Raw genomic sequence first — 72,089 nt, 5'->3', positions numbered from 1 at the left:
GTTATATACAAAGCATCTAATATCATATACAGTATGTTATATACAAAGCATCTAATATCATATACAGTATGTTATATACAAAGCATCTAATATCATATACAGTATGTTATATACAAAGCATCTAATATCATATACAGTATGTTATATACAAAGCATCTAATACCATATACAGTATGTTATATACAAAGCATCTAATATCATATACAGTATGTTATATACAAAGCATCTAATATCATATACAGTATGTTATATACAAAGCATCTAATACCATATACAGTATGTTATGTACAAAGCATCTAATATCATATACAGTATGTTATATACAAAGCATCTAATATCATATACGGTATGTTATATACAAAGCATCTAATATCATATACGGTATGTTATATACAAAGCTGACATAACCGTTAGTTTAATACGATATGACTGGTCAGCTTCAGCCATGACCAGTGATTGACTTTTTGGAGTCTTTCTGTGGCTTGTTTGACTTGTTTGACTAGAGTCTACAAACAGCTTTTAAAAGCTCTTTGTAGACTCTATACTAGACATATGATAAGTTCTAAAATGTCGATACAAAGGCTTATATGTTGAGGGGCGTGTAAGATTGTGAAAACTTTATTCTGAACTCTTAGTGTAATATTTACAAAGGGAGTGGCAGCTCGCTAATGCAGCAGAAACGTACATTATGCTTTGTGCTTTTTGTGGCAATAAAAGCTTATTTTCTTTCTGTACTTAAAACGATGCTGCTGATTGCTTGTATTTTTTAAAAAGATTTTCGTAAATACATCTTTGATTTTGTTTTTACACATCATTCAATGCTGCCGAGTTGTTTTTGGTTTATCAGTTTGCTAGCACCTTTAGCAACAATAATATTCTTAGTGAGGAACACAACATAAAACTAAATTAAATTTGGTTTCTCATTTATTCTTTTTAATTGTTCTTGTTTTTGTTATTTGTTTAATACTTTAATCTCATTACTCTTAACTGCTGTTGAAGCAGTTCTTTCAGTTAATAATAGATGTCACAAAATATTATTATACCTTTTTCAGTCCTGAAATCGATTTCTTAAACAACAGGAAAGACATAAAAGAGGAATAGATGTTGAGATAGTTTAGTTGTTTTTATTATTTAAATTAACATGAAATTTAACAGTTAATATTATGTATTGTAATATTATATTATTATATACGTTATATATTTGAAATTGCTGATCACTCAAGTCCTCTTACCGTTTACAGTACTGAAATAAACAAAATATTTGCATAAAACATCTAACAGAAATTTGTATTTTCCAAAGATGTTTTTACAAGAGTGCGCCTACTCTATAGGAATGGAAAATGGTATTTGTAAGAATAATGTTCAAATAAAATTTGTCAAAATAGTCCATAATAGCAATTGAATCCTGTTGGAAAATTTCATGGTAGCCTAGTAGAAGAGAGTGTATTTGATAAAAACTTTTGATTAGACTACAGATAAGAAGGTGATATTGTGACCAAAAATAAGTTCACTTTTGTCAAGCATTTCCTTCCTTTTATTCTCTGACCTGGGAGAATAAGTAGATTTTTAGATTACTAAAACTAGTTATGTAGGCAGCAGATTGACAAGTTCCCTATTTTAGGGCTTGCTTGTAAAATCAGTTTTGCAATCAAGTTTTGCAAATTTCTTAAAAGCTTAGCAATGCTATTAGAAAGGAGACTTGTGTAGTGTAAATAATATAAATGATAATTGATTATCGGTGGTATTGGTTGATGCAAGAAGTTGATAACTCCGCATATAGTGCAAAAGGAAATAACTCCACAAAACATATATGTACATTCATATATTAGATAAAAGAGCTGAGCTTACTTGTGTTTAAATGCTAACCATACTTGCTTTTTGAATTGAATAAATAGTTATAAAATGCTAATGTGTAAACTATAGTAATGTCTTTTGCTTATACTGTTACCAGTTTCTTAAGAAAAGTTAATCCCTGCTAGAGTATTTCCACATCATGTGGTCTACAACTGGGAGCACAGGTTTGATGATAACATTCAATTGGGTGGAAGGGGGAGAAAACAGGAATGGACCAATGCAACTTTATTGTGATATACCTACTAACTCTGTAACTACATAAGTATTCATGGAAGGTAGGTAATCATAGAATTTAGAATAATTTGGCAATATGTACATGTATTTTGTAAAGTATAGCATAGAAGGCAATTCCAAATAAAGGTGCATCCCTTGTATTAATCAACTGTTTATTATTTTTTCAAGGTTTTTCTAATTAGCATTATAATCAGCTGAGAGCAATTATTTGTTAGTAATGACGTTCTGTAATGAAGCTATTTCTAAAATGAGTTCAGTTTGACTAACTATGTGTGTGGAACATGATAAATAAGCATATTCTTGTATTGAAGCTTGTATGCTGGGTGCAACTCATAATTGCCTTCTTCTATTATACTTTCTTCTTCATTGTTTTCTTCTTCTTTGGTGTCTCAAAAATTTTTGCAATAAGTAGAAATTCTTATTGCAGATCAGATATCAGATCAATATCAAATTCTTTTCTCAATAAATGGTTCCTAGGTTGTTTGAGAATTGTTTAAAAAACGCTGAAATGTTTTTGTCTTGCATCATATGGGGAGTTGATTCAGCTCTCCTCATTTTCCAAAGCATGTTTCTAGAAAGAATGCAGTATAGCTGAAAGCATGTTAACTAACCTTATAAATCAAAATAAAAACAATAGCATTTTAACCAAAAATACTGTATTCTTACAATTAATACAATCTAATAGATGTGCAGTTTGAGAATCAAAATAAGTAACTATAAAATTTAATTATGTCGTACATTGTACAGTCATTATTTGTAGACAGTATTATATTTAGTGAGGAATGTAAGAAAGTACAAGAGGTGTAACTGATTAACTAGTAGTAGATTAACCAGCATTCAATACATCCTTTTAGCAGCAACAGCAAAATACATGCAGCAGGTGAGAAGCTAAAAAAGACATACTTAGCTGATGAAATATGTAAAAAATTTAGAAAACGTGAAATCAAACAGGTTATACATACCCTGTAAAATCTATTATAGCTGGCTTGTAATGAATTCAGTTTGGTAAAGTTTGGTGTGAAAAGATTAAGAAAATAGTTTACTTGGGAACTACTTGGCTGTGATACAGTAGGTAAATATGGCAGTTCTGTGAAGCCCTTGAAGCACTTAGGTATTGAGCTAATAGTGAATGCCTAGTCTCATAACAATCACTCTATTCCGATTAGTGTTTACTACTTTATTAGCCATCTTTATTTATCTACTACCTATATAAACGGCAAAAAATCTGTCTGTATATTTATGTGTGTGTGTATTTGTGTGTTAGTCCACCTTATAGAGCGGTTTTTCCTTTTTGCGATTCGGTCGTACGAAGCCAACTGAATTAATATGAGTAGTAAATAAATCGATAAAATTAAATAAAATTTATTACTCATTAAATAAATTAATGAGTAGTAAATTTAATTAGCAAATGAGTAGTAAATTAGTATTTACTACCAACGGAAGGTCTTGTGAACGTTTGTCTTTTCCGGCCACCTAGACAATTGTTTTTGCTTCGCAAATTACCTACTAAATTTCTACTTCAAAAAGGTAAGCACTTCTCATTCAATGTTGTATTGTCTATAAATTGCCACATCTCCACTACTTAAAAATGTTGCATTTGCCACTGTTGGCGATCGTAAACATGTTTATTTCCTTCCGCGGCTGAGTTACTTTTATTTTTTTTCCAGCTACGAGTACTACAGCTACTACAGAACTTGCACGGGTACTCCGAGCGTTGCGTTAGGCGACGGTGAGAAGAAAGAGAGCAGCTGGTATCGACTTAAGGTCACCCTGCTTTAGCTATGGCCAGCTGTACGTTGCCTGCTCAAAAGTAGGCACAAGCCAAAAACTGTTTGTTCATACACCCGACAGAAAAACAAAAAATGTTGTCTATCCGCAAGGGTTGCGTTGAAGTAACATTGTGTTATTGTTATGTCATGCTTGCATTGAATTAGCATTATGTTATTGTTATGTCATGCTATGTTTTTTATGTTCTGCTATACCTACATATTATCCACATGCAGCATTTTCTAACATGTTTTTCAGTATATATATATTTTTATGCATTCGTTTTCCTTATTGTATCTCATAAAAAGGCTACCATGTTGGGTTATTGTAAGGTGCTAATGCTGTATCTGCCTTGACATCATACTGTCTGTGCTGTGATACGTATAAATTTTATCAACACAACCACATTACTGCTGCACTGTTTGTACAATGTATATACCATGTCAAAACACAAGCTATAGAAGAACTGGTGAGCCATGATTAGTGTCTCAAGCATGTACAAGTCTCCATTCAATAAATCCTGACGATAGCAAAATATTTTGTGAAATTTCTTAAAAGGTGCAAAGTTTTTCAATACTGCCAGTTTGAAAAACTTCCGTTTGCCTAGCAATGTCAATTTCATTATCAGTTCTCCGTACAAAAATAGGACAACTCCAATTTGAGTGGTTTGAGATTGATGCATTGTAGACTAGCTGTAAAACACATTGCAGATTTTCATTGTTTTTCCCAACATTATTGACATGTATGACTGCATATGTGTATGCATACGCTAATCAGGGCAAAAATTTCAGTAGACTGCATGTTTGGAGTTGTTTTAAAGTATGAAAGACAACTCTCAATAAACCTATTGCTGAGCATGAATCTGTTCCCATAGACGGGCAATGCAGCTAGCAATTCGGGTTTGGGGCCATGGCGTCACTCGGGGATGTGCATGAGATCTTTTTTGCCCCGAGTGCGGCGGAAGTCTTCAGGCACGGCACTCTGGATGAACGAGTTGGTGAGTGCGAGGCGACTGATTGTGAGGCGATTGATTGTGAGTGCGATGCGATTGATTGCAAAGCGATTGAGTGCGAGGCGATATGCCAATTCAGTTCAAAAGGGATGTTTCATCATTATTCCTCTAGTAATGTAAATGAGATGTGTCATGTTAAGAATTTATAACTGCTCTTATTGATATTTGGTTAAATTTTGTTTACAACTAGCTGAATGCCCAGCGTTGCACAGTTAATAAAATAATTACTCAATGAATTTGAGTAGCTTACCTGGTAAACTAGTGAAATATTTACTATAGTAAGGGCTGCATTAAAGGCTAGCTTAATAAACATTATGCGGGATGATCAAGCTTGTTGATTAATAACCCCAAGCGCTTGGAGCATGAATATTGTAACTGGTGTAATAACTATGAGCAAGATTAATATATTGTATTACAAGTAGCCTGTGTGGCTGAATAGGTAAGCTTGTCACCTCCAGAACTGGAAGTCTTCAAAAGTGGAAGTTCAAACCCAGCACATGGTCATTTATTGTTCCTAAAACTTCATCACTCTAACTGGATAGATGCATGACATAACGCTGAGGTTTAAATATAGCCCGGTGTTGCCCGGGTAAAAAAAGCCTTTGCACGAAAACGTTATTTCTATTTAACAAATTACCTTTCAAACTTCATATCATGAAAAAAGTTTTTTGTGCAGTTCAAATAAATAAAGAGAAAAAAATAAAACAATTGTAAAGGTGTTTAAATGTAAATGTGAAATAATTAGCAAGTAGCCTAATGGCTAAATAAAGTCTGTTTTACCACGATTGCAATGAAAAATGATTTAGTAATGGTAGAACTAATATGAACTGGGAAAACAAAATAAAAATCATAAATATGTTGAATTAATAATAACAATTAGTGCATAAAAGTGTGTGCATAGTGGCCCAACCTCACAAAAAATGTAGCGGCACATTGTAAATTAAAACGGCACATTTGAAAATTACAAGTTAAAAAAAAGGTAATGGTAACAAAAAATTAGCTTTTAAAAAATTGTAAAATGACAAATGCAAAAGGTAATATTAATTAATAATACAAAGTGCACATTTAGCGTGTGCAATTGTGAAAAGGATACCGAGTATAAGGTAAGAATGATGGGAATGATAAGAATGGCTATGACTTGTATTTACTTGTTAGTAGAATTGCTATATGAATGTCGCGAGATCAAATCCAGTATGAAAGGGATTTTTGTTACTAAAACTTCATCGCTATAACTGGACAGATGAATGACAGATGACAGATAAACACTAAGAATTATATATATATATATAATTATATAAAATAAAACATCATCACCATAATAAAGTAGCAATAGTAGTAGTAAAAGTAGCAAAGTATAATTGTAGCAATACAGCCAGTGAAGTACATGTGAGCTTTAATTGTACATAATCAAAAACTATTACAATGATATATGTTCACGCTAGCATTACTTTGATGGTAACCATAAGCATTTAAAGTTGTTTAGAACCTCTGCTATTGAGTGCGTGTTGCATCTATTTATAAACTCATTATAAGCAGAATACATATTTACAACATCTTAACTATTTTTAGTAGTTACAGCTGGTACAAAAATACGTTTCCATTTACGTCAGCATCAATTATGCTTTGCATCAGTTTAAAAGTTTTAGCAAAGTTATAAATATTGTACTACTCACACTAGGTAATGAATATTCAGTGTGTGTATGAATACAAAATGCAAGATGAATCTCTCCAGATCCTTGTGACTCATTGAGAAATACACATTTGTTCGATACCAATACCATATTTGTTTGTATAACACTCTCTCATGTAAAAAATAGCAGTAGATTAAGAGTTGTATTCTCCATGATAAACAACACGTTCAAGTAGAATATGTAACAGTGAGTGAGTCCTGTCTACAAGAATTCCAGACTTTGCACACTTGAGGTGAGAGTAAGAGAGTACGCTACAAGACTTGGGCATAGGCCTGTACTTTGATGACTTGCAACGAGTACTCATTGTCTTTGGAATATCAAGCGTAGTCAGAGCCAAGTCAGAAATTACAAAGGAAAATGCAGTCTTTATTGCTTTATTCTTTTTGCGTTTTATAAGGAAATCTTTGCTTAAAACCTTCTATTCACCTGTGGATTCTACCTAGAATATTTTTTGCCGGCTATGAGCTTGTTAAATCTAAGATTCCATAAGAAGTTTGGAGATAAAACTAGGTGATTGAGCAAACACGCTGAATGTGTTTACATGTCAAAATAAGGTTGCAGCGATGCAAAATGTTTGGTGACTGAAATTATGTCGATGGTGGCAATAACAGTGATGACATGATGTGAAACTTAGGAACAGGTGGAGGAGTGAGAAGGGGCTATGATGGCATGCCCCGCAATTGAATTACAAGTGAGGTGGTGTTGGCATACTCTATACGTTACAAGGCTTTGTAACGTATAGAATGGTGATGGTGTACTCTGTGACAAACGGGATGATGACAGAAAATAAATATATCTTTTTTAAATATAGAAAAGCTCGGATCACAATATTCAGTATTCAGCATACCAGGTATAAGGTTGCTTGTGAGAGCTCATAGATGGCTAACTTCATTGAGACAGCATGGATTTTAGAGTAATGAAGACTTAATTGATTATGATAGCAGTTTCGTGCCTCTTCTTGCTTCTTCACGCTAATGTCATGAACTAATACTAACCGATGTTGTTGACAAAAATGATTTTCAAGCGTTACCATGATATTTAAAACTGCACTGCGTGCCAACTTATCCAATGCTAATCCGATAATTACTGGCTATAGATTCTCAGGTGTATGTACTATCTTTATTCTTAATTTAAATGAATCAGTATGACTAAGAGCTTCGTCAGTATGACTAAGAGTTTCGTCAGTATGACTAAGAGTTGAAGGCAACTCTTAACAATCCAATGATGAGGTGAAAGTCAACAATGAGTGTGTCTAGGACTGCTGACAAGCCTCTGTCATACAATGCTGGCGCGGTCTCTATTTCCTCACACGCTAGTATTGGAAATTATAGTAAAAAACAGATTGGTCAGCCAAATTAGTTTCTGACTTTTTCAGATCTTTGTCCAAAGATCGAGTTGAGCAAAGATTTTTTTGCTAAATATTGAGAAAAAGGGTGATAGCAACAACATGATGGTCACTCTTTAGCAGCTGAACTTCTGAAGAAAACAGCTGCTCAAATAAAATACAAAAATAAAACAGAATAACAAAAGAGTCCAAATTGGCAATGCAAGTAATTAAAATTTTTTTTTAAGTACAAACTCCTTGATGGTGGATTAAATAGCAAAAATATTGCTCAACATTAAAAAAAATCCTTGGCAATTATTCATGTTGAATGTTCTTATTATTCATGTTTATTATGAATTGTTCATGTTTTTATGTTACATAACGTTCTAAGAGAAGGAACCTTGGTGAGTTTGCAAGTGAAATTTCAAAGTAAAATGCTACTAAAAATTAGAAACATAAATTTTGCAAACCTGAAACATATACTCTGGTAAAAAAATTATTGGTTGAATAATTTTTCCAGCTTTTGGCTTCTTCGTACACGCCCATATTTAATGAAAATGAATACTTTGCCATTTACACCTGTTCTCATCAGATTTATTCTGCACGACATACTCTACATCCTCATTTTTCCGCTGTAATGAAATACAGCGTTAAATAGATTGCTGTCTCTCAATACACTCAAAGTATGAGCGGTCTGTGAAATGAGCATTGTCAAGAGGTTTTCTCATCCCATCCACTTCTCCAAAAGTATTACACATAGAAAGATAGCTCATCTTTGAAACTCTAAGAACTAGCTTTTAAAATTACGTGAGCTGCTGCAGACTTCCAAAAGCTCTTTATAAAGCGAATGTAACTAGTAATATTTATTTCAGAAAAAACAACTCAAACTCATAGATTGAAGCACCGCGTTTATTATACTGTACATCGATGCCACAGGGTGTACAGTGTAATAAACGTGGTACTACATGTAATATATGTAGCACAAATATGTTTTAACTACTCTTCCTTGCTCATCTGGTAATAAATCAGATGCAGGCATCCTCAATATCCTGCTGTCAGTGACAGCATCTACTAGTTTGACAAATTGTAACTTTGCTAGGCAGATAGAAAGCATGAAAAGAATTCTAATTTCTAGGAGAACAGTCTGAGTAGATTGCTAGCTAAGCTATACTGAACTGCTAGCTAGCAGCACGTTTACATCAGAACTTAAACATACAGAGAAAATTTCCTTATGCCATTGTCCTTATAGATAATAGCACCATAGGAACCATTGTGCTCTCTCACCCATGCGGCCAACTTTGGATACGACCATATAAATATGACGGTAAGAGGAGAACACTGTTCACAAGCTGACTACATATCCTAGTACCCTCATAGTGCCTGTGTTCCAGATTGTCACCTTGATGTAGGCAAGACTATGCGGCCTGGCCTTGTTGTACAAGATTACCTTTTGCTTGACATAGCCTTAAACCACGGTGTAGTTTGAAAGGTTCAGTCTTCAATGTACACCATTTGAAATAGAAAGATGCAACATCTCCAAAAGTAAAACAAATTTTTACTTTGACTTTGTATTTTAAACTATACCTAAGTTGTCTTCGTTTGTTATTTGTTTATTCTCTATGTATTTTGAAACCAGTGAATTAATTTGGGCCAAACTTTTGCAAGGCATGGTCAATGGGTCCAAAGATGGTTTTAGGATATATAGTTCTAAGGACATCATTATAGCATGGATTTCACTGTTGCCACAATGACATAAATGACAGTTGTCAGATATAATGAAACTTTTGCAGTTAAAATTTTGCGGGATTAAACATGGTTTTACGATGTTGATGTCTTGAAGGTCTGGATTAAAGGCCCTTTGGTGGTTAATTCGAAGTCACCGCTATAATGTACGCCACAGCTTTAAAACTTATATCAAATCTCTGAAAAGAAACTTCTACACTTCTATGTGTAAGGAAGGTTTAAGCATAATAAGGTGTAAGATGGACTGTCCTCTGGTAGCTGAGGACCAATTAATTCACAGTAATCATTATAACTAAGGTTACAGTTGTTTGATTTAACTAAAACATTCAAACGGTAACTTCCAGTAACTTCTGCTCATACGGGAAAGTGTTTTTGCTATGAGTTCCTTTTTCATATTTTATCTAGATTTGAAATAACCCTTACCCTTCTTTACACTCTTACTAAACCACTTAGTCTTTGATTTAGTCATAGTCTCTTACCCTCTTTCACTCTCATATCAAACTACTGAGACTTTAATTTAGCCATCTTCCCTTACCCTCTTTCACACTTATACTAAACTACTGAGTATTTAATTAAGTCACTGTCTCTCTCTTTTTGCCCTTATAATAAAATTGCCGAGTCTCTGATTTGAACAATGTTGACAATAATAACAAGTTGTAACTAAATTAGGTGGTAGCTGATTGACAGCATTTAAACTAATGACTATAGAAGGAAAATACTAGTATCATTGATGCAAGTTATTCAATGTTGACAATTATTATATTGTCACTTATAATCAAACCAGGAACACTTCTGATTTAGTTTACGTGCAGCACCTTTCACACAGAGAATACTGTGCTAAATATGTACGTTTACTAATTTATCAATTTCTAAAAAATTCCAAAACCAAACAATAGTACATTTGTTGTCATTAATATCAGTCCAATAAACTACAACTTTATCTGACACAGGTTTGGTTTACATAGAAAATCTTACCACCTTTTTTAAGGCAAAAAATTCATTTCGTTGAGTTGAGAATGTTTGTCTAAATTGTTAGCATTCTCAGAATGTCTAAAAAGATATCTCGGCAAAGATCTCTAGAAATTATCAATAAACCTAACAACTTAAATGTCTAACAATCATAGCCAATGGTTTGTGCACAACTCTATCAGCTTCCAATGTCACTAGCTATTATATATCAAGTGAAGGTGACTAAACTAACCTAACTAAACTGAACTAAACTAACACAGTAGAACCTCGATTCTCGAACGCTTTAGTTCTCGACCAACTCAGCTTTTAACCAAAAAATTTGAGATTTGTTCGTTCCGGATCTTGACCATAAATTCGGTTCTCAACCAAACCGGAGCATGTGCATTTGAATTAAACGTTCGGAATAGCTCCGGAAACAGCATGTTGATACGTTTAATGACGTTGTTATGAGCCACTTTCGGAAGGTTTTCAAACAAAGGGAGAAGTTTCACAGCTTAAATTCTTTACAAAAAGGAGCCATCTGGGAGGGCGTCGCCTCTACCGAAAAGATTTCCTAGGGACACAGCTCCTCCAGTCGAGTTACCCTAAGTTGTTTTGTAGAAGAATTCTTCTTCAAAGATGTGAAGTAAACGTGCCATTGCTGTTTCTATTTTCTTTTTCACACGATTTTTGATGTAACTGATCTGTTGCATTTTTTGTTTTTTCATTATCAATTTCTGCGATTTTTGGTATTGTATCGTAACCTTTAATGTTTTCGATGTTTTAAGAGCGAAGCATACAAAATGTTTACTTTTTGTTTTCTTTTTTCATCGTCATAGATAGAAAATCTTTTATTAAACTTAAACACGATCTATATCACTCATTTTTATTTATAGTATGCAGTATACAGCACAGTTTATGGTGTAAAATGTTAAAGAATACGTTTACCGAAATTGTTAAATTGACTTAGAACGGATTAAAATTCACATACATTAATTCTAATGGGAAAACTTGTTTCAAATCTCGAACAACTCAGCTTTTGAACAACCTTCTTGAACGAATTGTGTTTGAGAACCGAGGTTCCACTGTATACATTTTTCAAAATTAGTCATATGTGTATTTGTCGTTTTGATTGTCCAGCTATAGCTATTAATATCTTGAATATAAAGATTCGTATCGAAGAAGATTTGACCTCGAATCCTCTCGTTCACTAGTCCAACACCATACCAATTCAGCCGCGAAGATTGATAGACTCACGAGGCCATATATGTCGCTATATGGGGGCAAATACCGTGACGCAAAGTCATGGTGTAGGTCATTACAAGCCCTAGTTCTTATTAGTAAGCCTACTGAAATTTTCTATTTGCAGTGTGCCAGGCTAATAGCAAGTGGTAGGCAACTCTCATTATATATAAGCTGATTTTTAATACCCGGGTAACGCCGGGTAGCACAGCTAGTATAATTATATACTATACCAGCCAGCTTTAGCAATAGTTGAGATCCAATAACTAGCCAACACCTGTTGTACAGTTCATTAAGCATTTTTGTTCAATGACTGGAAAAACAGCTCTTTGTTATTGTTCATTTTTACATTCATTCATAGTATTAAATTTTGGCTCATTTGGAGTTTTATTCATCTAAGATATGCTAGCAATACCAGCAGCCAGCCGTATTCAACATTTCAATATAATTTTTTTACACTGCTAAAATTTAAAAATTATTTTCATTAACAATTAAAAAGAATGAATATGACAAAGCTTGCATCCTCAGAAGAAATATAAAAATGTGAAATCAATGTAATGTTGAGTTGGTTAATCGATTTGAACAGTTCTTTGACTGGTATAATTATGTGAAGCTCCCCCAATCTTTATCTAAACTGCTATTTTTGCAAAAATTATTTCGCAAGTTGAATGAATCTACAGAGCAATTTTAATCATTTTCAATTTTGTAATATTTTTACAGTAAAATTACCAGAAATGGTTAAAAAATAACCAATAAAATGTACATGTACATGGCAACAATCTGCCAAATTATATCTTGTTGATCAAGGTGTGATGTGGAAGCATATCTATTGCTTTTTACATAGCTTATAAGTACTGAACTTACCTTCAGCTTTGCGGGCAGATAATCTAATAAATGCGTAAAATTGAAACTGGTAAATAATCCATGAAAGTGGAAAATAGATAACTGATACTAGATATAGCTTGTGAACAAACTATGCAATATTTGAGCAATGCACAACATTTTTAGGAATCCATTGTTGGCTTCTCTTAGCCATTCCTGTCTACTAGCAATACCAGGAATGCTACATGGTGGTTACTATGAACTTACATGTAGCTCTACTAAACTGCTGGTACACTCTAGCTATAAACGTGTTGCTTCTCACTAGTTGTAGGCTAACAATTATGAAGGTTTAGTGTGTCATGTTAGTATGGCTCTTTTGAATACACCCACTTCTTCACTGCTAGGCTACATTTCTATGAAAATTTCAGAGGATGCTAATTATGTTTTTGGAGTTATCTCTCTTCTACTTATGTACACACTAGCATGCAATAGTAGTAAACAATAATGGTCTTTTCATATTAGCCGCAAGCAATAAGTTATAAACACTAAAAGTCATATTACAGATATATCAAAAGTCTCGCGTTTTGGTATGCCTGTCATGTTTAACACTGTCTATAGAAGTAATATAGCCTATGTTTTAAGGCTATCCTAAATTTAATATCCTTTATCGTGGTGCGGCAATGGGGGTCACTAGATCAACAACTCAATAGTTGTGTGGTTTTGCATTTATATCGCTCAAAGCCTCTCAGCTTTTGGAATAAAAGTAATGGTTAAACTTTGATAACATTCTTGACAATACTTTATTTTCTATACACTGTTCTGTACACTCTAACTACAGGTTTCCTCTATACCTTGGCAATGTTAACACTTTGTATATAACTAACTCCAGTTTGCTAGCGTTGCTGAAACTGTTCAACAATTCTATGTTTATTTATTTGAAATTGTATTCAAAGAGTGATAAAAAATTGTATTATTAATTAAATTGCAGCATAATGTTCAGGCTAGTTATAATACACGGTATGAAAAATACCCTCTACACCCAATAAAGAATTGTGTGCATTTCTAGCATCTATATTAATAAATCACACTTTTTCATTGTGGGTCTGCCTGTTAGTCTGCATAAACCCTGTGTTTCCACATTTTTTGTCCAATTTTAACTTAACTTCAGACGCACATGCTCTGTGTCTTTCGTCAGGTTTTTAACAATATTTGGTTTCAAAACTCTGTTGCATTCTTGAGAAACAGCCTCTGATACACTCACCTGCAGGTGTTCTGACTGAAAATGAATGAAATCCTGGGCATTGATGGGCTTCTTACTAGTATGATATAAGCGATCTGTAGTTATATAATGATATTTGGATTATTTTCTTCTCATAGTGAATAAGTTTTAAGAACTAGGAGCATTTATTGTGTGCCGTTTACATGTATAGTATCATCAGCATTGAGAATTAATTCACCACTTTGGCTCCGTTATCAACTCCAGGCTAGAATTTATGCAATGTGCTAGTGTTAGTAGTGATGTATCTCAGGCTACACTGAGCTAGTAGTTTATGTAGACAGTTCAATTGTGGTTAATGAGAAGCGAGTACACCAGAGTGTGATAAAATTGGTAACCATGTAAACCCATATCTAAGCATCCTACTAGAAAATAAAATGTTTTTGGTTCTATACCACATATATAAGTGAACTTATACATATTTGTCTGGTAATACGCCAATCCTAGATGATATTAGGTGTATTGTAAGAGTACTCAGCAAAGCTATAATGACTGGTGGTATGGCAGCGCTAGCCAATAGTTGGCATCATAAAAAGTGTTAATACATTATTAATCAAGCAGCATGCTGCTAAGCTATCAGTATCGATATTGACATTATTACAAATGTGCCAGAATTATTGATAGATGCATTGATCAGCCGAATTAAGTAGCGCAAAAAGCTCTGATACAAATTAATACTTTACTGATGGAAAATTTTAGATGTACTTCATTGAAGGTAGTTGCTAGATCTTGAGATAGCCAATGTGGTTTAGTCTTTACTATAAGAAGAGCGGTGACCAATCCTCTGTTCGTAGCTACGCTTGGAGGTTAGGAAAACATGCATCGTATGGAATCGAACTCTGATATTTGGCTTGCCAGGCAGACTACCAACTGAGCTACTCCTACACCTTCATACATCGTGGAATAATTGTGCAGATAGCTATTACACATGACGATTTCTCATGGTACCCTGGTCTGCCAGGATACTAGTATAGAATCAAAGTTGTGATATTATCAAATTACAGTATAGCATAGAAGAAAGCAAATAAAGGCATCTACTAAACATTTTGCCTTACCGATGGCTAGTGACTTTTTGTACAAGAAAATGCTTAGTATGTTTATGATGATGCTAGTATCCTGGCAATCTAGTGTGCCATGGAAGACTGTCAGGTATGCTGATAAAACATAGAGAATAAGTGTGCGCACAATAATCCTGAAGTGTCAGAAGGTGGTTGGTTAGTGCAGGTATCAGTGTCAAGCTACTAAGCTGAATGTCATGAGTTGGAACTCATACAGAGCAGTACTTCTTCCCAATCTCCCACCGTGCCTTCAGACAGACACGGCTCTTATTATAGTAAAGATGGCAGCTTGTTTGGTTGTTGAAGAAATGCTCATTATACAAACGCCTTATATTACTTCAAGTCTTACAAGTCTAAGCTCAACCACCTATATTCGCTAGACTAGAAATTTTTATACAATTTCCTAGGATACTGTAGTCAGGCTGTGCAATGCAATATTCGCGCGAAAATGGCGGAATGTTGCTGTGAAACATTATAGCTTCACAACTTCATTATAAAGGTACTAAAGATTTTATCAGCTTTGTAAATAGACAAAAATGCAAAGAATGCTTCAGATATATTTGAGTAGTAGTTGAGGTATCTTCTTTTAAGACGGAAGATCGCCATCCAACTCGACTGTGGTATCGCAACATTCTAGTCTTGTTCAATACTTTATATCATGTGTCAAAGCCATTTTCAGATGGCACAGTCTAACATAAACACAATTAACGACTTTTGTCCCTTGATTAGAATGAATTGAGTGGAGCATAACTAAGGTGCAAACAATTGTCTCCATAATTCAATTACTTACTAACAATATGCTATTACAGAAGAGGTGGACCAGAAATGTAAATTGGCCCCCTTTTCTTACTCTTAAAATATCATATTTGTCAGACAGATACCAGTAAAGTGTGATATGTGGAAGTTTATTGTAAGCACACCATAGCAAAAACACTGACACTTTCAAGTTCTACCTGTTTGCGAAGCAATAGATGTAAAAGATTACAAACTTAAAAATCGTCACACAATATGAGAAAACTCTTTAAAAACTGAGCATTTATTGCTATATTGTATATAGAAAACACTGCAACAATCATCATGTTTATAGCAGCTCAGATTAGTTTGGCTTAACCATTGGTTACCATGATTAATATGTAGGAAAATACAGTAAAATATTTGAAATTATGCTTATAGAAGCATCTATAATTGGTATATTAGATACCGATGGCATTACCAGCAGCCATCTTTGTCAGCCAGCACGATTTAGTACTAACCTTTGTAAGAAAGATCAAAATGTATTATGAAACGAATAGAAATGGAAATCATGATAATATAAAATATTTCCTTACTTATGGTATATATTCCCAATAATTGATAAAAAAACTGCAAAACTATTAATATAAATATGTTTGCATTGTATATAGATCGAAAAAAGCAAAAATCTGAAAAATATGTCATTGATTCACAAGGAATGGGACAAAGTCGAAGACCGTGAGAATTTTGATTTGCCCAGCCAATTATACACTGAGCACTAGTGAGATCGCTCACTGTGACATTTGTAGTGATGAGTGTGCATTTTGCGGATGAAATAAAGCACAATGCACATGTTAAGCACTACTAAAGAGATTAGAGGAAGCGCTGGGGAGCACGGCAGGAAGGAGTGGTCATGAAGAGGCCGAGTATTCATATCGACTATGATGCCTTGCAAATGGTGGAAAGTCCCGAGTGCAACCACAACATGAAATATCGAATGACTCTGAAAGAACACATCAAAATATCCAGGAAAGATAACTTCAGGGACGTGTGCGCCATAAGAGAGGACTGTGAATATTGTGTCAAAAAAATGCTGATTGTAGTAAGTTGCCCCTTGGCAGGAATTGTCCTCTCTGCAATGCAATACCCTGTACATACAAGGTAGCATTCCAAATATGTAAGGAAGAGCAAAAGCTCCAAATCTTAAAACCTTCGTTTTCTTCTGGTTCCTAGGCATAAACCTAGTGTGACACGATACAATAATGCAAACTAAACAGCTTATAAACATGAACAGAAGAAAAAACCTCTCAAAAATCCCTCCTTGCCATGCTCGAGGAAGTGCGTGAATATTATTAGCGATGCAAGCACCAAATGCATACATAGTAATTCCAAGGTAGTCAAGCATAAAACAAGAATGCCGTACAACTGGAGACATGCTTGCAAAGAGGTGGGCAATGGCAGAGCAGAATGGAAATATGCAGCAAGAAAACAACAAACAGAGAACCGCATGATGATGCGAGTCAGAAAGGTAGCGTGGTTCAAGAAGAAAGTGACACGTATATCCCGCATAGAGCAGCAGAGAGACGATGTGAGTCCAGATGTTAAATGTTTCATTATGAAGAGTAAAAAGACTTTCTAAACTTTGAGAGAAGGTTAGGCCAGGGTGACGATAACCGGAATGAATAGCGATTTCTCTGTATTCTATTGGCACTTGGCTGTCCCGCAGCTTTCTGTCACCACAAACCCGCATGGTCAAACTGGTTGAGTATTGTTTCTGCAACAGTTCATGGTTAATGGCCATGATTTGGTTTGAGTAGAGAGAAAATTATAGCAATGCTATAATCATAAACATAATCAATATTTGAGCTTCTTTGAATTCCTCACCTTGTAGCCTTACCTTGTCTGAACTCAGATCAAACAGTACAACTGCTTACAGAATTTATTCACGCAACAATGTCTGGCTCCACCAGCTATCTGCATGTGTCGGAAAAGGCAGCGATTCAATCATTTAGAAGACCTGTCCTCCTGCAATGTTTAGTATATATATTCTTTAAAAACTAGTTGATTAACGCAAATAATTTGTCAATTCAGAGCAAAGATAACTTAAATCCATTGCCAAATATTAATATATCTTGCTACACGCAAATACTTAACACTCTCAACTATACTGTGATTACGAGCCATCACGCTAGGTAATTAAATAGGTCAGCCAGACAGGTAGAGAGTGAATTAGCAGGTAATTAAAGGCAATAGTATTCAGGATAACAATAGGCTTGATTTATCAGTCTTATCAGCAACAAAGAAATAAGAGAACTGTAGATCGTTTGCAAAAGCCCAAAGACCTTGGTTTCACCTATTTCTAGTGTCTGCGTTCGCTACCCTCCCTATATGGTAACCTGATACATATCTAGCAATTGACTGCACAAACCTTTGACATAGTTTATCAAAAAGTTCTTCATTGTTTGCATTAAATCATCTGGGTACATGCTAAAACTGGACACTGTTGTTACATTTCATCAAAAAAGATGTCTAGATATTTTACTGTTTAGATTAACGTGTTATGTTTCCTGTTTTTACCTAGCAAAGTGCCTGCTTATCAGCTATTCTTTAGTTGCCATTTTTAAAAACTTGCTGAACATCTTGGAACATTGTTTTATGGTGAAGTAAGGAATAAGCTACATATACACTGGCCTTAACTTGTTATATTAGACTTGGCACCTTATTGATAGACTCGTTGATATAAAAAACTTGTTAAATATACTCAATACACTAGACAAATTAGAACTGCTAAAATCTCAATAAAAATTAGTATTTATTACAAGTATTTGCAAATTGCAGCTCAACTTGAGTCTGAAATAAGACTATTTGAAAAGGTGTGTTTCAAATCAATATATTTAGAGGTGCCATCTGTTAAATTGAGTTTCATCACTTCTCAAAGTTTTTGAGGCTGAGAAAAAACAAGTTACTGCAATAAAATAAACATTTACAATCTGGAGCATAGCCAAATTACACACATTTTTTGTTCACCTCTATGTGTAATAGCATAAGCCAATATACTTCTAAACATAGCCGAGCTAGACACTCAAAATGATCACCAAATACTGTTTTTGCATTAAATGCATCATTGACCTAAAGATGTTGCCCACTATTACTAGCTATTGGTTATGGTCACTCAATTCTACTATTGGTCCTAATCCATATGTTTTTTTGACATCATCAAGTCGTTTACACATGCGCTCGTTCACGAATTTTTGTATTCAAATATGTAATTATTTAGAATATGCCATATTTGTAGAAAACGATAGTTTTTCTTTTATTTAATAGTACTTTTAGGTGTTGTTTTGATACTATAATAAAAAAATTGCAAACAAAAGCATCGTTTTCAAAATATCATTGCAAAAGCTTCGTGTTTTTAACGATAAAATTGTCTATAAAGATCACCGACAACGATAAAATGACGTCACGAAAAAACGAAGGATAGTTTGAAACAAAAATTGATATAAAAGGTGGTGCTGAAAAACTGAAAATTGTCACTCCGATGTAAGTGGTATGACTCCTGACTTCTATGCTATTCAATAAACTGCTGAGCAGACTTAAAATAGGACTCAAATTTCTCCAACTATATATTTAAAAAACTTAATTTTCAGCCTTGCAGAAGAACTATCAAACTTGATATGCAATAAGTCTCGCTAACTTTTCTTCTCAAGCTCATTTCCTGATAAAACTTAATCTACTTTATTGCCTATCTAAAACTTTGCTTTGTCCTCACAGTAACAACTATGGCACAATCAGACTGGTGAAAATACAAGCGATGATATAAAACCCTCCACAAGGATAGGCAATGGCTATCATATGGGCGGGGTTTAATGATTGAGCTCTGTTAGGATTGTGCTAGCCTGGGTTTCGGGGCTAACACAGTTCTCGTGGGGCGGTCGCGCTGTCTTGTTAGGTTTTTTGGTATAGGTTTTTATTGCAGATATGCGTCGATCGCGGATAACAAACCATGAATCAGTAAACCTTGACTTTCTACACTGTAGGGGCAATACCTAATCAAACAAATAAATTCATGAAAAATAAAACTTTTTAAATTACCTATTTTTACCAATTTTGAAATTGGTAGGGGTTGTAATATATGCTTAAAGTTAAATATAATTTACCCGAAATCACCTGAACAACGTCCTTTTTCCCTAGTTTTTAATTAATATTTTGCCACCCCTAATATAGAATAATAACGTCTTTCATCGTTGTCACATTGTTTGACCTGGCCAATAAAACGGGACAGCAGGCAAAGCTGTACAGTGTAGTTTTCATACTCAAAATCTAAATATAAAGCCTAATTTGGGTGAGCCATTTCACAATGGCGACTATTCAGATCACGAATGCTTGTGAATGGTAACTGATAGAGGTGGAACGAGACAGGTTTTTTAAGTTCGAGACGAGACTCGAAACACTGTCTTGTAAAAATTCGAGACTCGAGACTTGAGACAGTAAAATAATGAGCATTTGGTGGTGATTTCACTACACAAGTACTAGCACCTTGGTATATATCAAATTGATAAAACTCTTTTTAAATTGAATTTTCACCTAGTGTAAACGATTTAAATACATTTTAATAGTGATATGCATGTAGTTTTTGTAAACAAAAGTGGCACAAACAGCTCTAAAATACCGAAGTTGTATATTCTAAGAATTTTGAGCTTTATTGATCATAATTATTATAAACATATTGCTGTGTACATGTATATTTTTACCATCTATTGAATAGGTCTTACTTTTTAATGTAATGTGTAATGAAACCGATAGCCGTCGCTCTACAAAGAAATACCGCAACTAAAAGAACACACGATAACACTTTCATTCTTATCGTTTCATTAATGTTAAGTTTTGTTTGTGTATTAACTGTAGTGTGTGAATTATATTTAAATTGTACTCAGGAAATTATATTAATTACTGTATACATGTACACGTATATTCTAATATTGAACTAACAATAACGTCATTGCTAGCCGAACACGGACTATGGTCGACACGGCCTTTCGTTCGTTTCTCGGTGTCCGGGCAACTTTTACCCGCGATTGGTAATATATAAAAGAGGCCCGAATTTTATCAAGGGCAGTTGTTTAGACACGATACACAGATTAGTGTTTAGACACGATACGATAAAATACAGACATTTTACCCGCAAGTCTTATTTATTAAATTGGATTATCCGAAGGGTAATTAGATACGACCCGATATCTGTTTTAAGGACACAGAACCGAACTACAGTATATTAACAGGGCTGTTGTCCGGACTACATGATTAGACTCGGTGGCCAACATAATCAATAGCAACAAATAGTAACGGACCGGGTATAAGGCAGTTGCCCGCAATCCATTACAATATATGGAGCTGTTGCTACCGCAAGAAGCCATGTTTTACCAACCGTGCACAGGCGCTTTAGTTCTATTTCCTGTCTCGAGTTTGGCAATAGTTAAGTCGAGACGAGACCGATACGAGAAAGGTCGATACTCGAGACGTCTCGTGTCTCGTTCCACCTCTAGTAACTGACTGATCAGTGACAATATTGGGCAACTATACTTATTTGACAACAAAATGAAACCAACAGATCAGTAAAATAACCACCACTGTTCATAATATTTGTAAATTTACAAAAGGCTTTATTCAGCATATTTTTTGTTTTGGTGATATGTTCGGGTTAATCCCAACAGAGCTTGATCATTAGACCCCGCCCATATGATAGCCGCCGCCTATCCTGTGAGGATTTTTATATCATTGGTACAAGTGAATTTGCAAAACGCAAATTAGTAAGGTTATGATGAACACATGCACAGCCTTTCATTTGACATCAACATGGTTTTTTTGTACATATATAATGAACTGCAATATAATAATTCTATATTTATTTTTTTTTAATTTTCAAGTCATTTCATTATAGTTGTCTAGTCTACCATTTGTTTGAACGACAACATTTCTTATTTACAAACTGCAAATTTATTTTAAACAGCTCAATGAGAGAATGAATAGCTGTTATTTTTTAATTATCACAAGTAAACATAATCCAAGGCAATTTATTATAGTTTGCGTCAAAAATTTATAACGTCCTGCCATCACCAACTGTAATAAAATATAACAATTTTGCTACTATTTTTTACTATTGCCAAATGCTGCAAAGCCTAAATTTGGTATATCCAAATAGTCTTATGAAAAACATCCTTAAAACGGTGAATAAAAGAAGTAAAATATTAGATAGGTAAGAATAAATTCTCTATAGAGCTTTTAATCCATTTTCACTTATTGGAAGTTCCACATAGATAATCACATATTTCAAGTTCATTGACCCTTTTTATCAATTTATTAATTTTTTATGTAGAGAATTTATGGTCAGTTTTATCCAATACAGTATATTGGTGTTCATCTTAGATTAAATGATACTATTAGATCAAACAACATAACAAATAATGAGAATGTAAGATACCACACACTCTACAGCTCATCTTTTAAGGGTGAAATCACATTGTGCCTAGCAGCTATACTTAGTGGGACTCTACTAGTAGGGTCATATAGTTATGCTATATTATGTGTATATATTATTATATATGTTATGCTTCAAGGAAGGTGAAGGTCGAACATGGCGCCAGCAAAAATTTAAATTCTGAAAAAAATTCCTACATTCTCAGTAATTTAGACACTCTTTCCAACTACCTTCCTCTGTCAATAAAAAAATTACAATCCTTGTACTATAGTACTCAAACTGCTATAACTTTTATTTAGTATATTAAGTTACAACGAGCTATATAAGCTGTTGTAAATTAATTGTATATTATTACATATAAACAGTAATCTGCTCACTTGAATAAGGTACAATAATGACACGCTCTTCTGCTCAGCCCAACCAAGTAGCTGACAACGGCGAAGAAAAGTCATGTAAATCATGCAATGAGAAAAAGTGCTATGCACAACTCACGACTAGCACGGGAGCTCAGAAAAGAACTAAAAAGCATGAGATTGATTTTGAATGGATTCAATGTGTCTCCTGCAACCACTGGTATCATGGAAACTGTCAAGGGATACAAGCAGAGGAGGTTGTCATTGTAACTAAGCTGGATAAACATGGTAAGAAATGGTTTTGTACCACCTGCTTGCCCGGTTTAGATCAAAATCATGATAATAATAGTGTACAAAAGCTTTGTTCAATTGAAAAAATGATAGCAAGTCTTGATGCCAAAGTCTCAACACTGCAACTTCAGACGTCTGAGGAGATAAAAAATGCCGGAAAATCTTGGGCTGAGATTGCAAGCCCTGAGTTAGAAATCTCCAAGGACATTAAAAAGACTATCCAACTACAACTCAAGCAATGCTAAGCAAAGATCTAGAGAAAAAAGAGTCAGAATTGCGCAAAAACAATGCCATTTTATATGGTCTTCCTGAAGGAGAAAACACTGCTATGGAAGACATCAAAGAGCTCATGAACAAGGAATATTTCAAGAACTTTAATATTCCAGATCAGGCAATAAGACTGGGCAGCAAAGAAAAAAGCAACAGACCAATCAAACTGAGATTTTCTGATGAAAAATCTAAGTGGGACTTTATCAAAAGAGCCAACTCCAAATTAAGGGAAGATAAGGTGTTTGTAAACTAGATGTCAGTGCTCAAGTACGAGACCAAGAATATAAGCTTCGAGAAACTGTAAGAACTCTTAAACAAAGTGGTGACGATGAATACAGAACTCGCAATCTAAATATTGAACAAAAAAGTAAGTCTTCGGGGGAATGGCAACGGATGAAGCCAGACGAACTGAAACTTATTACAACAGTTTAAAAATATTTGTTGCTAACACAAGATCTGTCAAAGGGAAAACCACTGATCTTGTGACAATGTCCCACAACTTTGATATTATCTGCATGACAGAAACACATTTAGACTACACTATTGACTCTAAAGCAATCATAGATATACCTGATGTGGACATTTTTCGTCATGATAGAACAATAAATGGCGGTGGTGTGCTTATCTGTACAAGAACTGCTCTTCAAGCACAGCAATTGAACAATGACACTAAACAAGAAGAAATTATTATTGTAAAAGTATTCCCTAGTTTGATCGTAAGCTGTTATTACCGGCCAAATATATCATGCCCCAACATAGAAAATATAGAACATATTCTGAACACTATTCAAACTTGATATCCAGGCAATAACATCTTGCTAGTAGGAGATATGAATCTTCCCCATATAGATTGGAAAATTAATCGAACAGTTCCCTCAACACCCTATCGGAATCTACATCAAACGTTCCTAGATGTCCTCTCTTTCCACGACATGACACAACTTATTACTGAACCCGCACATATACTTGGCAGCACTTTAGACCTTGTCTGCATAAACAATACAAACCTAGTAACCTCTACTGAAGTTATAACACCAGGATTGAGTGAACACTCTATCATTACAGCTGAACTACAAATAAAAACTATTGTGCCAACAAATGTAACCTCAAAAGGAAACAAACAAACAAAAGCGATTCGCATACATCGTGAGGCAGATATCGACATCTTCGTGGAGCATATGAGCAATGTCGAAACAGAACTCACTTCTATGACTGATGTTGAAGCTATGTGGTCCATCTTTACAACAAATTTCAGAAAAGCAATTGAGGCTTCCGTTCCAACTAAGAACATATACCTACCTCAACCTGAACAGCCTCTTTGGTTTAACAATCGCTCAAAGAAGCTTATCAGTAAACAGCGTAAAATGTACCGACAATACAAAAACAGTGGAGACCAATTTCACTTAGACAAATATAGGCAGCAAAGAAGAGATAATCAGAGAACGTTCAAGACAATGAAGAAGAAGTTTATTGTTGAAAAGGTGTGTAAACCTTTATCCAAAGGAAACAGCAAACCCTTTTACAAATATTTGCATATGAAAAAGAAAGAGCAACACCCAGTTATTACCCTTAGACAAGAAGATGGCAACACCACTTCTGACAGCAACCAATGTGCTGAGCTGCTAAACTCCTACTTCCATCAACAATTTTGTCAGGGTGAAAATGCTAACGAATTATCCACAATAGTGTGGACAACCAGTTCTATAGAAATAAATGCTGAAGGGATAGAGAAACTTATCTATGATCTTAAAAACAATAAGTCACCTGGTTCTGATGGCATTCGTAAATGTGAATTGTTAGTTTATCCTGCGTTAACTGCACGGTGCCTTAAATACATATTCCAAGCATCTCTCAACTCCGGAAAATTACCTTCCATGTAGAAATGTGCAATCATAACTCCTATCCATAAAAAGGGGCCAAAGGATCTGGCTTCCAACTACAGACCCATATCACTTACAAGCGTTCCTGGAAAGATTATGGAACATATAGTCCTACATTATTTAAATAAGAAACTTGACTCTGTACTTTATAACAGGCAACATGGCTTTAGGAAAGGACTGTATGTGAGACACAGTTATGTGCAACGTACCATGAACTTGTCAAGGCCACTGAAAACTCAAAAACTATTCATGCAGTGATCCTGGACTTTCAAAAGGCCTTCGATAAAGTTCTACACAAGCTTTTACTCATCAAACTACATCAAATCAAAGATTTAGATCCTGCCATTGTTAACTGGATACAGGACTTTCTAACTAACAGATCCCAAAGAGAGGCAATAAAAAACACGCTATCAGATGAGCTACCAGTTACATCAGGAGTACCTCAAGGTTCGGTTCTTGCACCGAACACTCTTTTTGGTGTATATTAACGACTTACCCCAATGTGTCACCTGCAATGTGAGCTTATATGCTGATGACACACTACTATACTCCACTGTTAATAATAACCAAGACATAGAGAAATTTCAGACAAACATTGATGCTCTCCACAAATGGTCAACTGAAAACATGATGCCATTTAACACCACAAAATGTAAAGTTGTTGTTTTTAATAACAGACTACAACAGCTACCATCTTATACTATTGGAGAAAACCTACTCAACTGCGTGCAAGAAATTAAATATCTTGGGGTTACTATACAGTCTGACTTAAAATTTTCAAATCATATAGCCTCTAAAATAGCCTCAGCAAGTCGAACACTTGGCTCCATAAAATACACCTTACATCAAGCACCTCAACGTGCCAAGCTTCTTGCCTACCTAAGTCTGTGCCGTCCCATATTAGAGTACGCAGATGTCCTCTGGGACCCTGCAGACAAGGTATCTTGTCACAGACTGGAACTTGTTCAAAACAAGGCTATAAGATTTATCAAAGGAATAAAAGGTCGCCATGGTGTAACAGAGGGAAGGAATGATTTGGGACTACAGTCCCTTGAACGTAAAAGAAAAACCCACAGAATTTCTTTCCTGATGAGAATTCTTTCAAACGAGGAAAGACACAAAATACTATCATCAGCATATGACAAAATAACAAACAATAGAACTTTAACTACAATGCACACAAGATCTGCGGAGAGAGGAGAACCTGCCTCAATATATGCCTCTAAACAGTTGTACTACAACAGCTTTCTACCCAGAAGTATCCGAGACCTAAAAACAGGGCAGTAATCTCATGATGCCCAAATCCTAAAATAAATGATTTCAAATAAATGTTGTAATTAAAACAGCCAAATGCTGGAATATTGATAATGCATAAAGTATTCATGACCAAATCTATCAACAATGAGGCACTCAAAACCCTTATACCACTAGGTAGTTTTTTAGAGTGTTCTAAATTATCTGAGGTAAGATCTGAGGTAAGATGCTCTAGCAATACATCCAACATTGTTACTTTACTAACTTGGTTTTTGGCATAGTTCACACTCAATGCAAAATATTCATCGCTATTAGGTTGCCGGAGGTAAAAACATTCCAACTACATTAGACATCTTTCAGTCATCACAATGAACTTAAAAAGCTTTGAGCCCCTAAAAATGTACCAAAAACACTTGACATCTCTGCAGGCTCGGTAGGTCCTTTATAATGTTATTATTTCAACTTTAAAATCTCAACTTTCTTGTTAGCATGAGCTGGCAAGAATGATCTACACTACTTGTATAAATAACTAAATGTGCAAAAACTACCGTAAAAAAGCAGACCAGTCCGTCGACTACAATGCTCAATGTCTGAATTAGTAAGAAGAGGAATATCTCTAGCAACCGGTCGAGCGACAACAGGCGTGGGCGTGTTTTTTTTCTCTCGATGAAAGGCTATTTGTACACCGTCCCCGTATCTGGTTGCTAAACAGGTTTACCGATGAGCTTAAATATTTAACCTGCACTCACATTGTTGCGATATTTTTAACCATTATTTTAGCGTGCTTGTGCTACACATAAACTATTTTCACTACTCAATTTTTATTGTCTTTAGATATTAAATACTAAATATTATTAGATTGCAAGGTAGAACTATAAATTTTATTGGATAATTATATAGTCTTAGCCAGTTTTCAGTGTCGAACAAATAACGTTTCAAACTGAACTTTTATATCATTGATTCGCTGTTGTACTGCTAACTAAATCGAATATATCGAAGCAAAATAACTACCTGAACCAACTTGTACCACTTACCAAGAAAAATAATATTTGCTAACCACCATACCTGCCAACTCTCACGCTTTGGGCGTGAGACTCACGCAATCACCCCAAAGAAAAAAGGGTCTTTCTATCGAAAGGCAAGTTCGCTGAGCCCTTCATTGGTCAACTAAATATAGTTTTTGGATTAATTAATTGCTTTGTTTGTAAGCAATTAACCTTCCACAGATATGGTTGCTGAGGATATCTTTTTCTCTAACGAGTTAAGCTTCCCATCATATCTCACATATTTTATTCTATGTTCAGTTTTGTGTTCAAATAAAACACAGGCATTTCAACAACCACTAAAATTCGGTAAGCTCGCCAACATTATGTAGAATGGTTTTAGCTGAACTCACCAAAACACGGAAGCCCAATCAAATCGTTGCGAGAAATAAACCCAATGAAGAGCTCAGCGAACTTGCCTTTCGATAGAAAAATCCAAGAAAAAATGAAAATGCGTGAGAAATGCGTGAGATTTTTGCCCCAATTTCCACAATTTTATATATGCTATCATTGATACATCAATTGCCCCAAAACCAAATCTCACGCATTGCCCCACTCTTGGGTTGGCAGGTCTGCTAACCACCATTGTGCTGGTTTACTTGGGTAAAACATTTTCACTGTAGATCAATTTGATTTGGTTATCAAAAGTAAAGCTACACTATGTTTTTGTAGAAACATCTTTGTTGCCAAATTAAATGTTCATGAAATATATTTAAATGTTATTAATTGGAAACAATTACGCTTGCACACGACTTTTGTAATTGTAAGTTCCAAAATTGATACCAAATTTGCTAACCATTACTGATTATAATGTTTAATTCTACTGCTTCATTTCACATGTTTATGAGATGAACTAGTAAAGGAGCTACATTTATTAGGTTGGGTGTTAACAGGGTGAAGCAGGAAATATGCATGAAACTACTCGAGTAGAACAGTTTATGCCTGAGTGCAAACATAGCACAAATTCAGAAATGTAAAAAAGGAATCACTAGCAAAATTATAGGAGGGATAGAGATACATGAGCCAGCACATATCAAACCATGGTTATTGCAACAAACACATGTATACATGTTGATTAAAAAACATTTAGCTGAAGCTAATTGTAGCTACAATCAGGAAATCTGATATGTCATGTATGGCTCTGCATAATGGTGTATCTAAAGTGGAGAGGGCTTACAATCTACCATTTTAAAATGGTAATAGGTTCTTTAATATAATTAAAATTTCTAAACTTTGTACGAGTTACTTATCTGCAAAGAATATTTTTTCATTTGATATTCTTAGCAAAAGTAATAGTTATCTAATGACAAACAAGTTTGACCAATCAAAATCTTAGTTATCCAATTTTAGTTTTTTTAATCAGCTTTTTGCTGTTCCAACATTACAGCAGTATTCTGCAGGTTACACATATTAGGCCAATATCTGATCTGCTCAATAGCCTTGCTACATCACATTTTCTTGAAACTCACGTGCAGTTGAAACTCACACACATAATTAATGCTATTTCAGCTCTAAATATTTTGTTGTAAATCTTTTACAAATCTTTTGTTGTACTCAGGTTCTGGCTGCTTTACCATTACAATCATTTTTGCTTCCACTGCCAACATACCTACGTAGATATACTGTACTATTGCAAAGTGTTTGATGTTTTTCATCTTTGGTCTGTGGCATCTACTTCTCATATGTGTAAATGAACTCTCAAGTAGTTCTTTTTGCAACATTGTTTCGTTCAAACTTAATAGTAGCATTTATAGTTTATAAACACGTATATTATTAACTTGATGACAGTGATTTTAAGCAAGTAACTTTTTCAAGATATTAGGACTCAGTTTGATTTTATGGCAGATAAATTTCAATGCATCAAAATATAAATAGAGAATGCTAGGAACTTGATTTAGTTTCAATGTCTCGAATATGGCTACAATTAGCATTATATGTCATACAATTTAACTTGAAAACTACTGAAAATATGGCTAAAGGCTAATGAGTGTAAGCAATAGATCACCCTGAATACTGGACCTAAAGCAAACTCATTTACAAATTCATAAATAGCCTAAACTTGTCCAAAACCTCTAAAAGCTAATCCATTGAGTTAATTGATCCTGGTAATCAAGTCACCTTTAGGTGGGTGCGCAATAGAAAAGGTTCAAAGGTTAATTAGAATCAGCCCTTTGTACTGGGCTTAATCAAAGGTTTAGTTTGACCAAATATATGGTAGTTAATCAGGGGGTCATTGTGGTTGATCAGTCCGGTGTATTGTATTTATAGATCATATGTCAGCGATAGATAATTACTTATTTATTTGCCTACAAGCAGTTTAGACTTTAGCAATACATTGTTTAAGAGCTTCATGCAAATCTTGTCAAATTCTGGGAATGGATAGGAACTCAAATGTAGATGCCGCTCACAACTCATACTTGAGGCCGGCATAGATAATGGTTGCCCTAGAATTCTTAAAACACGTGTTTGATTAATTTTGTATCAGATTGTAGATTTTTAAATTTGGTAACAGATCTGGTGGATTGTTATTTACTACATTTCTAGTGGTTTATATCATTACCAGATGTCAATCTCAGGAAGAACTTGTGAACCATGTTTCTCAGGAAGAACTTGTGAACCATGTTTGTTAGGAAGAACTTGTGAACCATGTTTGTCAGGAAAAACTTGTGAACCATGTTTGTCAGGAAGAACTTGTGAACCATGTTTGCCAGGAAGAACTTGTGAACCATGTTTGTCAGGAAGAACTTGTGAACCATGTTTGTCAGGAAGAACTTGTGAACCATGTTTGTCAGGAAGAACTTGTGAACCATGTTTGTCAGGAAGAACTTGTGAACCATGTTTGTCAGTAAGAACTTGTGAACCATGTTTGTCAAGAAGAACTTGTGAACCATGTTTGTTAGAATGAATTCTACTGTTAATGAATTCTCATTCTGGTCAGTACTCTGTAGCTGTATACTTTTAGGTATATCATGTCCAGACTAATTTATGGATTACAGTCTACCCTTTGCCGTCACTCTCGTGGCAATACTGTTACGAATTTAGGAAAGCCAGCGTTGTTGTTTGCCACGAGACAATATGGTCAACACACTTCAAAGCAAACCCTTCTCTTGAAAAACGCACTTCGAAGGACAAACTCCAACAGTACTCTCTGGCGTTCTTGCTTTCTTGGCTTAGGCCTCGTCTCTGCGGCTGCGTTTTATATCAACCGACGACAAATGACTGTGAAAGCAGCTTCTCCACCAATCAACCACATGATTGAAAAAGGATTGAGGGAGAAACATAATTTTATAGCTGATATAGTTGAGAAAGTATCTCCTGCGGTAGTACTCATACAAACCAGGTAATGTTATATCTCCTGCGGTAGTACTCATACAAACCAGGTAATGTTATATCTCCTGCGGTAGTACTCATACAAACCAGGTAATGTTATATCTCCTGCGGTAGTACTCATACAAACCAGGTAATGTTATATCTCCTGCGGTAGTACTCATACAAACCAGGTAATGTTATATCTCCTGCGGTAGTACTCATACAAACCAGGTAATGTTATATCTCCTGCGGTAGTACTCATACAAACCAGGTAATGTTATATCTCCTGCGGTAGTACTCATACAAACCAGGTAATGTTATATCTCCTGCGGTAGTACTCATACAAACCAGGTAATGTTATATCTGCTAACCCAAACCACCATTAACAATCAATTGTAGTTGCCATAACAAACTTTTGAGTCAGTTTGGAACAGCGCCTTGAAATGACTGATTGTTACTGATAAAATCCGTCACTGAATAAAAAGTCAAATACATTATTGTAGTTTGAACCAGTTGTTTAACTATAAATTAACCTTTTAATTAAAGAATGTGTGACTCGAGAATTTTCCAGTCTACTCATTAATAGGATTTTTACATTTTTATTTCTGTCAAAACAAATTGTAAATTGGCCTTTTTTCGTCAGGTCTTTATGTGATGATACTTACGTTCAAATGCTGCTAACTCCGCATTTTTACTTGTGCCTGCACAACCTTTTTATAATCGCAAATAGTTGAAAATCAACAAAATATGTTGTTTTCAGATATTTAGAAGAAAAAGTTGTCAAAAATTTTGAATATGACGTTTTTTGTAATATTCATACAAGTTTGACAGGACAGAAACTAAAGTACATACAATATTCAACGTCATACACTTTTCAACTCTGGCAACACTGATGTAATAGATGAACAATTCTTAGGTATGACTTCCTGACTTCCCAAAGGTTATGTACTATAACAATTATACACTCATAGATACCGTATATTCGTTGTAATAATGGCTGCTGTCATTTTGAATTAGTTGCATTAAACGAAGTTATCTTAAATTCTTTTTAACATATTCTGTTATTTCACTGGTGGAAATTACTAATTCTATTATCGATGTGATGATTTGTTATCTTCTGAGGTGGTTAGCGGTGTTCGCAGATTCATTTCTGTTCCAGTCTGTGCTAACCGTCTGTTAATATTGATCGTTCAGATAATCAACTTGTATTGCTTGCAGTTCTTACTTTCGACAAGGCTCTGGCTCTGGTTTCATAATCTCTAGCGACGGGCTCATTGTGACCAATGCTCACGTAGTGCAATCTGCTAGACACGGCCAAGTGACAGTTGAGCTGCCGAACGGTAAAAAGTACAACGGTGAAGTTCAATTCGTAGATCATGCCGGTGATTTGGCCTTGGTTAAGATTCATGATGTTAGTAGTCTACAGATGGTTACTACTAGTAGTCCCTTGCTATAGCTAAATACTAAACTTGATGACTGGCCATTAATATTATTATATCATGTTTAACTTAGTTGAGTAATATCATTGTACAGAGTCTATTGACTTGTCATGTGACAGCCACCTTGAACTTCTTACAAATATATAACAATAATGTATACTCATAGTATATATTAATAATATATACGGTACTTCTAATATAAACTTAAAATATATGCTTATAATATATACTGTATACATATAATGCATACATGTATATACTAGTAATATTGACTAATAGTATATAGTAATAATTTATACTACTCATATATGCTAATAATATATATTAACTAGCTGTTCCTTCCGGCGTTGCCCAGGTATTAAAAATCAGCGTATAAACGATGAGAAGTGATGAGATTTGCTTACCACCTGCTGGCAGGCAACTCTTCAGCAAGTAGCAGGCCATGGCCAAGTGACCTGGCACATTGCCAATGGAAAATTCCACTAACCTAGTTATTAAGCTTCAAATGCCGGTAGGCAATGACATTGCGTCAGCATTGTTGCCCAGCTAGGCTATTCTAATAATAGCTATAGCTGAAATAACACACGAACATATTTTGAGAAATGTATATATACTAGCTGTGCCACCCGGCGTTGTCCGTGTAATAGAAGAGTCTTTGGACAGAAAATTGATTTGTATTTAACATATAACAGCATTTGCCATTCTAACTTTCAAACTACATATCATGAGAGAAATGTGTCGTGTAGTTGAAATAAATTAAGAGAAAAATAAAAACAACTGTAAAGGTTTTAAAACTCTGTCAAACAACTGTACCTTTCAAGCTAGTAGCCTGGCATATTGCCAATGGAAAATTCCACTAAGCTAGTTAATAAGGTTAGGCTTCCAATGACGTAAGCCATGACTTTGAGTCTGCATTGTTGTCCAGCTCAGCTGTTCTAATCTACTATATAAACGGCAATCGTTGTGTGTGTGATTGATTGTCCGCCTTATAGAGTACCGTACTTTTCGGACTATTACCCGCTACTAGGTATCTAGGGCGCGTTAACGAGAATCGACGGTTAATACACGCATCTATACATAACCTACCTATTCATCGGTTTTACACAAAATCACGTCACCTTCGGTTAGCGCATGCCTCTTTACGGCGCCCAACGATACTGGCGCGTTTGAAACAGTAAATTTGCTGCCGTGTTATAAAGCACCGTCCTGAGTTCGGCTGCTTATACAGCTATACAAATGTACTAATCATTAAATAAAATAAATTAATGAGTAGTAATTTACATGCGATTAATTTTTACTGCCAACGTGTACCGAGAAGGTCACGCGAACGTTGGTTTCTTGCGGTCACTGGAAAACGCAGTTCTCTCCTAAATTTCTACATAAAAAATGTAAGTATTTCTTAATCAATGTTGTATTGTATATGAATTGCCACACTTCCACTACATAACCCTTTCACTCGTGTCCGTGTACAAATTTAGCTATCGGCCTACTGCCAGCCATTTTGCTGATATTGCTTCATGATATTTTTTCAATTTGAAACTCCATCTAGAACGTTTGTTTTGGTTATATAGTAGATTTTGCCAACATGTTAACAAGCACTGCTATGCAAAAAATTCATTGTATCTATACTTTGTGCATTTTAATTATCTGTGTAATCACAAAAATCTGAAATGGCTATAGTGTCATCAACATAAGTAGTTATTTGTTTTTTAACTCGGACGCATTTAATGAACTCGCACAAAAAATCTTCGTTTTTAGGTTGGAAATTCTCAAACGAAGATTTAAAATTAAATTTTAGGCTAATTTTATAGAGAAATCTTCGGACAACACTGTCACTACTATAAAAGTCTTAAAGATCGTTGGTTATGTTATCAACGAATAATAAAATTCAGTTGCTAGCAATTGCTGGGAAAGTGGCAAAAATGTGTTTACGGCGGTCGACCATGGAAAGCGTATGAATGAGTCTACTTCAGTGAAAGGGTTGAAAACGTTGGATTTGCCACTGTTTGTGACAGAAAACATGTTCATTTCCTTCCGCAGCTGAGTTACTTTTACTTTTTTTTTCAGCTACAAGTACTACAGATCTACAGCTACTACAGAACTTGCACGGGCACTCCGAGCGTTGCGATAGGCGACGGTGAGACGAAAGCGAGCAGTGTATATTACAAAAAAAGCACACAATCTCATTCAATTTTAGAAATGCTTGAAGCAATGCAATGCCTTCCAAAAAGCCTACTGCTCAAACGCAAGAACAGATTGATTCCCGTAGAAAAAGGGACCGAATTCGCAAAGCAGCAGCTTGACGAGCAGAAACTGCAGAGCAAACACAGCTACGCCTACAACAAAACAGAATAGCAGCTGCTAAAAGAGCAGAAACCGCTGAACAAACACAGGTACATTGAGAGCAGGCCAGAATAGATGCTGCAGCCGCTAGAAGTGCAGAGACTACTGAACCAACCCAGCAGCAACTCAAACGGCTCAGAGCAGCCGCTACATCGGCCAGACGTGCAGAAACCTCCAAGCAGATGCAGCGGCGACAAGAACATGATGCACTAGCTACAACAGCTGCTCGGTGAGCTGAATTTTCTGAGCAGATGAAACGGCGACAACAGCGAGATGCACTAACTACAGCTGCTGCTACCAGGCGCCGTGTATGGACAGAGAACTTTGCACTTGACTACAGTCCTGCAACATAGTATAGGGCCGAATTTTTCTATGGGACGAATGTCCAAAAATGCTCCAGATGTAATGCCTTACGTTGAAAAGGCGAGAGGCCATATATGTAGTTTATATTGTAGATTTTATTGATAATAAATTTTATCAACACGGCCACATTACTGCTGCACAGTTTGTATATACCATGTCAAAACACAGGCTATAAACGAAGAACTGGTGAGTCATGATTAGTGTTTCAAGCATGTACAAGTCTCAATTCAATAAATGCTGGTGATAGCTAAGCAGTGCAATAGGAAAATATTTTCTAGAATTTCTTAAAATATGTAAAACTTTTCAATACTGCCAGTCTGAAGAACGTCAGTTTGCCTAGCAATGTCAATTTCATTATCAGTTCTGTGTACAAAATTAGGACAATTCCGATTTGAGTGGTTTGAGACTGATGCATTGTAGACTAGCTGTAAAACACATTGCATATTTCCATTTGTCTCCAACATTATTGACATATACAACTGCATATGTGTATGCAGTCAAATCAGCACAAAAATTTCAGTAGATTGCATATTTGGAGTTGTTTTACAGTATGAAAGACAACTCTCAATAAAACTATTGCTTTGCATAAATCTGTTCCCGAACACGGGTAATGCAGCTAGTAATAGCTATAGCCGGAAAACCTACACACATATGACATACTTTGAAAAATATATATATAGATAGCTGATGTAGGCTGTACTAATGATATATACTTACAATATAAACTAATAATACATGCTGTGGTATTTAATAATATATATACCTATATTATAAACTTTTAACATATGCTAATAACATGAACTAATAATATTTAGTTTTTTATTTACTACTAACAGCCAAAGCATGCTTTATTTTAAAGATTTTTAGGTATCTAATGTTTTCAACCATTTTGGATTTTTTCTTGTAATTTTGTAGAATATTTACGATTGCATTTCGTTTCAACAGTGATTCATAGTTACGCAATGCTTTAGCTTTCCTTTTTTATCACCTGTTAATAATGTTCATAATGCATTTCAATGTTATTGTTTATAAACAAATATATTCTTATGGAGTTAAAAACCAAGGAGTCTCTGAGTTGGTCTGCTCACTTCTAGGCTTTTCTCTATAGCAAGGATTCCATAATGACTTAAACCAGTATTTCCTCTGTTATTGCCTGCTGCCTATCTCGTACTCATTTTTGTTGCTTTGCTATTATTCAGGTCAATTTACCAACAATCGAGCTCGCTGTATCGGAATCATTGAGGCCTGGTGAATGGGTTGTAGCAGTAGGCTGTCCATTATCCCTTTCCAACACTGTGACTTCTGGGATTGTCTCCTCTACCGGCAGGAAAAGCAGTCAACTAGGAATGCGGAATAGTGTCAACTACATTCAGACAGACGCTCCCATTACGGTGGGTTAGAGTAACTAGAATGTGTATTTAATGCATGTATTAACTGTTGCCTAATTTTGCTTTCTTAATGTACATGCATTACTTCCTAGATTACCTCTATTTGTTATATAATAGTATATTATCTACTGCGTTTTTATATATAACAAGTCTGTTTTGTCAACTCCAGTTGACTTGAGATGTTGGTAATGTCTACTCAGGCTCGGGTCTCCTACAAAGGACCTGGAAGTTTACGCACTTGCCTCACGATCGTAGCTGTGCACAATAGCACTCTTTTTTTGCAACTTGTGTTGTTGGCTGTTTGCCTGTATTTGTTCAAGCCACATTTGATGTGCTTTGACAAGTGTTAACTCACTCAATGTTCCTATGACTACAGGAAGTACAGTTGTTCTTACATGCTAGTACTCAAAGAAAATTTCCTCACCCCGAGTAACCCATATGGGTGGTAATTTCTGCTCTAAATCGGGTCTCCTACCAGACACCTGGGAGTTTGAGCACTCGCCTCAAGATCTTAGCTGTTCCCAATAGCGCACTTTTCTGCAATTCACCTGAGTTGATTGCTGTCAGTATCTGGGCAAGCCATATTTTATGTGCCGGTGTTGTTGCGGCCAGTGCCCCAATGGCAACTGGAATTACAGTTGTTCTTACATCCCAGCAATTTTCAATCTCTTCTTTAAGAGGGAGATATTTCTCCACCTTTTTTTTTCTTTGCTGGCTATATTGTAGTCATTGAGTACAGCTATATCTATTATAGTAACCCTCTTGTTCTCCTTGTCCACCACCGCTATATCTGGTTAGTTTGCTAGGACATGCTTGTCAGTCCAGATGTAGAAGTCCCAGAGGATCTTAGCACAGTCATTTTCATTGACCTTACTAGGAGCTTCCCACCAGTGTTGTGGCTTATTAAGGCCATACTCATCACATAGAATTCTATACACAACACCTGCGGCATGATTTTGCCGCTCAGTGTATGCGTTTCCTGCTAGCTGCTTGCATCCACAGATGATGTGTTGGATGGTCTTAGGTGCATCTTTGCACAGTCTGCAACTAGGATCGTCTCTAGTGTGATAGATTTTTGTTTGGAGTTGCCTTGTTGAGAGCACTTGCTCCTGGGCTGCCATGAGTAGCGACTCTGTATTGGCCGTTAGGCTTCCTTTGCTCAGCCACTTATATGTCTGGTGAACATCGCCAACCTTAGATATTTGGTAGAGATAGAGGTTTCATGTGCCAGTCAATTTCTTCATCATCAGCGCGAAGCTCCATTGTCAGAGCAGGCAATTGAAATTCAGCTAGCAACTTATCTGAAGTGGCCATGGAGGCTGCATAGGCTTTGATGCTTGTTCTTCCTCTTTCACTGTCTGCTGTACACTTTTGAGTCCCCTACCGCCATCTTTCCTATCGAGATACACTCTAGTAGTATCAGATTTTTTGTGGAGTGCTCCATGCATGGTCAGCAGTTTACGAGCTGCTATATGTTTCCTTGATGGCTTCCTCAGTCCACTTTATTATGCCTGCTGGATATCTTATTACTGGCAGTGCGTAGGTATTTATTGCCATGACTTGATTCCTGGCATTGAGCTGGCTCCATAGGACCTGCCGAAGGCGTTTTTTGTATTCGGTAAATATATATATAATATATTACATAATATATATATAAAAAATATATATGTATTTACTGGTCAAATATATATATATATACAGTGCACCCTCGAGATACAATGTTGATCCGTTCCAAGGTTGGCATCGTATAGTGAAAAAATCGTATGTAGGGGTATAGAAACCATTGTAATTATACAATGCAAAAAATGGTAAAAATTGTCAAAAATTTTATAAAAATGCTGTTCATATTGAAAATTAGTAACAAAATAGTATGTTAACTTTAGTAACTATAGTTACCTACAGTAGCTGCATTGTATTAAGTGCACCTAGTGATTATGATCTGCAAAACTGTAAAATGCAACATCATGTGTGTACGAAATGCAGTACGCACGGTAAGGAGTTCTTACTATCAAGACGTACCTACAACATAGGCTTTTAATTCACTTCAAATATGTTTAGCTTACTAAACACACATTCAAAGCTAATTAAAGCTGAGTTTTACCATGTATTTTTAACTATTTCACTAAATTTTAACTTTTCATCATTAAAATCTTTTCGCTTCCCAGCTTTACTATGGCCTTTAGCGAGTCTGGTTAAAACCTTTGTAAACCTAACTTGACCAGAAAAGCTGTGCATTGCAATTCTCAAAAGCAGCCTCTCGCACACTTGACCATATAATGGCCATCAAAAAATGAAATTTTATCTACTATACAGTAGGGTACACACATACCTTTGGAGTAACGTGACTTGAGCTGTTGATCTAGTTTATTATTTTTGGGTCGTGAAAAGCAGAAAATGTTCAAATATTATTATATCATAGTAGTTTAGATAATGTTGGATTATGTTTTAGAGTTGTCTGCTCGTCTTTATTATTATTCAACTTATATTTTACCCACAATTCTTTTTCTTCTACCCTTGCTTGATTGTATCCTGATAATGGTGGCTGTATAATAAAAGGACTCAACTATAAATCCCTTATAATCGCGTATAAAACAATAGAAAATGCCAGGAAGACACAGCTTTGCTGCTGGTACAGAGAGTGCTCGAAGAAAATAAGCTAACTTAGTTCGGGTTATCACTTATTGAGGAGGACGCTTGCTCGTGCACTGTAAATGCTGGTGCAGTGCAGAAAGTTGCTAGCTAGCTAACATTTGTAAAAGGATTCAGAGACGGTTGTACAGTAGTTTGTCTTGAATGAAATGTGCACAAAAATCAATGTGACCATACATACAGAAGTTTATACATATTTATACCCTAAAGGGCATCATTTTAACAAGTTCTAGAAAGTAATATGGATGCGTCAACTATCTTGAGTAGCTAGTTATATATGAGTTACATACATACGATGATTTGTATTTACGTAGTAAAAAACAGGCCTATCTGCAAAGACACGGTTAAACAAGAAAATAAAACATAAAATCAAAATGAAATAAATAAAACATAAAATGTATTGAATAAAGCATGAAAAACTTGCCACACAAAGAAGATAAATAATGATATGCATTGTACAGTATTGTTTTTATGTACCAGTTCACATCAGTAAATTAACACAACACTTTTCTGCCGATGTCGGTTTTTATGTCTCTTCTACATCCTGTGTATTGCTTTCAACTCCTTCAAGTTGTCAGTCATATGCTCCTCCTTATGCTTGCTTTAATGGATTTCTTATTTTTAATAAATGCAATTGTTGACTGGTTGCGACCATATTCCTTGGCAATATTAACAATACAGGCGTCTTCTTCCTATTTATTTATGACCTCCAACTCTGTTGTCATGAAAATCATTTTTCTTTGTCTTGTAAAGGGATTATAATGCTAAAAATGAATACTCGCTCTCAATTATGTACTTTTCACAAAATTTCCCACGTGGAACGCTGACTTGAGAGAAGTCGGTCATCGTGTCTCTTCTAAACGTGAAAATGTTTTCGGCAAACAGCATTTCGGCATCTTTATTATTTCGACGTCCGTTATGAGCACACCGACCGCCAAATTTTAACTCGGACAAAGCTTTTCTCAAATTCGTATGGTGAAATAAAATTCGTATAACGAGGTGAAGATCTCACGATGTTCAACTTCGTAAGGTGAAAAAAATCATACATCATGGTAATCATATCTCGAGGGTACACTGTATATATATATATATATATAATATATATGTTATAATATATATATATTATAATATGATATATTATATGTATTATATAATATATTATGATATTATAATAATGTATTATTTCATGAGAAAAATGTTTTGTGCAGTTTAAATCAATTAAGAGAAAAAATTGGATAAAAAAGGTAGACAGATAAAAAGATAAAAAAGGTTACTGTTGCAGCAGAAGCTATCCATCGAAAGTTTGAATACTACGATACTGGTACCTCTCGATACTGGTACCTCTCGATACTGGTACTTCTCGATACCGGTACCTCTCGATACTGGTACCTTTCGATACTGGTACCTCTCGATACTGGTACCTCTCGATACTGGTACCTCTCGGTACTGGCCCCTCTCGGTACTGGCCCCTCTCGATACTGGTCCCTCTCGATACTGGTACAAATGTAAAAATGAGATATAGGACTGTCCTCGTCTGACCAAACGGAGGGAGAATGTAGAGGCTATTCCTACTCGAGATAATACAATTGTCCGCGTGAAAAGTATTAGTATTTTCCGATTTAACAATTGAACCTTACGAGAAACCAGAAATAGAAGTTCACGAAAACACGAAAAAGCATTGTGTTTCATAGAGTTCATAGAGTTTCAATAAATACGTAATTTAGTGTGTGAAATCGAAAAAAGGGTGTATACAGTATTATACTGTATACACTCTTTTTCCGATTTTACCCATAACTATATAGTATAGTAAAAGCTATGAATTGTAAGAGCCTTCGTTGGCTTGTGGTTAGACTATTGGATTTCAATTATACAATTAGGTAAGTATTACTTGTTATGTATTTGTTATATAATAATATAGTGTCTATTGCATATTATGTGTATGGATCTACTTGTGTGTTACTTACATATCTTATATGTAATAGTATATTATCTATTGCGGAGCCTATGTTTATAATACATTCTTTGTTTTATACTTATTTACTAAAGTTTTTCTATCTGTAGATTCTTTTGATTATTTGTGTGTAACCTCATATCTTATCCAAAAAAGAACAATATAATATTCTCTGTAAGTACTATTCTGAGGAGTGATTTGTTTGGTAAATCACTCACTAGCAGTCTTATAGTTACATGGAACATCAGAAGAATTGGCAATTCCTCCAGATTCCTCTTTAACATTCTTTGTTTCCTTTGGACTTGCTAAGTAGCTGAGTATTCAAGTGCATTTACAAGCCAATCTGCACCAAATAAAAGAAATAGGAATAGCTAAAGGTGTGAACATAAGTGTATAACTATTGGACTCAAATGGCAAACAGCATACACTGTGAAAATGACTAGGCTGTGGTCAGTTCATCATCTGTGCTCTCTTTACTGGTTCATGTTGCTACGTACCCTTGTTTATAGTTTGGTAATTCTGGTGGCCCGCTTATCAACCTTGATGGGGAAGCTGTCGGTGTGAACACACTAAAAGTCACAGAGGGAATTTCTTTTGCTATTCCATCTGATTACGTAAAGAACTTTCTCACCAAGGCCGCCCAGCACAAGAAAGACAGTAAGCAAGATCTGAATTTTGTCTTTCGTAAAATATTAATTATTTATAAATTTTATATACAACTAGCATACTAGGATATTTTATATACAATAGCATGTTAAGAGTACTCTCTGCACTCTTAACAGTTCGTTGTCAATTCTCACATTATTGAAAATTCATTTAGTAGAAAGTTCCTTATTTTGTAAAACCTCTGTTTAAATGTCATGGAGCGGTATTTTTCAACCCTTCCCCTATATTGGGTTTTTATCAGAGGTAATGTTCAAATCGAGAGTGGAGTGGCAGAGTATTTTTTGACTAGCTCATCAGAATTTTGGGAAGATAAATTTACCGGTAACCCTTTTATTATCGAAGTGATGCTAATGTCACCAATATTTTGCACTCTCTCGGGCGGAGCGACATTTATGCTGTCAGCCTCAGCATTTTTGCTAAACCGTTGTTCATATATGTCGGAGAGTCAGGCCGAGTTGAAAAAGGAACTACTTTGAATAAAACGTATCAGCCAAATAAATACAGTTAATAATTATTTTGTCGCTTTCAAAGTTTTAAAGAAAAAACTGTAAAGCTTTGGTGTTAGAAAACAGACCTTGATACGCCATAACCATGGCTGCTATTATATTGTACCGTGTGCCTGAAGAGTATTCTCATCATTCATTGAAGCGCTTAGATGTTTTCAGGTCAGATTGTAAACCACATTGATGAATTTGAAGAAAATGAATCGGATTTGGACCTTAGTGACTTCGAATCAGTGTGTAGTTCTGGTGATTGTGACGATCGATCTTCACCATCACTATAACCATCACTAAAACCCATGGCAACCACAGCAGCAATAATGAAACAATTAATTGTTATCAATGTAACTGTACATAGCCATTATGAGTACCATTTTGTGGACACCGTTCTACTGATCACTTTATATTATGGGTTCGTGATGATCAAAGAATGTCAAAGTGGCGGTCAAACAGAGATGGTGTTCAATCAAAAGGTGGCGCTCTGTTTTTCAGCCCTTCTGTAGTGACGTTCTATTAGAGGGGGTGTTCAAATAAAGGTGACATTCAAAAAGGTGACGTTCAAATAAAGGTTTTGCGGTATATGAACTATTCTGCAGGGGTCATGATGCGCCTGACTGGGCCACCATATATTGGAATTGCTGCCATTACGCTCTCACCTCATCTTGCTGCTCAGTTAAGACACAGGCTAGACATCAAGGATATTGACAGAGGTGTTTTTGTAGTAGAAGTCAATGATGCTTCTCCCGCCCAACAGTAGGTATCTTATAATTCCTTGAGGGTTGTCATAATAATGGCAGATGGTTTACATGGGCAAAGTTGATGCATCAAGATCATTAACCAACCGGTTAGGTCTCTGCTTTTAATGATTTAACATTAATGGTGAGGGTCACTCTAGCTTGCGTGTAAAATCCTGGCTACACAATGACGAAATGCGTCATTTGAATAGCCAAAATATTGTTGACGCAAGTCGGCGGAGATATGAATGTGGTCGTCTAAATCACTGACTGACACAGCTACTGTGACTGATTGAAATAGTTGATTATAACAATCCTAATTCAATTTTATTTGGTTCCAATATAACAAGTTGTGTCCAAGATTTTTGAACAAGGCTTTTGAACGATGATGCTTCCCACAACTATTTACAGTATTATGAAGAAAGTTATTCCTTTATGTACTGTAAGAACTATATGCTAGCTTGTATTGCTAATTGGAACGTTTCATTAAACATTTCAAATAAATCTTTTATTAATTAAATACAGTAGATGCTCCGACAACATAAATAATCGGTTCTGGGAATCTGTCCCTTTACGTTAAAGCACATCAATTACATAAGTACTGTTTCAGCTTATTCAGGTTCTTCAATATATTGGCTTTCAAATGAGCCATTGTTTGACATGGTGAGACAGACATTGGTTGGTGTTTATAGGATTTCCCCAGAGCTCTACCGCAAAAATGTTCAGTGCTATAGGCTCGAAAATTGTGACGTCACAATTTTCATATTCGGTGTTGTGTGCTCTTACCGCTTATTTTTATCGCTTACCGCTTATATTTATCAACTACGATAATAATGCTATTGACAGGCAAAGGTAGTACAACTCCAAAGAACCAATGTAGATGGCAAAGGAATCAGTGTCATTAGCTCTCGATGTACAGATTATTTCTATGATAAATAACTCAGATTCCAAACACCATACTATGTTTTCCCGATGATATTATTCACTAGCCCATTATTCACTATTTATTTTTATTGTGATGTTGAGGGGCACAACTGAGACTAATTTCAAGCATTGCGCGATCTCGGGAAAGCGCACTTGACATATAGTCCTATGGCCACGCCACTGCAGGTCACAATTTAATCGATGTGATTTCATTGCCTTTATCAAGGACAGTATATTTATTGAAGCATAATTAATTAACCCAGAACATGTGTTTGTATTGGTCAGGCGACGTTAGCACGATCTCCGGGCATTGTTGATTATCTAGAATCCTAGTTTACTATTAGCGCTCTCTGGGTTTAACAGCACCGATTGTCACAGAGGAGCGCAGCCTCAATGGCAGCGAAAGGGATCGACGACCTAAGGCTAAATAATAATTATGACATCACATTGTGAAAATCGCAACCAAGTATGTTTTTATTGCAGGACAAACTTTTGACAACCTGTTTTTTATAGTTCTATGATTCTTTGTGTATTGAATATACATGTAGGCTCATTCGGTAGCCAAGACTCTGATGTATTGAAATATATGATAAAAAATTATGTAATTTATGTGCTTTAAGTACATCTAAATCGTTTAATTCGTTTTAAGATCTTCCCAACTCACTCCTTTAGCATTTCAAAAAGGAACAAAACTAGGCTGGACTGTTTAATTGAAAGACTGTACAGTAACTGTAGTATTATTGGTTTGTATCGACAACTTTTCTCCTTTTTCTTTTCACTTTCACTGAAGTTTATAGTTCACGATTACGATAATTTTACAATAAGTAAAGGGCAGCGCAATTTAATTCGGTTTATTTCATTTTTTATGGACAGCATGAAGGTCTATTCTGCAAAGGAGAAATATTAAAAAAGCATCTGGCAGTGTCTAAAATAAAGTAAAACAAAAATACATTTTCACTATACATAATAAGAGCAGTGTCTGTCTGACTGTCCGTCTATCCGTCAGTTCGTTTCGGTATGAAAAATAGCTCAAAACAACTCGTGACATCCGGCTTGGTATATCACCACTCTAGTGCCTGCACCGATAGATCGTTTTGAAGTAATTATCAATAATTGCATGGCTACTTATTCTCTGTGCTTTGCCAGGATACGAGTAGATGTAATAGAGAGAGTAGATGTAATAGAGAGAACCGTATAAGTCATTTTCTTACGTGCGGCAAGAGAGAGAGAGTGATATTTTTAAGGATGACCACGAGATTCTCATTATTTTAATCAAATTTGATAATTTACTCTTTGCGTTATATGGAATTTTTTACGTAGTACAAAGCAAAAGTTTTACATGAATTCTTTACGCAGCGCGGAATTTACAGTATAGGAGCATCTACTGTATGCTAAAATACTTTTTTGGAGTTTAGTATATCGTAAAACTTTTATTTGAATGCCATGGCACTCTACTTTCTAGAGGTGGAACGAGACACGAGACGTCTCGAGTATCGACCTGTCTCGTATCGGTCTCGTCTCGACTTAACTATTGCCAAACTCGAGACAGGAAACAGAACTAAAGCGCCTGCGCACGGTTGTTAAAACATGGCTTCTTGCGGTAGCAACAACTCCATATATTGTAATGGATTGCGGGCAACTGTCTTTAAAGTTATACCCGGTCCGTTACTACCTGTTGCTATTGATTATGTTGGCCACTGAGTCTAATCATGTAGTCCGGACAACGGCCCTGTTATATTTTAGTTCGGTTCTGTGTTCTTAAAACAGATACCGGGTCGTATCTAATTACACTTTGGATAATCCAATTTAATAAATAAGACTTTTGCGGGTAAAATGTCTGTATTTTATCGTATCGTGTCTAAACACCAACTGCCCTTCATAAAATTCGGGCCTCTTTTACGTATATACTACCAATAGCGGGTAAAACTTGCCCGGACACGGAGAAACGAACGAAAGGCCGTGTCGACCATAGTCCGTGTTCGGTTAACAATGACGTTTTGTTAGCTCAATATAAGAATATACATGTGCATGTATACAGTAATTAATATAATTTCATGAGTACAATTTAAATATAATTCATATACTACAGTTAATACACAAACAACACTTAACATTGATGAAACGATAAGAATGAAAGTGTTATCGTGTGTTCTTTTAGTTGCGGTATTTCTTTGTAGAGCGACGGCTATCGGTTTCATTACACATTACATTAAAAAGTAAGAACTATTCAATAGATGGTAAAAATATACATGTACAAAGCAATATGTTTATAATAATTATGATCAATCAAGCTCAAAATTCTTAGAATATATAACTTCGGTATTTTAGAGCTGTTTGTGTCACTTTTGTTTACAAAAACTACATGCATATCACTATTAAAATGTTGTATTTAAATCGTTTACACCAGGTGAAAAGTCAATTTAAAAATAGTTTTATTAATTTTATATATACCAAGTAGCTAGTACTTGTGTAGTGAAATCATCACCAAATGCTCATTATTTTACTGTCTCGTGTCTCGAGTCTCGAATTTTTACAAGACAGTGTCTCGAGTCTCGTCTCGAACTTAAAAAACCTGTCTCGTTCCACCTCTACTACTTTTCAACCACTATCAATTTATTGCCACCTGTATTATTCCCTGCAGTGGTGGTGAAATAGAGGTGACGTTCATATGGAGGTGGCATTCAAATAGGTGCTGGCGTTCAAATAGAGGCTGGCATTGTATTTTTCAATAGCTTGTCAGAATTTCGGAAAAATTATTTAACTCTTTTACGGGTGTAGCAAATGTCGCCTATATTTTGCACCTTCCTTCAGGTGATGCAAGATCAACTGTTTTAGATGCAATAAATCTGCTAGCTTACATTGAACTCGTCAAAGATCACTAAATAAATATGCATTATGAAGTTGAGACATCTTTACCAGTTGATATCTATTCCCTGCAATTAACCTGCGATGATATTGTAGAATGTGCTCTGCTTTGCAATTTGTGGAGCTTTCAATTTTTTTATTTCATTTCAAATTTGAAGGCATATTTTTCTTTCACAACTATATTTAACGATGTTGCATAAAAACTCATTGCACTCGTTGATATGTTTGCTACTGTTTGCAGCCAAAACTAGCTTTTTTGTGCAGTAAAAGAGGAGTTATGAGCGTCGATCCTTTGTAAGCTGTGTGAAGATAAATGCAAGGATGCTATTAAATAATATGCTATAAATCTGCAAACTTTTAAGTTATATAATGATAATCTATCAAATGCTACAAATAAATTATGTTCAAGAACAAGTGACATAAACAAACCAAACTTATAATACATGCAGAAACAAAAATGATCATTTTTTCAAATAAAAAGACAAGCATCATTTCCTCAGCCAGTTGCGTTTTGGTTGTTGCTTTCATTTAGAATCATTTCATATTCGTCTGGGCGTTCAATACGTTCCACAATATTTTCTGACCTCAACTTTTCTTCTGCACTGCTGAACTAGTCGATATTAGTGTCCAAACATTTTTTTGAGCAGAGCAAAACTTTCATGCGTTGCATTTCGCACAAATGATACTTTTAGCCGCATGGGTGCTAAACTCAACTTTTAGTCTAAAGCTAGTCGTTCATATTTTATGCTATTTTATGGGTTCGTAATGATCAAGAATGTCAAGGTAGCGTTCATTTAAACGATGTCGCTGTATTTTTCATCCCTTTTTCTATACTGCCCTGAGCCAGCAAAACGACCTATCTGACATTTTTTCCAAATCCGCTTTTTGGTGATTACATTTATTTTATGTTGAGACCTAACATGTTCCAAAATTTCACATTTCTGAGACCACCAGAAATAGCACTTTTGACTATGTGCAAAAAGCCTTATCCACATTTACCACACATAACGTGGCAATCAAAATGACCTATATGCAGAGAGGGCGTTTTGCTTGCTCAGGGCAGTATAGTGGCGTTCAAGTAAAGATGGCGTTCAAATAAAGGTGGCGTTCAAATAAAGGTGGCGTTCAAATAAAGGTGGCGTTCAAATAAAGGTGGCGTTCAAATAAAGGTGGCGTTCAAATAAAGGTGATGTTCAAATAAAGGTGGCGTTCAATTAGAGATGTTACAGTATGTCATTAACTCAACGTATAGCGTTTTTATAGCATTTAGTTTTTTTTAGCAAAAAGCAATACAAATAGCTGCATAAATGTTATTGCTATCACAAACCTTTGGTGATCTATGCTGGATAGCAAATATTGTGATATACATAAACAAGTGTACTGGAAAATCTCCCATGGATGTCATGGACATCCCTTTGAATGGGGCTGATGTGTTGGTGTGCATAGTCACAACAAATATCTCCTTATTTTATTGGTGCGTGTGTGTGTGCGTGCGTGTGCGTGTGTAATAAGTTTGGTTAAGCTGTGTACCTGGCTTAATAAACATTGCTGCATGTGCTTTTTACAGGGCTGGCCTCATAAAGCATGACATTATATTGAAAGTCGATGATCGCGCTGTGGATGACTTCAACGATTTGATCAGCACGATTACAGATAAAAGCATTGCGAAGTTCACTGTATACAGAAATGGAACAATAAAGGAAATGCACATAAGGCCTCAAAGACAACAAAGCACTTGACAAAAATGTTTTTATGTATTTTAAGAGTTGTAATAAAATACAGCTGACTGACTGATGCTTTTTGATAGTTTGTCTAGCACCTTCATGTGAACAAATGAAACTGTAAATACCAAAAAGCGCAACACTGGGTAGGTAGATAAATTCCACCCAAAGGAAATAGTGATTGGTACGCAGCAAGTGGTAAAGGTGCGTAGCCAATGGTTTTGGGTGTGGTGATTTCAGGTAGATAATTCCAGACCACAGGAAATAGTGATGACTGTGCGGCAGGTGGTACAGGTGCGTTAGCCAATGGTGTTGGGTGTGGTGATATCAGGTAAATTCCAATCCACTGGAGTCTGAAGGTATTTATTGGCTTGTGAGAAATGTTTACATCCAAAGAAGCCTCTGTGAGCAGAAAGTGGTGATGGATGCACTTCTGTTAGTACACAATGCTTCCTCTATAAACAGAATGAATGCAATATGTGCTTCGTAGTTTATACAATTGTCCCTCCTACCCACTTCCACTGCTGCGAATGACCGGCATACATGTACGTGCTATGGGTAGCTATCTAAAAGATATTAGTCCCAAACTCAGTTTCAAAGGTAGAAAAAATCACGTGACCAAGAACCACATGATAAAATGATAATTTCAAAAATATAAACATTTTTGAATGCATGTTCAAATGGTGATCATTTCTGTTCAATGTACGGTTTTTTTTTACAAATCTTGTTATTAGTTGATGTTTTAAGTTGAACTAATTTTAAACTATTTTACAACTTTAAAATACAGTCAACCTTGACATTTTGATGTTAATTTTGCCATACATTATTTCACAGTCCAAAAAACTTAACGATATTGTAAAGGAAACTGCCGGTTCCCTTCACTTTCTACAGGGCAGTCCAACAACAACACTGAGTTTTAAATGTCAATTAAATAAATATTTACTAAATAAATATATACAATGTAAGTATTCATGTGTGACAGGCAATAAACCACATTCAAAGCGGGTAGAGATGGGGCGCATACCACTTTGCCAAAACAATTGAATCTTCATTTTATACTTATACATGTACTTTCATTTTAGGCTCCGCCCCTTTCCTTTTTTCTATGCATAGACCTATTAACTATACTTATATAGTTAATCAATCTATGGCTCTAGGCACGGTTTCTTTTGTACGATCTCTCGGTTTCTTCTCTCGGTAGCCCAGTGCCCTAACGGTAACCGGACATGTCTCGAAGGCTCGGCCCTACAACCATGTGGCCCAGGATGCTTACCGCTAAGGCCCTGATCACAACGCTTTGACGTAACAATATATATTTCGCGCAGTTCATTAAATAAAGCATTTTTAAAACCATATGTAAAAACTAAATTATATTTAAAAAGCTAAATAAAGTAATAAGTGTTTTTATTATAATTTTGTCTTTTCATTAAAGGCGGATGAACTGAGGTGTAATGTAGCCTTGGCAATATAAAATACGTTTGGTAAGTAGATGCTGTGACTAGCTGGCCTAACTAGGACTATGTTAACTTTATATTTTACCAAAATTTTATACATATTTTGTTGTTTGAAGTTTCCTCTTTTTTTTTGATTATCCTGCTAGCCTCTCCTTTATCACTCATGTAGGGGAAAACCTTTCCTACTTCAAAACTTGTAACGCACTACTCCAAAACCTTATAGGCTGAAATAGGGTTATAGCTACGTATATGTGCAAGACCCTTAATCATATTACAAGCCAAATCCAACTGTCTGCCAATCCATGGTCTTGACAAACGATGCTATTCGTTCAAACTATGGTACTATAACTAGCACTGACCTGATCTATAAGTCCAACCTTCTTTTGAGTCTCAATTCCCCAAAGGATGAATACGGTGTTAGTAGTGCTTGTACTAAGGTATTGAATTACAGCATCAGTAAACGTTTCCCATCCCTTGTCTTTGTGAGAATTTCGTTCACCAGCACGAACTGTCAGCACAGAATTCAACAACAACACACCTAAAAGATAATCCGATGGACATACAGTGCATGAGGACTAAACTAACTTCAGCATAAAAGAAAACCTGATACACTTGTTCTTGGACCGATTCCACTCGTGGTTTTAAATTTTGATTTGCTTTTCCACTGATTATGAATATTTGGTCTGAACTCAAACCATAAAAATTTACAACATAATGAACTACTCAAGAATGAACATTAAAAAAATCAGAATAGTTTTTGGCACAAAAAATTCAATAATTTTGATGTTAAAAACCCCTTATAGCTGAGATGCCTAATACAGTGCAGTGAATGTGTAGGTATTTTGATAAGAAGTTCCTTGATGAAGAAAGTAAATCTTAAAACAGTTGTCTGTTGCCTACAGTCAATCTTTCAGGTATTAGGACTTTTTAGATATTTTTACCCAAACTACAGTCATGATCACACAACACAATTGACTAGATTGGTATTAGTCAAACTAAATATGATTCGTGATTATCAGTCATCAAAAATGCTGTTTTGTTGTTTATAAAAAAGCTGAACAAATCAGTAAAGTTTAAATTTATTAACGTAAGAAACCCTAATGTAAGGAAACCAGTACCTGGTTTTTAAGTAACATTTTTCTGTATCAAATCAACCATTAGTTTTAGTAATACCGGTATGACATTACAAAAAAAATTTCAAGGCTTTGCTCCCGTTAACCATTTGCCCTCCATAGCAGCCTTTCTCAGGATGAAGACCAATATAAATGAAACAAGAAACCCGCGTTGTCACAACAAAGTCAAATTATATAAATCATGATATTTTTCGAAAAAGAATTATGATTTTTTTCATGAACTTGCAAAAATCTGTGTTTTTTAACAAACAATTTAGTTGTGATGTGTGCATAACAAATCCTTAAACACTCTTTTGTGAGGAGTTACCAAGTAAGATGGAGATCATTTACTGCACAGGTTGTATATTGCTACAAAAAGACCTTTGAGATTATTTAGTAAACATCAAAGCAGGGCTAATTGTGAGGTAGCAACTGTTAAAAAAACATTATGACATCAAATAGACGTGTACCTTGACCAGGCTAGCTTTTGCTTTCAAGTAATAATTACATGTAAATCAGAGGTGTTTTGTTTTTTCCTTCAGTTAATTTGAATATCCTGTTAAACTTGCTCAAAATCAAACACTATAAAGCCTGAGCTTTTAGTTAGAAAATTTCAAGGTTAATTTAAAAGACGCAGCAGTAGCTTTAGCCTCCCGATAAAAGAAATTGATGGAGATGCCTTGAAACAGAGATACGATATGGAATACATAGGGTATGAAAGGATCCAGCAAAACAATTAAGGTGTCAGAATACCATAAGATTTGTCGACAAAGCGGATTATCATGAATTACCATGATCTGACATATTTTAATAAGAATTCATGGCCAACGATAATTTCATGAAATTTCTTAAGGTGTCAGATTGCCATAAGATTTGACAGCGGAGCGTATAATCATGACATATCATGATCTGACATATTTTAATATGAAATTGTGACCAACCATAATTTCATGAAATTTCTTAAGATGTCAGATTGCCTTAAGGCTAAATGCAGGGACTGTAACACTGTGATGCAGGGAATTGTTGATCATACGAAAACACCTACTGGAAGGTGTTCAGCTTGCAGTACAGTAGAAAAAGGCTTCACTGTGATAGAAAGGTAAGTGCAGCCTACAGCTTCAAGATTAAGACAGACAACAACAACCGTACTGTATCTTGTTTTACCACTCCAACAAGCAAGTCCACAAAGCGACAACGAACAAATTCTGAATTGTCAGCATATGGGATTCAAACAAACGAAACTGAAAAGAAAGAAATTGATGAGTTCCCAGCAAGAATGATCTATGCAACAAACTCTTCTTTTCACTTGGTGGAACAAGAGATGTTTTTAGTTTTGATGAAAAAGTGCAGGTCAGGATATAAACTCACTGCTTGATTACGTGCACGATAAAGTACAGGCTGAATGCAAAAACTGACAAAGACAAGACAGTTCGCGTATCTATGGATGGCTGGTCAAATACATGTATCTATAATGAATTGATGTATGTGTAGCTGTGACTAATACATATGGAGATGTATGTTACGGACACAGTTGACACTTGTGGTATGCCACGCACTTCTAAAAAGCTAAAAGAAATAGCACAAGTGACTGTCAGCAAAACCGAAAAAATTATGGCGTAAGCTTAAAAGTTTGGTAACCGATAAATGCGGCAAATATGGCTACTATGTATGAGGAAGCCCCTTGATAAACTAGTACAAAATTTTAGTAGATTTTATCAGAAAGTATAGGTATTTATCTACCATTTGCGATTGTTTTTAATGTTTGAAGTGATCTGACCCCCAGGATGTTTCAAGAGCAATATCAACAATTTGATCGTGGTTGATATGCTCAGAAAAAAAAGACGTGCCCAGACTTTTCCAAAAATTATGTCAGTAGTTGTGCATATTGTTTATAAGTAATAAAATATAAATGGTCTCATCAGCTTTTGGTACTTACTATGTTTACACATCATTTAGACTTTAGGGGGAAAAGTTGAGCAGTTTTTAACCAACTAACCTATCTTCAATGATTGGCTTGCAACAAATTTCACGTTACAGTTATTTGGTTTCAAAAAAGTCACCATGTCGTACTCTGCTGTGTTGTAGGTGCAAAATATGTGGAAATGTGATTACAAGCTCTTAAAAGTGCAAAAACGAACAGTTAATCACAGCCATCACAAAAACGCCGTAGGTTGGAATCCCGTTTTGTTGTTTTGGTTGTTTGCATGATACGTCAACCTCTCCAGGTTGAAGTACCATGCAAACAAGGCTCCTTTCATGCAAATCACTTTACAGAAGTAGTCAATAAGTAGTCAATTGGGTACAACCCATTACATGGTAGAAAATTCTTACTGGTATTGACAATGATTTTTCCACAAAAACTTTTTTCCACACACAAAAACTCTTTTTTGCTATCAGCTCAAATTCGAGCATCAAAAGAGCATTCTCTACTTTTCATTACATTCATTATCAACAGATCAACAGTATCAATCACACCAAGGGAGAATGTGCTCAAATATTTCATAGGACTTTTTATGTTTGACTCTCATTCGTACTTCATGTGAAATTGCTAGTAACTTTACTCCACTAACTTATATGTAGTTTGCCCATTATAATCCACGACCAAACGAGCAGAGCAAGTGTTTGAGAGTTTTATGATAAATGCATGTGCACACAACTCACGAAAATCATTCATCAAAAACGTCGCAAACCCTTGTACCGAAATCTCATCAACAAATTTTACCATTTTCGTGTAGAGTCGTTTAAGTATAATAACGACACAAAACACATGGTAACATATTTAGTCTTTGCAAAATTGTCGAAATATTCCTAAACCTTACCCATCTGATCAGATTATACACAAATAGACAGATTGATTTGGCAAAAAATCGTTATTAAAACTTGCCAAGCCTTGCTTTCATCAAAATTAAGACTGGCAAACGAACCGCCGAGCGACAGAGAAAAGAACCATTAAGTCGTGCGCACTTCACGAAAGAATAACATGCACATTTCACCAGTCTATAGCATGGGCGAATTGCCGAGGGTTTCTGTAATTAACGTAGAAGTACTGAAATCGTTTCTTTTTTGCCGATTTCAAAGTAACTGACATTTTGGAAACTTGAGTACTTTGGTATTCTAACTGATGTCTAAAGCAGTGAAAGTAAAGGAAATGACGATGATATTTTTTCTAACGATTCTTATGAGATTATTACAATATTTAATTATAAGTTTGAATGACTTTTGAAGTGTTGTAGTCACACTAACAACATCGATGATGGGCAATATGTTACTGTTATTTTTTTAAATAGTTTTGTTAAATAAATTTGGGGTTAGATTAAGTTAGATTAGTTAAGTTTCATTAGTTATGTTAAGTTAGATTTTGTAGTTGGGTTACACTCCTGTTTCCTTGATTTTATTGAAATATATTAATTGGAAATTCCCTTGTCATACAGCCCATGACAAAGTGATATTGGAAAAAAAGGGTACTGATGGTTGAGAAATGCAATATTAGCAGTCAAATGGCACTGCAGTGCAATAGGATAACTGCAATGGTAGCTGTAATGTACTGGGTGTGGGTGTTATTATATACAACAAACAACAATAATGAAAGGAAAAGATTATACATGTATGTTTATATCGCTCCCCTTGCAATAGGAGAAATGCAATATTAAAAGTAAAATGCCCTGATATTATTAGAATAACCAATATTATTAATATAGTAATACAGTAATAATAGAAAACCAATGCACAATTTTGTTTATATTTCAAAACGTCATAGCTAACAATATCAAGAAGTTGTGATATTTATATGGATTTTTAGAAAATCTATTTAACAAAACCATTTAGAAAAAATAATAACAGTAACATATTGCTCATCATCGATGTTGTTAGTGTGACTATAACACTTCAATAGTCATACAAACTTATAATTAAATATTGTAATAATCTCATAAGAATCGTTAGAAAAAATATCATCGTCATTTCCTTTACTTTCACTGCTTTGGACATCAGTTAGAATACCAAAGTACTCAAAAGTTTCCAAAATGTCAGTTACTTTGCAATCGGCAAAAAAGAAACGATTTCAGTACTTCGCCAATGCTATAGACTGGTGAAATGTGCATGTTATTCTTTCGTGAAATGCACACGACTTAATGGTTCTATTCTCTGTCGCTCGGCGGTTCGTTTGCGGGTCTTAATTTTGATAAAAGCAAGGCTTGGCAAGTTTTAATAACAATTTTCGGCCAAATCATTCGGTCTATTTGTGTATAATCCGATCAGATGGGTAAGGTTTAGGAATATGTCGACAATTTTCAAAGACTTGGTAACATATTTAAATATGTTTTTATGTGTTTTGTGTCGTTATTATACTTAAACGACTCTACACAAAAGTAGTTAAATTTGTTGATGAGATTTCGGTACAAGGGTTTGCGACGTTGTTGATGAATAATTTTCGTGAGTTGTGTGCACATGCATTTGTCATAAAACTCTCAAACATTTGCTCCGCTCGTTTGGTCGTGGGATAATAGCATTTGTCATTCTAACTTTCAAACTACATATCATGAGAAAAGTGTTTTGCGTAGTTGAAATAATTTAAGAGAAAATAAAAACAACTGTAAAGGGTTTTAAACATTGTCAAACAACTGTAACTTTCAAACTTCATATCATGAGAAAAAATTTTGTGCAGTTCAAATGAATAAAAAAACTATAAAAGGGTTTAAATATAAATTGGAGATAATTAGCAAGTAATAGCTAAATTAAGTCGGTTTTGCTACGATTACCATAAAAGGTGATTTGGTAATGGTACAATTAATACAAACAGAAAACAAAAAATTCCTGAATATGTTGAATTAATAATAACACTTTTTGCATAGAAGTGTGTCTGTGTGCGTGCGCTCGCGTGCATGTGTATAAAAAAGGTTACTGTTTCACCAGAAGTTATCCATCAAAACTTTAAATACGACGATACTGGTACCTCTCAATACTGGTACCTCTCGATACTGGTACCTCTCGATACTGGTACCTCTCAAAACTGGTACCTCTCGATACTGGTACCTCTCGATACTGGTACCTCTCGATACTGGTACCTCTCAATACTGGTACCTCTCGATACTGGACCTCTCGATACTGGTACCTCTCGATACTGGTACCTCTCGATACTGGTACCTCTCGATACTGGTACTTCTCGATACTGGTACCTCTCGATACTGGTACCTCTCGATACTGGTACCTCTCGATACTGGTACCTCTCAATACTGGTACCTCTCAATACTGGTACCTCTCGATACTGGACCTCTCAATACTGGTACCTCTCAATACTGGTACCTCTCAATACTGGTACCTCTCGATACTGGACCTCTCGATACTGGTACCTCTCGATACTGGTACCTCTCGATACTGGTACCTCTCGATACTGGTACTTCTCGATACTGGTACCTCTCGATACTGGTACCTCTCGATACTTGTACCTCTCAATACTGGTACCTCTCGATACTTGTACCTCTCGATACTGGTACCTCTCAATACTGGTACCTCTCGATACTTGTACCTCTCGATACTGGTACCTCTCGATACTGGTACCTCTCGATACTGGTACCTCTCGATACTGGTACCTCTCGATACTGGTACTTCTCGATACTGGTACCTCTCGATACTGGTACCTCTCGATACTGGTACCTCTCGATACTGGTACCTCTCGATACTGGTACCTCTCGATACTGGTACCTCTCGATACTGGTACCTCTCGATACTGGTACCTCTCGATACTGGTACCTCTCGATACTGGTACCTCTCGATACTGGTACCTCTCGATACTGGTACCTCTCGATACTGGTACCTCTCGATACTGGTACCTCTCGATACTGGTACCTCTCGATACTGGTACCTCTCGATACTGGTACCTCTCGATACTGGTACCTCTCGATACTGGTACCTCTCGATACTGGTACCTCTCGATACTGGTACCTCTCAAAACTGGTACCTCTCGATACTGGTACCTCTCGATACTGGTACCTCTCGATACTGGTACCTCTCAATACTGGTACCTCTCGATACTGGACCTCTCGATACTGGTACCTCTCGATACTGGTACCTCTCGATACTGGTACCTCTCGATACTGGTACTTCTCGATACTGGTACCTCTCAATACTGGTACCTCTCGATACTGGTACCTCTCGATACTGGTACCTCTCGATACTGGTACCTCTCGATACTGGTACCTCTCGATACTGGTACCTCTCGATACTGGTACCTCTCGATACTTGTACCTCTCGATACTGGTACCTCTCGATACTGGTACCTCTCGATACTGGTACCTCTCGATACTGGTACCTCTCGATACTGGTACCTCTCGATACTGGTACCTCTCGATACTGGTACCTCTCGATACTGGTACCTCTCAATACTGGTACCTCTCGATACTGGTACCTCTTGATACTGGTACCTCTCGATACTGGTACCTCTCGATACTGGTACCTCACAATACTGGTACCTCTCGATACTGGTAAAAATGGAAAACTGAAATATGGTACTATCTTTTTCTGATCAAACGGAGAAAGAATGTCGAGGCTCTTCCCACGGAGATAATATAATTGTCAGCGTGAAAAGAATGGGCCTTGAGACCAGATATAGTAGTTGAACTTTACGAAAAATATTTCTCGACAGCGGCATCGTAACGCTTAGGCGCGATGCCAGAATAATTCGCGTGTACCTACTGCTATATGGTATATGATAACAGCTTAAATCATCACACATTGTATGGCTCAATGGTTGAGCACCCGGATTCTAAACTTGCCGTAGCAATCTTTGTGAGTTTAAATCCATCAGATTGCGGAATATCAATTCCTAGATTTTGATAGCTATAGCTGGATATGCATACACACATACATACACACATACTCATACATACACACAATCCTTGAGAAATATATATATATAGATTATATCGAACTGGGTTTTTTTACGGTTGCATATAATCTTCACTGTTTGTAGTTGGTTCCATTTGATTTACTTTATATTGTATTTCTGCAGCCATCACATGCATCGTAACAGCCATCAAGACTAAACGACATTGCCTCACTATTCTAGTCATCGGTTAACCTAAAAACTTAATTTGCAATCAAGTTTAAAAACAATGCCAACATAAGCCTAGGCTGTTACTGAAATAGACCTTATTACATGTATGCATGTTCATATAATTATGCTTATAGTGGAAAATAGAAAGAAAAAAGGAATGTTTTCATTAGCTCCTCAAAATATTTGTTCGCTTTTAGATAGCTAAATAACTATAGAGTCAAATCATGACTAGTTGCAGTGCACTCTCAGACCACAAACAATAGTGATGCAGGATCAGACCCCCAAAACAGCTAACACACTTGCGAGCAGATGTAGGGGCCTGATTTAGCAAATCCCATCTGCTGCACCTCTGACTGACACTAGTGATGATTACTTGTACTTGTATACTTTAACTACAGCAATTATTGAGCATCACAAGACCATATTTTTTTAATTCATAGAAAGACTTTACGCAATACTCTTATAACATGTCAAATATCCAACAAGAAAATCCCAAGTTTTTCTTTACCCGCTGAAAAGCACAAAAATACCTAATTAATGCTTAAATACTTGGTTAGAAAAAAGATTCATTTTAGTTGCATCGGTTAGAACCCCACTGAGCAAGAACACACCTTGTTGAGCCCATCCCATGAGGTAGCCATGATTTGGTGCCTTGAAACCAGGAATATCACTAGCAAGTTCTTTGTAGATGTTTTGAAGACTAGGTGGTATAGGATTACCTGGTAGCACACTGAAGCTGAGACCTACAACAGGAACATATTCATAGTGTCTAATCCTAATATTTCAGTATGAACATAAAATTGTAGGTCAAATACAAAGTGTGACACTGTTTGAGAGCTGCAGCTTTGTTACTTTAAACATACCATGTGCCTGGTTAGCTCCAGGATAAGGATCTTGGCCAATTATAACCACCTTGACCTCATTCAAGCTGCATGCTGTAGTCCATGCAAACACGTCCTCCATTGGAGGATAGATGATGCAAGTTTTCCTTTCTTCCGCAATATATTTCATTAGCTATAACAATGAGATAAAGTCAATACAGTCATAGTTCAACATGTGAGCACAGTGCGGTCTAGGACTAAGCTCATACGTCAAATTACTCGCATCTCGAGGCACCAGTTCCTATATAAAATAACTATGTAAAAGTTAATCAGTTACCATATTATGAAAAACTACATACCTAAAAAGCATATAACGGTAGAAAAATTGCTTTAATTGTTATAATTCAGTACCTACACTAACAAAGTAACAAATGCATATTTATTTGTTACAATCTGCAATAAAATATAACATTACTATGTACATTATCCATTGGAGTTGTATCTTCGAAACAAACCCTGTTGATAATGGTGGTATGAGAGCGACTTGAGAGCAACGTGTTCGGTACACTAAATATCTGTGACCCTATGTAATAGAGACTTTGAATTAAACTTCACTAAGTTTAGCTTATTAAATACACATTTGAAGCTAAGGTTTGTTATTTATACTAAACTTCCTTTAACTTTATGGTCATATTTTTTAGTATCTGATTCTGGTTATGTGCTCTTGCCTCACGATCACTATAACTTTTAGCCAACATGTTAAAGATTTTTTTTAACTGATTCGAGAAGAAAAACCAGGTCAAGCTGTTCTCGAAAGCGGGTTCATGCATACTTGACCATATAGTGTAGTGACCATCGAGAAACGGCTCGTACTCTCGTATCTCAAATATTACTAATATCTCAAGAAAAACCTTGCTAGAAAGTCAACTCATACTTCAAGTTTCTCAAATGTTGAGGCGCTCGTAAGGAAAGGCATGGCTGTAAATGCTCCACAACTACAAAATTTTGTAAAGCGAACTGCTGGTCTTCATTACTCTCACAAGAATAAATACACCAAGTGTATTAGCCATAAGAATATATATTTCTCATAAATATATAAGTATACATGTAGTCAATGTGCGTGCATACAGTAAACAATCATGGTGAGAAACTGCGCTAGCTTTCCTTAGTCACTGGTAGCAAGCTCCTTGATAGAGTGTGATAGGCTCCACCATCTTATCACTATATTCATCTCCTTATTGCCATCATCTCCTATCTTATCATTATCATCTTCTCGTTGTTGTGTAGCTCAGCATGCCGAGCCAGCTCACCAATGACTGAGTCTCCTGCTGTAATAATGAGACTCAGCTTGGCTGTGATGTGGGTCATGCGAACAGTCTCACCGGCCCTGGGCACAACGCTCTTCCATTACACTCTCCCCTTAAGTAAAGGCTCTGAGGGCCATCCACTCAGCGCTGGAAGGCAAAAGTAGCTGTGACCAGAGCCTGTGCTGTTTGGCAGCTTCTCACTTTGACAGCTTTTTGTTTTGACAGCTTCAGCCTTCTCACTCGAGGCTTTGGACCTTCGACTCGGCAAAAGTAAAATCATCTATTTTCAAATGACGAGTGTGGATTAGGGCAGCCATTTATAGGGTCAAGGCTTGTCAGTGTCGGCGGTCTCTGATAGCTGGCGGACTTGCTCCTCTTGTCGATGGTAAAAGGGCTCGTCGGCCTTAGGTACTCCGAGAAGGCGAGTCAATCTCTCGGCCTGGGAATCAACTCGTGTCGGCAGCTCACTGGCTTGGTTTCTTCTCATTTCGGTCAAGGTGGCTTCTGCTGGTCCTGTGCAGGTCTCTTCTTGGGCGATGGAGGGCCATCCTCTAGCGCATAAGAAAAGTTTACATCGAGCTTGGTTGACTAGGTAGACCACGCTGCCATAACCGGCGTCTCCCCATCTCCTCCAGTGTGACACAACCTGGTCAGAAGTGATACGATTATGTTGACAGGGGCACACATAAAAGTCGAAGTGCTGGATAATGTGCTGCCAGTTCTTGCGAGCGCTGGTGGTGACTCTGTATAGGCCCCAAATGCCAGACTGGCGTAAGGCCTTGTTCATCCGCTCCCATCCGTCGCCACTGAAGTAGCTCTTGGTAGGAATGATACCTTTCCTCGGCTCTGCGGGTAACTTTTGTGGGTAAATGCGTAGCTTCCGAGGTGCTCTCTGAGCAGTGGCTGGCAACTAAACAGACACGGCCTCTGATAAACAAGAGATACGAGCTGGCTCAGCCTACTCAGTCCTCTCTACTTCTTCCAAACAGCCGAGTGCTCATGAATCTCCAGGGGTGTCGCCGACGGCTGGCTACTTGGCATTGTTTTGAAAGGTATTTTCTGACCAGGTATTGACTGGTCGATCACAGGCAGAGTGTCAACCAGGTGTGACTCGACCTGAGCGTTTTTGTGTGAAACAGATTTGCCCAAAGAGGCAGCCTGGCCGGAGCACCTTCCTTCTTAGTCACTGGGGGTTTTAGACACGAATGCAAATTTCTCATGAAAGCTGAGCATGCCCGCCAATTGCTCTTCCTCTCCCTTCTACATAGACTATCGGGGTTAGCATGTCAGCCAAGAGTGATCTGCGTCAGCTGATTTAACCATTTTGACAGGATAGCTTAAAGATCTATCAGTAGTAGTAATAGCTGCGCTGAGAATATCACTGTGCCTCCGGGAGAAAACTGGGTCACTGTAGGGTGCACAAGCAAATGGCCCTGGCTCACTAATCTCTCCAGATTTCCTCCTCTTTTTGGCCTTTGTATTCCTACACAGACATCTTTTCAGATTGGCTGTTACTACTGATAGCCAAGACTATTCCCCATATCGGTCAGGCTGCTGAGTAAGCCGAGCCGACGAGGGGTTATGCCAAGTAGCTCCAAGTGCCTTTTGCTCTGAATTGAAAAGCCAGGCCAATGAGGGACTTGTTGGCCAGGCGGTTCTCCCGGAACATTGCACTTATGTTTTTCTAACTGCCTCTGGAGCTCCTTTAGCTGAGCTTTGAGCTTTCTGCTAAACTCAGGATTGGTGGAAGCCTCTGCTCTTTGTCTTGCCAATTCTACTTCGATTTTGCACTTGACTTGCGCCTTTTGCCTCTTAGCCCTTTTCATGTTAAGGCCTCTCTGGAGCTCCAAGGTAGCAGGCCCTCGTCCGAGCTTCTCTGGGCAAGCATGAAAAAGTTTCAGCCGGCTCTCGCCCTTCACCGAAACCTGGTATTGGCACTTTAACATGGCAAGTGTGGTTTGGCTATGTTTTTATAACCTGATACAGCTTCAAAACCTTGGCCTGAAGCTTAGGTTGTTTTCCCTCTTTCTCCTCTTGTTCAGGAGCCAAACTCTGTCTCAGGAGAAATTCTTTTTAGTTCTCCTGTTGGATTGCTACCTGCTCCTCCTGGAGGGCCGTGTGAACCTCTTTCAGCCTTTTCAGAATCTTTACCACATCTTCAAGCAAGAGTTGGGCCTCAGTGAGTGGTGGGCTAAACTCCAGCTAGTAGTCAAAACTGTCGTTCGAGCATCAGCAGGTTGACCATTTATCTAGTCGCGAAGTGTGGTGTACCTATACGCTCTCATCAGCTGAGGGAGCAACCTGTCCCACTCCTAGTGACCTTGGATCAGCAGCTGTGCTTGCAGAGAGTTGCCCAGCTGTCTTCCCTTGGGTTCAGAGAGTGATAGGGGGTCATGTGAGTCGTCTCCACCCATCAGAGTCAGCACAGTTTAGTAATCAGTTGACTCTCAAACTGCGCCTCTTGGTTGGTATGGATCTGCTCTGGCAAGCCCATGTAACAAAGCACCAGTTCATCCAATGCACTGTCTACCATTGGGGTGACTGACCCTCTCGCAGGACCATTGTCCTAGTCTTCCAGGAGAGCCAGGGCATTTTGCCATCTCGTGAAATGATCAGTGAGTACCAAGATCTACTTGTTCTCTTTCGGTGTCTCTGGAATCGGTCCCACCAGATCTACAGCAACCTTCTGCTAAGGGCGTCCATCATACTCTATGCCTGCCGCCGGATTTCCTGGTGCAACCATGCTTCACCACCTGGCAGGTTTCACAGCTCTTGATCAGTCTTTTCACCATGGCTGCCATTCCTGGTGAGTACTAGGTCAGTCGCAGTCGGCTAATCGTCCTTCCAACCCTAGAGCGAGGAAGGGTGTTAGTCTGCCAGGTGGTTGCTTCCTTGATGGTCAGCAGACAAACTGAGCGCCACCGAGGCTGTTCTTGAGAGGCAGTTTTGGTCGCCATGTACTCAGTACTCCATCTGGTCGTAGCCTGAAAAATGGTTAAATTCTGTGCAGCTGTCGGAATTCTTGGCCTCCCAGCTCCAACTGCTCTTGTGTCAATTCCTCAGCTCAGTCGATGGCATGGTACATAGTGACCACCAGTCTCTGGTCAGCAGCTTGCATCTGGGCCAGCTTTTTATCAGCATTTTCTTGAGTCTTCACTCGAGCTATGCCACAAAATCTCAGGTAACCTAGGTCGGTCTTAGACTGGCACCTCCATATGCCGCGGCAGTGAATGGGCCTATGCGACCGATCCCATCGCACAGAGTTTCGGTGACCAAAGGCATGGTGGATGGGCTTTTCTCGAGTTCTTTTGATAAATACTGGCTTTCTATGGCAAGTTCCCTGTGAGCTGGTTCTCCATCTCTCAACTGGATGAGCTCGCACTGCCGGCAGTCCTCACAAGCTTGTCCGTTAAGTCCATCGGCGTTCCTGTGGCGGAGTCCAGTTCGGTGTATTAATGTATACTATAACTATGCTAAGATCTGTAATCATCTGACTACTTGATTAAAAGGTTCCTTGCGTCGTTATGGCTATTGAAGAAAAGCATAGTTTAGACACAAAAGGAACGACTTACCTTATAGGTAGGGCTGAAAATGTTTAATGATTTTTACCAGGGCAAGCAGCTCCCTTTGGGTTACGCAATAACTCCTCTCGGCAGGCACCAAAGTTTTGCTGAAAAACAGGATCACTCTCTCATCCCTTCCTGTACTTGTGAGAGCACAACACCCACTCTCAAATGCTGTTATCCGTGTCCAAGATATATGGCCGACTTGAATCCGGATAGACCAGTAAAGGAACCAAGGATAGATGTCTGTTCAGCTCATTGAACGCCATCTGCTCTTACTTGCTCTACGTCCACCCTTTGCCCTTGCAAGTCAGTCGGTTTAGAGGCTGTGCTGTGATAGCAAAGTTAGCTACATACTGTCAGTAATAGCTTACCATACCCAGGAAGTCTTGCAGCTTCCTGAACCCTTTGAAAGTTGGCCACTCAAGAACTGCCCACATCTTTTCTGGGTCAATAAATACACTTTGCGATCTGACCACATGGTCTAAGTACCGAGCCCATGATTGGTGAAGCTTGCATTTAGAGCGTTTCAGCTTCAGCCCAAATCCCTTCAAATGCTGAAACACTTCTTCCAATCAGTACAGGTATGTACCAAAGTCGAGGGCAATGACGATGATGTCATCCAGGTAGATGCAGTAGCGTCTTTCAATGCAAGCAGTGTAACACGTACTCCATCAGTCCCTAGAAGGTGGCCAGTGCTGAGGTAAAACCAAGACCTTCCATTTTTCACCAGAAATGTTTTGAGACCAGAACAGGGGACAAATACTAACTGTTTTGCGCAGGGGTGTCCAAGGGTACTTGCCAATAGCCACTGACCAAGTTCGGTGTACTGAAATACTTGCTGCCGGATAGCGCATCAAGACTGTCGTTGATTTGAGGAAAGGGATAGGCATCCTGCTCGGTGACAGCATTTAGCCATTGGTAGTCAACTCAAAACCACTATCTGCCATCTTTCTTTCTGACTAACACCACCAGAGAGCTTCAGGAGCCCCAGCCGGTTCAATGAGTCCCTTTCTCAGCAGCTCTTTGACTTGAAGCTCAGTCTCTGCCTCTTTCTCTGGATAGAATGGGTTTCCTTCTTGAGTGGTATAGAATGTTCTACCTAAGAGGCCCTGCCCGCATCCCTATCCCTGGCGCTGAACCTGCCTTGATAACATGTCAGCAACTGTGCCAGTCGCTCAGCCTGCCCCGACTCCAAGCAGTTTTGCCTTGCCACTGCAAACAGGCTCCTTAGGTAGGGCTGGATGGCCTACATCTCGTGTATTTACTCCATGGGGCGCTAGACCCGATTCGAAGAGGGGTGGTTCGTTATCTACTTGGTGTTCCTCTACTCTCATATGCATGCCGAAAGTGATGCCAGCTTGGAAGTGGAGGAGTTCTTTCGTGACATTGAAGCACCGCGTGACCATGATTCCCTTCAGGCTAGGCCGGTTCAAGGTAGTAGCCTATAGTGGCTCACTTGGACATCACTCCCAACAAGCTGTAGTTCCAGGTGGTCACTCGGCATAGGATGGCCATCTCAGTTATTGGCCAGCACCACTATGTTGTGTACTACCTGGAATTTGCTAAGCAACAGCCGGCAACATCCATCTGTACAGGTCAAGGGGTAACTTGACTTTTCCAAATCAGTTCTGAGGCTAGCCTTGGAGGGACACAAGCCTGAAGTAGGCTCCTGAAGTGTTCGAACAAGCTGGAAGGAAAGTCGAACCGGCCATTAAGACAGTCTTCCGACATTGTACTAGCCGGGTCCTTCAAGCCGATTTCTGAGTGCACTCTTGGCAGCGCAGCCTGGTGTGGCTCGGTTTGGCATGGGGCATGTTGTCATGCCTGGTTTATCTTCTAGGTACTCAGGGTCCTGTTCTTCCAGAGCCTAGCAATAGTTTCCGTAAAGCCACAATTTGAGTCTTCCTTGCTGTCATCTCAGACAGGGTAGTGGGTGCCGACCTCCTGTGTCTCTCAGCTCTCAATCACGACTTGGGCTCTCTAGGCTAGAACCCCTCCTGGCAGGACTTTTTGAGCCGGCGTCAGGCTAGTCATCAAAACCGGCTTCTGACACAGTGCTGGCTAATTTTCTTCTAAGGCTCCCAAGGTGAATTGGGGGCCTTACTGCCACCAGTAGTCAGCACTACTGTTGCAGTTTCTTGCTGGGGCAGTTTTGTCAAACTTGTCCCCTAGAGTCCAAACACTGCATGGGTTTCTTCCCATGGCCTCCTTAGAGCGGCTCATTTTTGCTGCAGCTGTTGTACCTGCTGTGACAGCTGCTGTACTAACTGAGTCGATTGACTGCCCATTTGGTCCAGGACCATAGCAGTCCGCTCTTCGGAAACTTTTTCCACAGCCCAATTGATTGCCACTGAGTGGCTTTTAGGCTTGACTTGAAGAAACTCGGTCCCTGCTCAAGCTGCTTTTGCCAGAGTGGCTGTTGGCACAGTCAGAAGGTGTCGCTGTAAGCCAGTTTATTTTGCAGAGTTGAAGAACAGCTTCCTAAACATGTCGACCTTATAGGGCTCCAGCAAGTTTTCGTACGCCACACAGACTAAGTGTTTTACCTGGCAGGCATGCCTGCCAGGTAAAACACTTGTAGAGTTGTAGCTGCGGCTTGCCTGAAAGTGCTCGGTTTACACAGAGCCTGTTTGGAAGAGAGGCCGAACCGGGTTTGAGGCGCATCAAAGACAGCTCCGACGCAGTCGGCTTGTCTGCAGTTTTCTGCTTCATCCTTCCAGGCCTCTCGAAGGTACAGCAGGCTGGCACCTTCGGCCCAGTTGTTTGCTTCAGCCACCTTCTAGAATCTGCTGATAAAATACTCTGCATCTCCAGGACCTGAGTATTGGGGCGACTTGAATTGGTTACCCGAGGCCTGGGCCCCAAAACATCAGCATCATCCTTTCCAGTACCTCGACTAGCCAGTCCGCGCCTCGGTAAGTGCTCATAGCGCACCTGGAATTCTTCCCGCCTTTGAGAGTGCTCGCTAATTGTCAGAGGGTGGTGTTGCTCAAGGCAATACGACTCACTGAAATCAGGGACGATTCAAGGCTACTTTCAGGCTACTCAGGCGAGTGCTCACTGATCATCAGGGGGCGGCATTGCTCTAGCAACAAAACTCGTCGGGATCAGAGAGGACTCCCGTCCCTGGACACTCAGTCTTTGATGCTTTCTCTTTTTGTGGAGCTGGGATCCATGACCCCACTGCTGCCACCAGTGTAAGTGGAATATGGAATACCAGCGCATGGAATGCGATGGGCTCCACATTTTTCTTATCACTGCTCATAATCTCCTCATTGTCGTGTAGCTTGGAATGCCAAGCTAGCTTACTAGTGACCAAGTCTCCTGCTGTAAAAATGAGCCTTGGCCTGGCTGCAACGTTAGTTATACCAACGGTCTCGCTGGCCCTGGTCAAGGCACTCTGTCGTTACAATATGAGATATTTGAATAAGAAAATAATTAATCTGAGGACAGAAGCTAATCTCTTGGTCACTAAAGCTTTAGTATTGCAACTAATTAAAAAAATATTCATTCCACGCTTACCACTATTGAATTTACTAAAACTTCTCAGTATAATCACATATTTTAACGATTGTATTCTATGAGCAATTATAAATTAACAGCGATGAAATTGATAATACTCTTTTTGGCAAATTGGTTATCCTAGTTAAATATATACTGTAAAACTTCTATTCGAATCCCATGGCACTCTATTTTTTAACCCTTTTCTTATAGTGGCGGTCAAATGGAGGCGATGTTCAATTAGAAGCTGGCGCTTTATTTTTCAAATAGCTCGCTCAAATGTTTGAGAAGCTAAATTTAACCATTTTACAGGCGAACCAAATGGCACCTATAGTTTGTTCTCTTTTTTCAGTGGAGCGACATTAAACCTTTTCGATGTGATAAATCTGCTAACTTACCTCTAACTTGTCAAAAATCTCTTAACAAATATGCATCAAGAAACCGAGAAATATCTCTATCAGTTGATACCTATTGCTTGCAATTGACCTGCGATGATACTATAGCCTGTGTCCTTCTTTGCAATTTGTTGGCATTTCCAACTTTTATTTCATTCTAAATTTGAAGGCAAGTTTTTATTTTATATCTATATTTAACAATCTTGCATAAAAACTCATTGAACTCATTAACATGTTTACTAACAGTGTGCAGCCAAAAGTAGCTTTTTATGTGCAATAGAAGAAGAGTTATGAGTGTCGATCCATTGTAAGCAGAGTTCAGATTACCACGATGATGTTATCAAATGATATGCTCTAAATCTGCAAATTTATAAGCTATATATCAATAATATATCAAATGCTACAAATATATATTCATGAACAAGTGACATAAACGAACCATACTTATATTACATACAGAAACAAAAATTATCAGTTTTCAAATAAAAATACTAGCATCATTTCCTCGGTCAGTTGCATTCTGGTTTTTGCTTTCATTTAGAATCATTTCATATTTTTCTGGCCATTCAATACCTTCTACAGTGACCTCTGACCTCAGACTTCTTCTGACCTCAACTTTTCTTCTGTACTAAACTAGTCAATATCAGTTTTCAAACAATTTTTTAGCAGAGCAAAACTTTCACGCTTTGCATTTAGCACAAATGATGATAAACTTTTAGCCGGATGGGCGCTAAGCACAACTTCTAGCCTCAAACCAGTTGTTCATATACCATCGTAACTGTAAACCACTTTTCACATACGTCGAAGTATCAAGCCTTCATTGAATTAAGAACTACTATTGGCCTGATACAGTTACTAATTATTTCTATGGTTATGCTTTCAAAATTTGAACGAAAAACCCAAAAAGCTCCCAAGTTAGAAAATGGACATCGATACAAACAGAAACAACAAAAGAATTAAGTGTTATTGATGTAACCGAGTCATCATTAGTAAAATTTTTTGCACACTTTTCTGCTGATCACTTGCTATTATGGGTTCATAAAGATCAAAGAATGTCAAAGTGGTGGTCAAATGGAGGTGGCGTTCAAATAAAGAGGGCGTTCAAATAAAGGGGGCATTCAATTAGAAGTTTTACAGTATACTGCATTTCATTGATTGCTACACGAGCCATAGATAATACTTGTTATACTATCCATTAAAACACTACCACCTACTGTAGAATAATATTAAATATATTGGTTTTATCTGTAAAATATAACCTCTTTGAAGTACCCTTTGTCAAATTCTTGTTCAATACATGGATTCCATGACTGGCCATATCTCATAACCAAACCATAGCCGTTTGGCACATAGGTGACCATCGCGGAAGATGTAACGGTAGATAGCATCAATGGGGTTGGATTATTCTCATTCGGCACTTTGCTGTACTAAAAATCAAAAAAGGTGACACATAGTTTAAATGATAGAAGTCAAATAAGCTGATACCCACACACACACACTTCCAATAAAGTTACTAGCTAACATTACAGATACGTACAATATTGCACCTATTACTTTGGTTTTATAACAGTTAATCTATTTGGCTATTAAGAAGATAGGCAAAATTTACCAATTGGTTATTTTGAGAATTTAGGGTTTAACGAAAATGATTAAAAACACAGCTAGATAGCTAGCTTGCTTGGCCATTTAATTTTAACACATGCAAATGATCATTGCATTAGCCTACTCAGTGTGTATGCCATCCATTTGCCTTGCATGCATTGGCTTCACATGTTTTTGTCACGGTCACTTATACACTTCACTTATTTGTAACTTTGGCCTAACCCAACCAGGAGCCAAGTCAGGATACCACAAATGCAAATCAGGTTCAACGAGCAATCATTAAACTTCAAATAATTAAAATCTATAAGTAAGTTTCGTTGTAGATGTAAATCTGTTGAGCTGACCCAGATACATACAACATACAATAGACAAAGAGAAGACATAAACACTATATAATAAGACAGTTATGCAATCAGAGAAACTATAGACAAAGGGGAGGTAAAGGTATAAACACTATATAATTAGACAGTTATGCAATCAGAGAAACAACAGACAAAAAGAAGGTAAAGGTATAAACACTATATACTAAGACAGGCAATCAAAGAAACAACAGACAAAGGGGAGGTAAAGGTATAAACACTATATAATAAGACAGTTAGGCAACCACAGAATATTTAAGACTAAAGGCAATGAAATCACTACAAGAAAGTATTATGACATATTTACTCAAAGTATATGTTATACAATGATGAACTGCAGTCAAATAGAGCACATAAATGGTATACAACCACACTCGCTCCTGATCTTTAAATCACTAAACCAAAAAATCAGCTAACCAAGCAGGTGGCTTACCCTCTCTAACAGGATGTGATGTATTATTAACTTCTGATTGGTCACTAGAAGAATCTCTATCAGTATTTTCATTATCAGTTATACTGATGTCATTTGTAGTGTCACGTACAATACCAAAATTCGAATCAAAGTCTAACTTAGAGCTTATCAGTGTAGATAAAGGTGAATTGTTAGCGTGCCAAAAACCTGTTAAAAACAAGAGCTATACCATTGCCACAGTTTCCCATGTTGATGTACACTTTGCTATGTGTGGGTTCACATATACTTGGTCACCCACACTATATGGATTCAAACTAGTATCTCTGCTAGCAGTTCTGCAGCTACTGGAGTTTCAGATTTATATGCAAATAGCCTGTCTGATGGCACAATGCCTTCTGTGTGAAGAATGTTATTATACCAGTATACTGTATCACTAACGGTACTTCTTGACCCAAAAGCATTTGATTGATTGTGCGATGATAACGTTCTGTTATACCGTTATCCGATGCCCTGTATGTACAGCTGAATATGTGAGTTACATTCCATTTTTTCAACACATTTGTCAGTGCTTTGAAATGTGGTTCATTGTCAGAAAGCAACTCCACCAGAGCCCCTCATTCAGCAAAGATGTTTGCTAATTGTTCTTGCACTACAGATGACATCTCATTCCTTAGTTTTCTTCATATAGCATACCGACTTGGTCCACAGTCTATAACAGTCAAATACGGAATACCTTTGTAATGTGTAATATCAGTGGCAAGCCGATGCCAGTCTTTATCTACATCCAAGTGCCCAGTTTCCCAACACATTGAGCCTGGATTGATTCTCTTGCAGACGTGACATTAGTTTACAATCTCATCTACATCTCCTTTTGTCATGTTTGAGCCCCACATTGCTGTGGCTAGGTATAAAGTTCGGTCTACTCCTAAGTGGTGAGTATCATAATGGCTGCGCAGCTTATCCGTAATGTCATCATCAGACACAGCCAAACTAACTGTACATGACTTTCTACTTAACCACTTTCGTGGGACTCTTGTTAATTCATGCGCTTTGTTTTCACCTGACTTTACTAATGTGATGTGCAATTCTAGCTTGTACTCTTCTATTAAGTCACTGATGAGGCACAAACATTTCTTAACACTCATTTCGCTAAGCCCACTGACTTTGAGTCTCTTACTGTCCTTCAACACTGAGTTAACTCAGCCACATACAGTTGCAGAGTCGCAGAGAATTGTTATACTGTGCCAATTCCATTTCAAAGCCATATTGATTGCCTTTATCACCGCTTCCCACTCTGCTACATTTATGTGAGCTCCATCATTCATACTCTTCAACCAACTTGCATCTTCAACTGTCATTATTAATTTCAACACAACATCCTGTTGCTAAGCTACTGGCATCTCACCATAACTTTCCAATGTGTGAGCCTGCTACACTTCATAAACCACCAACTGGATCATTTTCCTTAGCTTTCTCAGAAACCTCATCTAACATTACTTTTAGTTCATCAGGTATGCGCCTGTCTTATTTACAAGGATTCAATTTCAATTCAATTCTCATTTCATGGAGCTACATGCAACTCATAACTATTTTGCTACTGGATAATGGCCAAGGTAGCTACCGCATATAGAAAACGACTGCAATTTAGTTAGATCAGAGTGTAGTGTAAGTAGTTCACAATCTCTGAACCAGCCAAGGGTACCATTTTCAGATTGTGTTACTCTTAACTCTAAAACTCATGTAATATTTAGCTTTGCTGGCTCTCTTGATACCAATCCATAAGCTAGCAAATGTTCTTTGACTTTGGATATTAAAACAACCGCCTCATTGACTATTATATCATTTATGTAACAATCTGTGACAGCACGCACTTTTTCATCTGGCGACAACACTAATGCTAATATGCGAGACGTAACTTTTGGTGCTAAATTTGAGCTAAATCCCATACGAGTCATTACATATAACTTCCCTTTGTAGCGTACTGCCTAAAATCGCTGCAAGAAAACATCTACATGCAGTTGCAAATACACCTTTTTCAATTCTAACATACAAGCTGTGTCATCATACCTGCGCCACTGCCTCAGTTTTTCTGGACATACAGCGACATCATTTCCTGGATTACTATGTACATGTTTGTTGTTTAATTCTTGGCTATAGTCCATTACTGGTCTGACCTTCCTACTCTCATTTGGTTGAAAAACCGTCATAAGAGGAATTACACCACCATCCTTCCCACATACTTGTTCATCATGTCTTTTCAGCCAACCTAATTTCACTAATCCATTGTTCTTTTTTGTCGTCATACTGTTTTTACAGCATTTACTTATTACATACTCAGCACATTGGTTTGTCAATACAGGTTCTAGATTTTTCATTTCTAAGAAACAT

At 37.0% G+C, this 72,089-nt stretch overlaps 3 protein-coding genes across 3 annotated transcripts; 1 reads left to right on the top strand and 2 right to left on the bottom strand.

Annotated features, from left to right (window-relative positions):
* Window positions 1-15,855: 15,855 nt before the first annotated feature.
* LOC137393708 (membrane progestin receptor delta-like) lies at window positions 15,856-17,729 on the bottom strand. The gene is made up of 2 exons (XM_068080370.1): window positions 17,601-17,729; window positions 15,856-17,477 (listed from the first exon to the last, which is right to left on the bottom strand). The coding sequence occupies exon 2, from the start codon at window positions 17,451-17,453 to the stop codon at window positions 16,482-16,484; it is 972 nt and encodes a 323-aa protein (XP_067936471.1). The 5' UTR covers window positions 17,454-17,477; window positions 17,601-17,729; the 3' UTR covers window positions 15,856-16,481.
* Window positions 17,730-27,064: 9,335 nt separating this feature from the next.
* On the top strand, window positions 27,065-48,248 carry LOC137393354 (serine protease HTRA1-like). The gene is made up of 7 exons (XM_068079868.1): window positions 27,065-27,092; window positions 30,232-30,609; window positions 31,797-31,989; window positions 35,923-36,114; window positions 41,221-41,368; window positions 42,474-42,630; window positions 47,968-48,248. The coding sequence occupies exons 2-7, from the start codon at window positions 30,239-30,241 to the stop codon at window positions 48,137-48,139; spliced, it is 1,233 nt and encodes a 410-aa protein (XP_067935969.1). The 5' UTR covers window positions 27,065-27,092; window positions 30,232-30,238; the 3' UTR covers window positions 48,140-48,248.
* A 172-nt stretch (window positions 48,249-48,420) lies between these two features.
* LOC137393992 (uracil-DNA glycosylase-like) lies at window positions 48,421-71,059 on the bottom strand. The gene is made up of 6 exons (XM_068080708.1): window positions 70,913-71,059; window positions 68,588-68,755; window positions 58,602-58,752; window positions 58,350-58,481; window positions 49,935-50,113; window positions 48,421-48,576 (listed from the first exon to the last, which is right to left on the bottom strand). Exons 1-6 carry the CDS (start codon window positions 71,057-71,059, stop codon window positions 48,421-48,423), a joined length of 933 nt encoding a protein of 310 aa, XP_067936809.1.
* Between the last annotated feature and the right edge of the window lie 1,030 nt (window positions 71,060-72,089).

This window comes from Watersipora subatra, chromosome 4, assembly GCF_963576615.1.
Source record: "Watersipora subatra chromosome 4, tzWatSuba1.1, whole genome shotgun sequence".
NCBI lineage: Eukaryota > Metazoa > Bryozoa > Gymnolaemata > Cheilostomatida > Watersiporidae > Watersipora > Watersipora subatra.
This window is presented reverse-complemented; position numbering and strand designations above follow the sequence as displayed.

Bases quoted from the DNA above. Each gene is read 5' to 3' on its own strand.
- LOC137393708 (XM_068080370.1), bottom strand. From the start codon at position 17,453: ATGCGGGTTTGTGGTGACAGAAAGCTGCGGGACAGCCAAGTGCCAATA.
- LOC137393354 (XM_068079868.1), top strand. From the start codon at position 30,239: ATGTCCAGACTAATTTATGGATTACAGTCTACCCTTTGCCGTCACTCT. The intron at 36,115-41,220 runs GTGGGTTAGAGT...CCTTGTTTATAG, and splicing joins AGACAGACGCTCCCATTACG to TTTGGTAATTCTGGTGGCCC. The intron at 41,369-42,473 runs GTAAGCAAGATC...ACTATTCTGCAG, and splicing joins CGCCCAGCACAAGAAAGACA to GGGTCATGATGCGCCTGACT.
- LOC137393992 (XM_068080708.1), bottom strand. From the start codon at position 71,059: ATGACAGTTGAAGATGCAAGTTGGTTGAAGAGTATGAATGATGGAGCT. The intron at 68,756-70,912 runs GTATGTGGCTGA...TTTGATTTTTAG, and splicing joins TTCTCTGCGACTCTGCAACT to TACAGCAAAGTGCCGAATGA. The intron at 58,482-58,601 runs GTATGTTTAAAG...TTCCTGTTGTAG, and splicing joins TGGAGCTAACCAGGCACATG to GTCTCAGCTTCAGTGTGCTA.